We start from the raw sequence: 72,089 nt of genomic DNA on the forward strand, positions 1-72,089 counted from the left end.
CACACCATTCCACTCCAGCCTGGGCTACAAGAGAGAAGCTCCATCTCAAAAAAAAAAAAAAAAAAAAAAAGATGTTATTATTTACAAAAGGAGGAGACATGAAAGAGCTTGCTTCCCTCCTCTCTCTCTCTCCCTACTATATGAGAATACGACAAGAAGGCATCCTTCTGCAAATCAAGAAGAGGACCCTCACCAAGAACCAAATTGTCTGGCACTTTGATCTCAGACTTCTCAAATCTCTGTTTAAGCCACCCAGTCTATATTTTTATTACAGCAGTCCAAACTAAGACACCTGCTGATACTCTGTCTTGCAAAAGTAATGTTGTTCTGTTCCCCCAAGACTTTGCTCAATTCTTGTCTGACTTAGCCTGTGGACAACCGTCTTTGTAGTAAACGGAGTCTACCCAATTTTAAGATTTATATAAAACTACAGTAATCAAGAGAATGTGATGTTGGCAAATGTTTCTATTATAAATTATTAGAATAGAATGGATGGTCCAGATGATCCAAACACATATATGGTCTAATCATTTTCAACAAAAGTACTAAATTAATTCAGTGGGGAAAAGAAAGTTTTTTAAATAAACAGTGGTAGCAAAATTGGATATCTGTATAAAACAAAGTGAATCTTGACCCCTTACATCATTCCTATAAAACTTAATTCTAGATAGATCATATACTTACATATAAAAGCTTCAAATGATAAAACTTCTAAAAGAAAATGTGGTGACTTCACAAATGTGGAGTTGTGATGCATTAAACTATAAAAGAAAAATACTGATAAGTTAGATGTCTCAAATAAAAATTTTCTGCTCTTCAAAAGATACTACTAAGAAAATAAATAGACAAGAAATAGGAGGAAAATAGTAGCTACATATATCTGACAAAATAGTTTCTCAGAATATGTAAACAACTCCTGAAAATCAATAATGAAACAATGACCCAATACAAAAATGGGTAAAACACTTGAGCAACACTTCATAAAGGATGTACGGATGGTCAATAACTGTAAGGTGCTCAACATCATTTGTTACCAAGAAAACACAAATTGAAATCCATAATGAGCTGCCACCTCACACCCCTACAACAGTTAAAATAAAAAATACTGCTCTACTAAATGTTGATGAGGATGTGAAGCAACTGGAAGCTTCATACACTGCTGATAAAGTTAAACATACTTATACCTTATAACCAGTAATTCCACTCCTAGCTAAGAAAAATGAAAGCATATGTTAATAAAATGCCTTTTAAAGAATGCTTATGGCAGTCTTATTCATAATAAGTAAAAGCTGCAAACAACCTAAATGTCTATTCAACAGGAGCACTGATAAGCAAATTGTGGTGTATTTATACAATGAAATACTACTATATAGTAGGCTGTTCTTACATTGCTACGAAGAAATACCTGAGGCTGGGTAATTTACAAAGAAAAAAAGTTTAATTGGCTTATGGTTCTACAGGCTGTACAAGCATTGCACCAACATCTGCTGGGCTTCTGTGTGGGCTTCAAGAAACATAATTATGGCTTATAAGAAGGTTAAGGGGAGCACCCACATCACATGATGCGAGCAGGAAAAAGAGTTGGGACTGGAGAGGTGCAACACACTTTTAACAACAGCTCTTACATGAATTCAGACCAAGAACTCACTTTTCACCAAGGGGATGGTGCTAAACCATTTACGAGGGATATGTCCCCATGATCCAGCATTTCCACACCAGGCCTCACCCCCAACACTGGGGATTACATTTCAACAAGAGATTTGGAGAGGACAAAGATGCAAATACTATCAACTACTCAGCCAAAAAAACCCCCAACCAAACAAAAACAAACAAACAAACCCCTACAACATGGATAAATCTCTCTCTCTCTCTCTCTCTCTCTCTCTCTCTCTCTCTCTCTCTCTATATATATATATATATATATATATATATATATGAATAAAAAGAGACGGACAAAAAGGAATAAATATTGTGTGATTCCATTTATATGAACACAAAGAATAGGCAACATTAACCTCTAGTCATAGAATTAGAAAGTAGTGGTCTCTGTGTGTGTGGGCTAGGGGAGGAGGGAGAGGCATGAGGGTAGTTTTGGTGAACTGACAAGCTACAGATACAAATAAACATTTTGGGCTGATATAAATGTTCTAAATCTTGTTTTAGTTATTCTCATGAGCATGTATAATTATATAATTGGCAAAACTCATACTCTGGATATTTAATATGTATGTACTTTATTGAATATAAATTATATCTCAATTTAAAAGTGGCCTGTAGTCCTCAGGTATTAAGTAGTCGCTGAAGACACACCTTTGTTGGGAATGACAGGAATGAAGAATACAAAGATTGTGGGGTGATTTTGCGATTTAAGACTGTACTAGGATGCTTAAGGAAAAATGTGATAAGCTCAGAGGCCCAGAGAGCATCTATGATTACTTTAAAACTTTATTACTTGCTGGGATGATACATCCAAATCAATATTAATTCTGTGAAGACCTAAATTACAAGGTAAGTTGAATAAACAGACTCATCAGGTCTCTTATGTGAGAAATTAAGGCATTGATTGGGAAGGAGTTGAATCTTTAGAGTTGTGATAGAGAGGCTGGGTGGATTCGGATAGCTCTATTATCTTAATACACAGACATTACAGAACTTTTTGCTTTCTGAAGAACTCCTCCCTTCCTGTCTAATGGGGCTAGTCTTGTCTTCCTTGCAAATTCTGAACTTCATCTGAGGAATTTACCTTGTGAATCAATTGAGAAGAACTGATTGTTCTCAAAACTCAACTGTTATCACTTCTTTACATCTCTAGACCACATCACCTAGTAGAAATATAATGTGAGCCACATATGTAATTTAAAATCTTCTACTATCTACTTTTAAAATAGAAAAGAAATAGTTGTGCTTAAATTTTGGTAATATATTTTATTTAACTCAATATATACAAAATATCATTTCTGGTGGCATTGTGGTATAGTGGTGAGTATAACTGCCTTCCAAAATATCATTTCAACATACTCAGTATGAAAATCAAGATATTTTATGTTCTTTTTCATAGGCAATATGTATGTATTTTGTATTTACAACATATCTTAATTCAGAACCATCACATTTCAAACGTTTGAAATAGCCATAGGTGGCTGGTGGTCTTTGTATTCTCCATATTGGACCAGGGTTTCTTAATGTCAGCACTACTGACATTTTGTTGTGGAGGATGTCCTGTGCATTGTAGGATGTTTAACAACATCTCTAGCCTTTACTCACTAGATGCCAGTAGGACACCTGCCCTCCCCTCTTGGTGTGGCAAAAAAAAAAAAAAAATATCAAGAACCACTGATCTAGATCAAAAGTTAGATCCCAATATGTTCCAGAGAAAAATAAAAGATCTGACCTGGGAGAAGACTTTCGTACCAAAAAATGTGCAAGATTTTGCTTATTTATATTGTCAGAAACCTATAGAAAATGATAATGAATTCCAAGTTTGGCAGACCAGGGATGAAGGAATATTTTTGATGAGACCAAATTATTAATATGAATACATTTACCAGAGACCATGATTCACTACGCTTGCTTTGAACATCTGGGAGTGGCTGTCAGTGTTTGCTCAGCTGGTTGATTGAAACTAGATAAAGTTGAGATGTTAGAAATCTCTTGATTTTACAGGATTGAATTAAAAGACTTAGGGAAGCGGGTAATGAAGAGAGGCTGATTAATGGGTGCAGACATACAGTTAGAAGAAATAAGACCTAGCGTTTGACAGATAAGTACAGTGACTATAGTTAACAATAATTTATTGTACATTGCAAAATAACTAGAAGAGAATAATTTGAATGTTCATAGCATAATAAAAATATTTAAGGTGATGGATATCCTAATTATCCTGATTTGATTTTTACACACTACACCACTACACATTCATATAAGTGTATCCAATTATCCCATGTACCCTGAAAATATGTACATCTAGTATGTATTGATTTTTTAAAAAGACTTACGGAATAGTACTTTAGGAATGGATTTATCACGTGTGACCCCGTCATCACCTTTCAAAGGTGTTCTGAGAGGGTCAAAGGACCTTCTTTTTACTAAAGCATTGAGAAAATATAGGGAATGCCAGAATCCTTTAAAAGCTCTGTAGCTGCTATTCTATAAGCCCAGGGATGAAGATGCTGCCATTGCATGAAACTCCTAATTCCCTAATAGAAATATAAGATCCTAAAGTGACAGAGGCCAAGGGATACCCCGGAGCCATCAGAGATGAGATATCTGCAGTTACTATGATATCAGCAGGACCTATCACCTATCATGTCATTTGACTAGACGGGATCTTTAGCAGTTGATAATTAATCAGTGTCCCTAGAAATTGAAATGGAGAGCCTACTAAGATTCTACTTAATTTGTAAAACAAAAAATTTTACCAGAACCAATGAAGAGACTTTCGTGTAATCACCTTAATGGAGATTTACAGCATCTTGACATTGGCTTTTTGACTTATGGCTATTATAATAGGAAAACAAAGTGGAAGCCTTTGGAACTGTCCTTTTCTACAAAGATTAAACCAAAGGCAATACCATAGTCCTAGGGGAATTCCCGTGATTAGTGGCACTATTAAAGACTGCAAAGGTGTAAAGGTGGTGATTCTCACTACATTTTCATTTAATCTTGTTTGTCCTGTGCAAACAGAAGGTTATCTAAAATGTTGCTTTTTAATTTTGAAGTATTATTTGTATTCAAGTATCTTTATTCTATTTCACTGTTTGCTATTTTTACATTATAGTACCTATTTGTTGCCATGAAGGTGGAAATCACAATTTCTATCCAACACTGTAGTGTTGCATCCTACACACAAATGTACCACTAGTGAGTTCATATGTTTACGTTTATGTATCATCTATGGCTTTTCTTGGTACAACAAAAGCAGAGTTAAATAGTATCACAGAGACCATATGACCTGCAAATCTACTAATAAAATATTTACTATCTGGCTGTATTAGTCCATTTTCATACTGCTATAAAGAATTGCTGGAGACTGAGTAATTTATAAAGGAAAGGGGTTTAATTGACTTACAGTTCAGCATGGCTGGGGAAGCCTCAGGAAACTTAGAATCATAGCAGAAGGTGATGGGGAAGCCAGGCGCCTTCTTCATAAGGTCACAGAAATGAAAAGTGCCCAGTGGAGGGGGAAGAGCCCCTAACAAAGCCATCAGATCGCTTGAGAACTCACTATCATGAGAACAGCATGACTACCGCCATGATTCAATTACCTCCACCTGGTCTCTCTCTTGACACGTGGGCATTAAGGGGATTACAATTCAAGATGACATGTGGGTGGGGACTCTAAGCCTAACCATATCACTGGCCCTTTACTGAAAATGTATTCATTCTGTCTCCTGCTTTAAATTATGAAAGGGAGAATTACAGTACTGGGAGAAAAGCATTGCTGGAGTGCTTCAGTAAAACCAATTACTAGGCAGCAGCGTGACATGGTTACTGCTCCAGTTGACAGTTGCTCTGCTTGTGACTTTAAATGTTGGTGTACAATTCTTAACATGAACATTAAGTAGAGGCGTTGAATAAAGTTTATTTTTCCAAATAAAATCTTGTTTGCTTGTTCAGGACTTTATAAACCAGACCAGCTCTCTGTAGCCGCAGATACGAAAGAATCTGAGACCTTGAAATCACCCTGGAGAACTCAGCCTCCCTCATTTAACAGGAAAAAGCCTGAGACTCAGGAAGGTATCTCAGCTAAAAATACTACTATATATTTGAAAAGAGGTTTCTTCCGGTCGCAGTTGCCTTCAGTTTTTCTAATCTCCCCCTTAAAAAGCAAAAGCAGGGCACATCCAGGCCAAGCGCCAGAAAACTCGGAATTGGTTTTATTTCCTTTTCTAGTTGGGCTCAGTTATGATTTTCGGTAATGTACACAAGTGCTGTCCTTTTCTAGAAACAAACGCTTTAAAAAAAAGGTTTACCCGAGAATCAGACAGACACAAGGCTGCCCTCCTTGCCCCGCCCCTCACACTCGCCAATAGCTACAGGCACTGCGCCCGGTCCCTAACCCCGGCCAATCAGCAGCCGGCTGCGGGCCTGACGGGAGGGGGCGGGCCGCCGTTGCCAGAGAAGCCACTAGCCGGTTACTAGCTGCGCTTTTGTTCCACTTGCAGGGACTCTTCCGCGGCAAGCCTGTCTAGGAATTCGCCTGCTTCTCACCTCGCGTCCCTTGCCTGCCTTCCTAGTGTACCCACTGTAGTGCCCCTTGCGTCTCGCTCCCTCCTAGCCGACCCAGAGCACAGGTAGGATTGCCAGGGTTTCCACTTCAGCCGCTGTGGCGCCTCTAATCGTTTCTATAGCGCGGCGACGACGAGCTGACGTCAGGGCGACTTGCTGACACAGAGGCAGGGCCTTTGGGTTGGGGATGACTGTAGAGAGCTTAGCTACGCCTGGGCGTCTACCTCGGGCAGCCCTGGGAGGTCTGGAGGTGAGGGCAGTGGTGGGTACCGGAAGTAAAGGGCTCTCGCGCCCACCCAGCCTCTTCCGCGCAAACCTTCCACCTCCTCAGGCTGACTACGCGGCCTGGGAAAAGGGCGTGGAGACACACTCCTAGGAAGGGTGTGGTCCTTGGGACATCAGGGCAGATGTTAACGTGAGGTGGACTTGTCCAGAACGAAGTCCTGACCGGGCCGTTCCTGGATATGGTTGTGTTTCTTTCAGAAATAGTGCTCTCTTAGTCATTGGGTTGGCTTTTAAGCGCCCATCATGTTATCTATCAGATTGTGGGAAGCCCTTGGGGCCTCCTAAGTGAGGCATATTCCAAGAATCCTCAGTAAATAATTCCTTCCCAGGAGTCCTCTAGGTTCCAGACCGTATAGGCGACCCCTGTAGTGCGGGATTGGCCTAGGTTTGTGGAGAGTGCTAAAGGCCAACGTGCGTTCAGTCCCGGCTCTGCCACTGAGCCAGCTGTGTGGCCTTGTCTAGGTCATTTAACCTTCCTGGCTTCCTTACTGATAACTGTAAAATGGAAACAATAATCATCACTTTGGGGGTAGTTGTAACAGGAGATTAAGTAAACGCAGGGCCATTAAGGTGGCACGAAAGATAGGTGGTTAGTGAGTGGTGGTGCTTGTTTACTGAGAATAACCATACTGGGGCTGCTGTTGGGGATAAAGCCTATTTCGAACAGAGTTTCTTCATTACCCAATGCGTAGAACGATTTCAAGTGTTTTTGAACGAATTGTTCTTGGAGTTTTAAGTGCAACTTAGTTATGGTTAAAGGAACAAACCGCAGAAAATCTGTCTGCTTTTGAAATTAGTTTGATATTCTTCAGCTTATAGTAAGAATGTCATCATGTTTATGATCTGTTTTTTGCTTCTCATTTTTATCTGCTAACTTCACAATGGATGTGTATTTATAGTATAGTTTTTCTGTCCTAAAAGTTCCCTGTGACAGATTTTAAGACAATGGATTTTAGTGATCTGGTCGCAGTCTGCTCTCTTTAGAGTTGTAGTCTGTGCTTAATTTAGGTAGCTTAATCTTATTCATTACTCATTTTCTTGTCCAGAACAGTTTTCATCTCTTGAATCTAAATTGAATTTATGAGTGTTAAAATCTGACTGAATTAAGGCAAGTTTGTGTGGTTTTGCTTTGTAGATCTTTTAATTAAAAACTGAGTTCCACCAATTCCTTACTTGTAATCTTGGGCAGGCTATTTAACCCCTCTGAGATTTAATTTCCTTATTTATAGCTTTTTAATAGCAACCTTTTTTGTGAGATGTTGTTTATAAGGTCAGTCAATGCTCTGCTCAGTAAATGGCAACAGTTATCATGTTGAAGGAAAGGGATGAATATCCTTTATAAACATCTGGTAAAGGATGCTGACTTTATTTGGGATTAGACAATATTCTGAACATTTTTGTCACAGTGTTTTTCTGGGTAATTAGGCTCTATCTGGGGCCCCTACATCTCAAAAGTGTCCAGATTTAAACAATAAATAATTTAGTCACCCTAACTTATATTTGAGAGCCTAATCTATGCTCCCCACTGTGTTAGGTAATTTTTTAGGGCAGAAAGTGATGTGTATATTTGTCCTCACAGTAGCAAGTTTAAAAGGAAACTGAAATATGAGCATTTATGGAGCAATTAAATTCTAAACTATATGATTCTGAAATTAATGTTGTTTAGAGTTCTTGGTGGGCTAGAAAAATCAGGGCAATACTTTGAGAAGGAAATGGGATGTTGGCTTTGAAGTACATGCCCTGTGTTTACAGACCAGTCACTCTTGCTCTCAACTCTTCCCCCTTTATTATCCAATCTGTAGCCTATCTTTTAAATATACATCCTTCTTTATTCATTGGAGAGAAGCATTAGCTAATTTGTCATCTAATCTAATCTCTCTGTATCAGAAAATGTTTTTTCCATTTTGATAGCTTTTACCCATAAGATTTATTTTCCAGCTTTTTGCCTGTTTCCAAGTTTCCTACACTTTTTTTTTTTAATTGTACTTTAAGTTCTGGGGTACATGTGCATGCAGATCATGCAGGTTTGTTACATAGGTATACATGTGCCATGATGTTTGGCTGCATCTATCACCCTATCATCTATGTTAGGTATTTCTTCTAATGCTATCCTTCTCCTAGCCTGCAGCCCCTGATAGTCCCTGGTGTGTGATCTCCCCGCCTCCGTGTCCATGTGTTCTTTGTTCAGCTCCCACTTATGAGTGAGAACATGCAGTGTTTGATTTTCTGTTCTTGTGTTAGTTTGCTGAGAATGATGGTTTCCAGCTTCATCCGTGTCCCTGCAAAGGACATGAACTCATCCTTTTTTATGGCTGCATAGTATTCCATCGTATATATGTGCCACATTTTCTTTATCCAGTCTAACATTGATGGGCATTTGGGTTGCTATTGTGAACAGTGCTGCAATGAACATACGTGTGCATGTGTCTTTATAATAGAACAATTTATAATTCTTTGGGTATATACCTAGTAATGGGATTGCTGGGTCAGATGGTATTTCTAGTTCTGGATCCTTGAGGTATTGCCACACTGTCTTCCACAATGGTTGAACTTACACTCCGACCAACAGTGTAAAACCATTCCTATTTCTCCACATCCTCTCCAGCATCTGTTGTTTCCTGATTTTTTAATGATTGCCATTCTAACTGGTGTGAGAATGTATCTCCGTGTGGTTTTAATTTGCATTTCTCTAATGACTAGTGATGATGAGATTTTTTTTCGTATGTTTGTGACTGCATACATTTCTCCTTTTGAGAAATGTCTGTTCATATTCTTTGCCTACTTTTTGACGGGGTTGTTTTTTTCCTGTAAATTTTATTTAAGTTCTTTGTAGATTCTGGATATTAGCCCTTTGTCAGATGGGTAGACTGCAAAAGTTTTCTCCCATTCTGTAGGTTGCCTGTTCACTCTGATATTTTATTTTGCTGTGCAGAAGCTCTTTAGTCTCATTAGATCCCGTTTGTCTATATTGGCTTTTGTTGCCATTGCTTTTGTTGTTTTAGTCATGAAATCTTTGCCCATGCCTATGTCTTGAATGGTATTGCCTAGGTTTTCTTCTAGGGTTTTTATGGTTTTAGGTCTTATGTTTAAACCTTTAATCCATCCGGAGTTAATTTTTGTATAAGGTGTAAGGAAGGAATCCAATTTAAGCTTTCTGCATATGACTAGCCAGTTTTCCAAGCAGCATTTATTAAATAGGGAATCCTTTCCACATTGCTTGTTTTTGTCAGGTTTGTCAAAGATCAGATGGTTGTAGCTGTGTGGCATTATTTCTGAGGTCTCTGTTCTGTTCCATTGGTCTATATCTCTGTTTTGATACCAGTACCATGCTGTTTTGGTTACTGTAGCCTTATAGTATGATTTGAAGTCAGGTACCTTGATGCCTCCAGCTTTGTTCTTTTTTGTTGTTGTTTTTTTTTTTTTGCTTGGAATCATCATGGCTATGTAGGCTCTTTTTTGAGTCCATATGACATTTAAGGTAGTTTTTTTCCAATTCTGTGAAGAAAGCTAGTGGTAGCTTGATGAGGATAGCATTGAATCTATAGGTTACTTTGGGCAATATGGCCATTTTCATGGTATTGTTTCTTCCTACCCGTGAGCATGGAATGTTTCTCCATGTGTTTGTGTCCTCTCTTATTTCCTTGAGCAGTGGTTTGTAGTTCTCTTTGAAGAGGTCCTTCACATCCCTTGCAAGTTGTATTTCTAGGTATTTTATTCTCTTTGTAGCAATTGTGAATGGGAGTTCACTCATGATTTGGCTCTCTGTCTGTTATTGGTGTACAGGGATACTTGTGATTTTTGCACAATGATTTTGTATTCTGAGATTTTGCTGAAGTTGCTTATCAGCTTAAGGAGATTTGGGGCTGAGACAATGGGGTCTTCTAAATATACAATCACATCATCCGCAAATAGAGACAGTTTGACTTTCTCTTTTCCTAATTGAATACCCTTTATTTCTTCCTCTTGCCTGATTGTCCTGGCCGGAACTTCCAATACTATGTTGAATGGGAGTGGTGAGAGAGGGCATCCTTGTCTTGTACCGATTTTCAAAGGGATTGCTTCCAGGTTTTGCCCCTTAAAAACCTGGAAGCATTCGCTTTGAAAATTGGGAATCATGCATTCCCTATGATATTGGCAGTGGGTTTGTCATAATAGCTCCTATTATTTTGAGATATGTTCCATCAATACCTAGTTTATTGAGAGTTTTTAGTATAAAGGTTGTTGATTTTATCGAAGGCCTTTTCTGCATCTATTGAGATGATCATATGGTTTTTGTCTTTTGTTTTGTTTATGTGATGAATTATGTTTATTGATTTGTGTAAGTTGAACCAGCCTTGTATCCCAAGGATGAAGTCAACTTGATCATGATGGATAAGCTTCTTGATGTGCTGTTGGATTCAATTTGCCAGTATTTTATTGAGAATTTTTGTATCGATGTTCATCAGGGATATTGGCCTGAAGTTTTCTTTTTTAGTTGTATCTTTTCCAGGTTTTTGTATCAGGATGATGTTGGTCTCATAAGATGAGTTAGGGAAGATTCCCTCTTTTTCTGTTGTTTGGAATGGTTTCAGAAGGAATGGTACCAGCTCCTCTTTGTACCTCTGGTAGAATTCAGCTGTGAAACCGTCTGGTCCTCGACTTTTTTTGGTTGGTAGGCTATTAATTGCTCTCTCAATTCCAGACCTCATTATTAGTCTATTCAGGGATTTGACTTCTTCCTGGTTTAGTTTTGGGAGGGTGTAAGTGTCCAGGAACATATTCATTTCTTTTAGATTTTCTGTTTCATTTGTGTTAGGTGTTTATAGTATTCTCTGATGGTAGTTTGCATTTCTGTGGGATTGGTGGTGATACTGCCTTTATCATTTTTATTGCATCTATTTAATTCTTCTCTCTTTTCTTCTTTTTTAGTCTGGCTAGTGGCCTATTTATCTTGATCTTTTCAAAAAACCAGCTCCTGGATTCATTGATTTTTTTTAAGGAGTTTTTGTGTCTCTATCTCCTTCAGTTCTGCCCTGATTTTAGTTATTTTTTGTCTTCTGCTGGCTTTTGAATTTGTTTGTTCTTGCTTCTCTATTTCTTTTAATTTTGATGTTAGAGTGTCGATTTTAGATCTTTCCTGCTTTCTCTTTTAGTGCTATAAATTTCCCTCTACACACTGCTTTAAACGTGTCCCAGAGATTCAGGTACGTTGTGTCTTCATTCTCATTGGTTTCAGAGAACATCTTTATTTCTGCCTTCATCTCATTATTAATCCAGTAGTCATTCAGGAGCAGGTTGTTAGTTTCCATGTAGTTGTGTGGTTTTGAGAGAGTTTCTTAATCCTGCATTCTAATTTGATTGCACGGTGTTCTGAGAGACTGTTTGTTATGATTTCTGTTCTTTTGCATTTGCTGAGGAGTGGTTTACTTCCACTTATGTGGTCAATTTTAGAATAGGTGCAGTGTGGTGCTACAAAGAATGTACATTTTGTTGATTTGGGGTGGAGGGTTCTGTAGATGTCTATTAGGTCCGCTTTTCCAGAGCTGAGTTCAAGTCCTGGATATCCTTGTTAATTTTCTGTTTTGTTGATCTGTCTACTATTGACAGTGGGGTGTTAAAGTCTCCCACTACTATTGTGTGGCAGTCTAAGTCTCTTTGTATGTCCCTAAGAACTTGTTTTATGAATCTGGCTGCTCCTGCATTGGGTGCATATATATTTAGGATATTTAGCTCTTCTTATTTCATTGATTCCTTTACCATTATGTAATGCCCTTCTTTGTCTCTTTTGCTCTTTAATGGTTTAAAGTCAGTTTTATCAGAACCTAGGATTGCAACCCCTGCTTTTGCCTTCCATTTGCTTGGTAAATCTTCCTCTGTCCCTTTAATTTGACCCTATATGTGTCTTTGCACGTGAGATGGGTTCTCCTGAATACAGCACACCAATCATCGGTCTTGACTCTTTATCCAATTTGCAAGTCTGTGTCTTTTAATTGGGGCATTTAGCCCATTTACATTTAAGGTTAATATTATGTGTGAATTTGATCCTGCCATTATGATGCTAGCTGGTTATGTTGCCCCTTAGTTGATGCAGTTTCTTCCTAGCATTGATGGTCTTTACAATTTAGTATGTTTTGCAGTGGCTGGTACCAGTTGTTCATTATGTTTAGTGATTCCTTCAGGAGCTCTTGTAGGGCAGGTCTGGTGGTGACAAAATCTCTCAGTATTTGCTTATTTGCAAAGGATTTTATTTCTCCTTTGCTCATGAAGCTTAGTTTGGCTGGATATGAAATTCTGGGTTGAAAATTCTTTTCTTTAAGAGTGTTGAATATTGGCCCCCACTCTCTTCTGGCTTGTAGGGTTTCTGATGAGAGAGCTGTTGTTAGTCTGATGGGCTTCCCTTTGTGGGTAACCTGACCTTTTTCTCTGGCTGCCCTTCATTTTTTCCTTTATTTCAACTTTGGTGAATCTGACTATTATGTGCCTTAGGGTTGCTCTTCTCGAGCGGTATCTTTGTGGTATTCTCTGTATTTCCTGAATTTGAATGTTGGCCTGCCTTGCTAGGTTGGGGAAGTTCCCCTGGATAATATCTTGAAGATTGTTTTCCAACTTGGTTTCACCCTCCCCTTCACCTTCAGGTACACCGATCAAATGTAGATTTGGTCTTTTCATGTAATCTCATATTTCTTGGAGACTTTGTTCATTTCTTTTCACTCTTTTTTCTCTAATCCTGTCTTCTCATTTTATTTCATTGGGTTGGTCTTCAGTTTCTGATATCCTTTCTTCTGTTTGATCTATTCAGCTATTGAAAGTTGTTTATGCTTCACGAAGTTCTTGTGCTGTGTTGTTCAGCTCCATCAGGTCATTTATGTTCTCTAAACTGGTTATTCTAGTTAGCTTTTTGTCTAACCTTTTTTCAGGGTTCTTAGCTTTCTTGCACTGGGTTAGAACATGTTCCTTTAGCTCAGAGAAGTTTGTAAATACCCACCTTCTGAAGCCTCCTTCTGTCAATTTGTCAAACTCTTTCTCTGTCCAGTTTTGTTCCCTTGCTGGCAAGGAGCTGTTATCCCTTAAAGGAGAAGAGGTGTTCTGGTTTTTTGAGTTTTCAGCCTTTTTCTTTCAGCCTTGGTTTCTTCTCATCCTCATGGTTTTATCTTCCTTTGGTCTTTGAGATTGGTGACCTTTGGATGGAGTCTCTGATTGGACATCCTTTTTGTTGATGTTGAAATCATTTCTTTCTGTCTGTTAGTTTTCCTGCTGTCAGGCCCCTCTGTTGCAGGTCTGCTGGAGTTTGCTGGAGGGCCACTCCAGACTCTGCTTCCCTGGGAATCACCAGCAAAGACTGCAGAACAGCAAAGATTGCTGCCTGTTCCTTCCTCTGGTAGCTTCATCCCAGAGCGGTACCCACCAGATGCCAGCCAGAGCTCTCCTGTGTGACGTGTCTGTCAGTCCCTGCTGGAAGGTGTCTCCCAGTCAGGATACACCTGGGTCAGGGAGCCACTTGAGGAGGCAGTCTGTCCCTTATCAGAGCTCAAACACTGTGTTGGGAAATCCACTGCTCTCTTTAGAGCTGCCAGGCATGGGCATTTAGGTCTGCTGAAGCTGTACCTACTACCATTCCTTTTCCCAGATGTTCTGTCCCAGGAAGGTGGGGCTTTATTTATAAGTCCCTGATGGGCTGCTGCCTTTTTTCAGAGGTGCTCTGCCCAGCGAGGACAACTAGTGAGATAGTGCCTGCAGCTGCTAAGCTGTGTTGAGCTCCACCCAGTTCAGATTTCCTGGCAGGTTTGCTTACACTGTGGGTTTGAAACCGCCTACTCGAGTGTCTCAGCAATGGTGGATGCTCCTCCCATCACCGAGCTTGAATGACCCAGGTCGAGCTCAGACTGCTGTGCTGGCTGTGAGAATTTTAAGCTAGGGTATCTTAGCTTGCTGGTTTCTGTGGGGGTGGGACTCGCCGAACCAGACCACTTGGCTCCCTGGCTTCAGCCCCCTTTCTAGGGGAATGAACAGTTCCGTTTTTCTGGTGTTCTAGGCACCAGTGTGGTATGAAAAAAAAATGCTGCAGCTAGCTCGGTTTCTGCCCAAATGGCCAGCCAGTTTTGTGCTGGAAACCCAGGGCCCCAGTACTTGTGTAGATACCAGAGGGAATCTCCTGGTTCCTGGGTTGTGAAGACCTTGGGAAAAATGCAGTATCTGGGCCAGAGTGCAGGAAACAGTCCCTAATAGCTTCCCTTGGCTAGGTGAGGGAATTCCCCAGGTCCTTGCACTTCCTGGGTGAAGTGATGCCCCCACCCTGCTTTGGCTTGCCCTCTTTGGGCTGTACCCACTGTCCAACTAGTCCCAATGAGATGAATCAGGTACCTCAGTTGGAAATGTGGAAATCATCCGCTTTCTGCACTGCAACCATCTCACTGGGAGCTGTGCATGGGAGCTGCTCCTATTTGGCCATCTTGCTCAGGGACCCCCTACAAATAACCCGCTTTTTTTTTTTGACATAATTACCTCTCTAGTAAACGTTTAACTAAACTAGTGTCCAGAATAGTAGGGGGAAGAAAACAGCATTCCTACATCTACTTTGTTCCTTGCTGAATATTTCATGGTGATTTTTTTTCAGTAGAAGTTGTGTTTGAAGACAATGAAAGTTAAGAATAATTTCTAAGAATTTATGTTTGGCGAAACAAAATCTGCAGGATTTATATACTGTTCTCTTCAGAGAGATTGTTTTAAAATACATATTCATCTGAAGTTGGTTAGTTTACTTAGTCTGATCTAAGTGTTAAGGAAGATCATGGACCATGATCTTTCTTTTTCTCTGACCATGGTTCCTGAATAGTTATCCACCAATGCTTGCTGTTGGCCAAAATGGAACATTAGTTCAGTGAATGTAGCTGGATCAGTATAACCTACCAGTACTCCTGGAAAAAGCTTTAAGTACATGTCCTGTTGACAATAGACTGGCAAAATTGTCTCTATAGGAAATTTAAATCTTTAAACATTTAAAAATATTTTAAAATTGCTCATCTTTAAGGATTTTTAAATGATTTCTTGATTAATTTTTTATTTCCATAGATTTTTGGGGAACAGGTGGTATTTGGTTACATGAATAAGTTCTTTAGTAGGGATTTGTGAGATTTTGGTACATCCATCACCTGAGCAGTGTACACTGAATCCAATTTGTAGTCTTTTATCACTCACCCCCTTCCCACCCTTTCATTCTGAGTCTCGAAAGTCCATTGATTCATTCTTATGCTTTTGCATCCTCATAGCTTAACCCCCCCCTTATGAGTGAGAACATATGATGTTTGGTTTTCTATATATGTATAGAGAGAGCATAGGATTCTCAGGGGGAATGCTTTCAAATTTTCCCCTTTCAGTATTTGTTGACTATGGGTTTGTCATAGATGACTTTTATTACATTGAGGTATGTCCCTTGTATGCTTATTTTGCTGGGGGTTTAAATCATAAAGGGATGCCAGATTTTGCATATAGTCTTTTGAGAAAAAATATATATATCTCAGTTTTTTTTTTTATTTATTGATGAGGGACATTGTGTTGCTATAAACACGCATGTGCAAGTATCTTTTCTATATTAATGATTTCTTTTCCTCTGGGTAGATACCTCGTAGTGGGATCACTGGATCAAATGGTTATTCTACTATTAGTTCTTTAAGGAATCTCCACACTCTTTTCCATAGTGGTTGTACTAGTTTACATTCCTACCAACAGTGTACGAGTGTTCCCTTTTCACTGCATCCATGTCAACATCTATTATTTTTAAATTTTTTTATTATGACTGTGCTTGTGGGAGTAAGATGGTATCACATTGTGGTTTTGATTTGTATTTCCCTGATCATTAGTGATGTTGAGCATTTTTTTGTTTGTTAGCCATTTGAATATATTCTTTTGAGAATTGTCTATTCATGTCCTTAGCCCACTTTTTGATGGGATTATTTATTTTTTTCTTGCTAATTTATTTAAATTTGTTGTTGGTTTTGGATATTAGTCCTTTGTCAGATGTATAGATTGTGAAGATTTTCTCCCACCCTGTGGGTTGTCTGTTTACTCTATTTCTTTTACCATGCAAAAGCTCTTTAGTTTAATTAAGTCTCAGCTTTTATCTTTATTTTTATTGCATTTGATTTTGAGTTCTTGGTCATGAAATCCTTGCCTAAGCCAGTGTCTAGAAGGGTGTTTCTGATGTTATCTTCTAGAATTTTTGTAGTTTCAGTTCTTAGATTTATATAGTTTTAGTTCTTCCATTTAAATCTTTGATCCATTTTGAGTTGATTTTTGCATAAGGTGAGAGATGAGAATCCAGTTTTGTTCTCGTACATGTGGCTTGCCAGTTATCCCAGCACCATTTGTTGAATAGGGTATCCTTTCCCCACTTTATGTTTTTGCTTGCTGTGTCAAAGATCAGTTGGCTGTAAATATTTGAGTTTATTTCTGGGTTCCCTATTTTGTTCCATTGGCCTATGTGCCTATTTTTATACCAGTACCATGCTGTTTTGGTGACTATGGTCTTATAGTATAGTTTCAAGTTGGATAATGTGATGTCTTTTCATCTAGTCTTGCTTTGGGTATGTGGGCTCTTTTTTGGTTCCATGTGAATTTCAGGATTGGTTTTTCTAGTTTTGTGAAGAGTGATGGTGATATTTTGATGGGAATTGCATTGAATTTGTAGATTGCTTTTGATAGTATGGCCCTTTTCACAATATTAATTCGACCAATCCATGAGCATGGGATGTGTTTCCATTTGTTTGTGTCATCTATGATTTCTTTCAGCAGTGTTTTATAGTTTTCCTTGCAGAGGTCTTTCACCTCCTTGGTTAGGTATATTCTTAAGTATTGTATTGTATTGTATTGTATTATTTTTGCAGCTATTATAAAAGTGGCTGAGTTCTTGATTTGATTATCAGCTTGGTCACTGTTGGTGTATAGCAGTGCTACTGATTTGTGTACATTAATTTTGTATCCTGAAACTTTGCTGAATTTGTCAGTTCTAGGAGCTTTTTGGAGGAGTGCTTAGGGTTCTCTAGGTATAGAATCATACCATCAGGAAACAGCAACAGTTTGACTTCCTCTTTGCTAATTTGGATGCCCTTTATTTCTTTTTCTTGTCTGATTGCTCTGGGTAGGACTTCCATTAATATGCTGAATACAAGTGGTGAGAGTGGGCATCTTTGTCTTGTTCCAGTTCTCAGGGGGAATGCTTTCAACTTTTCCCCATTCGGTATTATGTTGGCTATGGATTTGTCATAGATGATATTACATTGAGGTATGTCCCTTGTATGCTGATTTTGCTGGGGATTTAAATCATAAAGTGATGCTGGATTTTGTCAAATGCTTTTTCTGCATCTATTGAGATGATCATGTGATTTTTGTTTTTAATTCTTTTTATGTGGTGTGTCACATTTATTGACTTGTGAATGTTAAACCATCCCTGCATCCCTGGTATGAAACACACTAGATCATGGTGGATTATCTTTTTGACACGTTGTTGGATTCGGTTAGCTAATATTTTGTTAAGAATTCTTGCATCTATGTTCATCAGGGATATTGGTCTATAGTTTTCTTTTTTGTTTATGTCCTTTCCTGGTTTTGGTATTAGGGTAATACTGGTTCATACAATGATTTAGGGAAGATTCCCTCTTTTTCTGTCTTGTGGAATATTGTCAATAGGATTGGTACCAATTACTCCTTGAATGTCTGGTAGAATTCAGCTGTGAATCCATGGACTTTTTTTTTGTTGATAATTTAAAAAATATGATTTCAGTCTTGCTGCTTGTTATTGGTCTGTCCACAGTTTCTAGTTTCTTCCTGATCTAGCCTAGGAGGGCTGTATCTTTCCAGGAATTTATCCGTCTCCTCTAGGTTTTCTAATTTATGTGTGTAAAGGTCTTCACAATAGCCTGAATTATCTTTTGTATTTCTCTGGTATCAGTTGTAATATCTCCCGTTTCATTTCTAATTGAGCTTATTTGAATCTTTTCTTTTCTTCGTTAATCTTGCGAATGGTCTATCAATTTTATTTGTCTTTTCCAAAGGACTAGCTTTTTGTTTCATTTATCTTTTGTATTTTTTTTCATTTGTTTCAATTTCATTTAGTTCTGCTCTGATCTTGGTTATTTCCTGCCTTCGGTTGGTAAGAAGGTTTGTTCTTCTTTCTCTGGTTTCTTGAGGTGTGACCTTAGATTGTCTTTTTGTGCTCTTTCAGACTTTTCGATGTAGACATTTAAAGCTGTGAATTTTTCTCTTAGCACCTCCTTTGCTGTATCCCAGAGGTTTTGATAGGTTGTGTCACTCCTATAGTTCAGTTTGAAGATTTTTTTTTTCTTTTTTGAGATGGAGTCTTGCTCTGTCACCAAGCTGGAGTATAATGGCATGATCTTAGCTCACTGCAACCTCTGCCTCCTGGACTGAAGCAATTCTCCTGCCTTAGCCTCCCGAGTAGCTGGGGCCACAGGCGTGCACCACCACACCAAGCTAATTTTTGTATTTTTGGTAGAGATGAGTTTCACCCTGTTTGCCAAGATGGTCTTGATCTCCTGACTTCGTGATGTGCCCACCTTGGCCTCCCAAAGTTCTGGTATTACAGGTGTGAGCCACCGTGCCTAGCCACCAGTTTGAAGAATTTTTAAATTATCGTTAAAAGGATTTAATCATTAAGCATGTATGCAGACTATGTGTCTTCGTTTCAGTCACCACTGACAAGTTGTACAAAAGTACAGTACATTTGTCAGTTGACAGTATATTCCACATTATTGAAAACATTTTATTGTAAAATGTCTGCTTTTCTATACAAGAATACATTTGGTCCAATAAAATGCTAGCATTTCTTATAAAGTACGACTTTTTATGCTAAATAAAATTATTATATTTTTTTCAACACATATTTTTTGTTATACTGTTATCACAACACAAAAGCAGTACCTTGGAATCTCTGAACAATATTTATCCTGGAGAAGATACTTGTTGATAATTTTCATGGAAATATCTGAGAGAAATAGTTCTTTTCCTTGTGTGTTGAGAAGTCAGTAATGTAGCTACAATTTTAGAATGTTAGGCACAAAGTCATTCTAAATTCCTGTTTTTACAGTGTATTGATTTTATTTATTTGTTTGCCCTTTAAGATACCAATTATAGGTGATGAAGCAGAAAAATTGTATGACTTTATCTTATGATAAAACTTTCTTTAGAAAGTTTTGTATAAAATACCAATACCAAACTAGTCTCTTGTAAAATACTTTCTACAAATTGAAAATCTCTATCTCCTTACATTGTGTTTTAAACCTTTATTCCAGATATAGGAACCATTTTTCTTTTAATGATCCCTGAAAAGATAAATCAAGGGGTGAATTAAAAAAAAAGGCAAACAGTCTTTAGTCATAATATTCATTAAGAGCTCTAAGCCTTATGTCTTTTCCTTAAATTATTGCTTAGCTTTTGCAAGGCTTGTAGGTGCTGAGGATTAAAATATAGAAAAGACATTCTTTATTGAGATTCCAGACTACCAAGAGACAAATATGACAAATGTTTAAACAAGTGAAGGATTGGTACCAATTGCGTTCTGTATGGGATAGCTATTGTAACTGAACAAATTAGTAGATGGTAGTTCTCTTGATTGCAGTGACTCATCCCAAGCATATTCTTCTTAACTTTTAGGTTTGGTTTTTTTATTGTATTTTGTATTTTTGTAATTCTTTTAGTCTGTAGATAGCTCAAAATATTGTCATACTCTTGTGATAGATGTTGCATATTTGCAGCATTCAAGGGAATCAGACTATCTGTTGGTTATTTGGCAGTTCCTTTTGGACTTTACTTTTTTGGTATTTAAAAAATATAAGCATACTTCTTTGGCCTGTTTGCTAGATATTTGTCTCTTCAGTATATAGAACATTCAGATAAAATATATACATTTTAACGACACTTTGGAAGGTTTCCGAATGGCTAATTAAATACAAATAGTCTTCAACCTGTAATTTCACTTCTACTTTAAGTGTTAAAAATTCCTGAATATAATATGTTTTGTAATACAGACATGTAAAACTAAATTACAAAGAGGTAAATATCTGAAAAAAAGTAGAAAACTTTAAATATAACCCTTGATTTTGTGTTAACATAAAATGAAGTTGGGGAACACATTCCCATACATTACTAGAGTTGGGAAAATATAGCCCATATGGTTGCTAAAACTCCAACTCATTACTTAAATTGGAGTAATTTGAAGAAATTAATAATATTCATAAATATTCACATTTTTAAAGTGACATCTGCAGGTGTGAGTAAAAACAATCAGATTTGTAAAATTTGGAAGTAATGTCGTCTGTCTGTTCTTTTCATTATCACCAAGAATATTCCAGATTGAGTTGGGAATAGGAGTAAATGAGTTTAATTTTGAAAGCCTACTTGCAATCGAATATCCTTTGTAGCTATTGTTGCCAAGTACTTTGAAAGTTAAATTTCTACAGATCTAGGCATGAATAACATATATTTCTTATGTTGTAGACCTAATAAGACAGACTATAGGTAACCCATGGTTTTTATATTTGTTTTATAGTCCTGCTGGATTAAAATATTATTGTAATACTTCAAGAAATAGACTAATAAAGATTTTTACACTCATTATTTAGGAATTATCAGGCCTTTTGGAAACAGTATATGGAAACTGGCCATTGTTGAGTGGTTGTGCTATGCAATTTTGCTACCATTTTGAATTAGTATAAAAATGAGTGGCAGTTATAATTTTTATTTCGTCTTTGAAATATTATTCTTTTACACATCCTTATAACCTTTATTTTTTAGGAGAGAGTAATGACAAAAAAATCTCTATTGAAATAAGTTTAATAACTAAAATATTTCCTAGCTTTCAGCTTATATGGAAAAGTTGCTGTGAAGCCACCTATAAATCCATTTACTGAATTTATGGAGAAGCCTATAAATGATGGAAGTCATTCAGAAGAACTCTTTTCACATCTTAAAACTATGTCAGAGAAAGAAGATTTACCGCGGTGTACCAGTGAAAGTCATCTCAGCTGGTATTCTCATCAGTATCAGGGGAAATCTAAATTTCCGCTTTCAGGATTTCCTGTTTAGTCCATAATATAAATTATTTGAATCAAATACAGCATTCTTTTAAGAGTATCTTCTTCAAATCTAGTATTTATTTATTAAAATATGTTAATTTAATCTGATTACAAATGTACTCATCTAGCAGAATTCAGCTAGCTTTTTTGAATCTGAATGAAAGCAATTAAAAATGAAAACCATGGCTCATGCCTATAATCCCAGCTTTAAGAGGCTGAGGCAGGTAGATCATTTGAGGTCAGGAGTTCAAGACCAGCTTGGCCAACATGGTGAAACTCCATCTCTACTAAGAAAAAATGCAAAAATTAGCTGGACACAATGGCGTGTACCTGTTGTCTCAGCTACTTGGGAGGCTGTGTTGTAAGAATCCCTTGAACCCGGGAGGCAGAGGTTGCAGTGAGTGGAGGTAACACCACTGCACTTCAGCCTGGGTGACAGAGCAAGACTACATCTCTCAAAAAAAAAAAAAAAAAATAGAAAAAAAAAAAAAAAAAAAGCCCCATCTGTTAAGAATTTATAAAATAAAGCTATTTAAGATAAATGAAAATATAATATGTGATATCAGAAATGTAGTTAATGAATGTGAATTCACTGTCATTTGGTGTATTACTGTATAGCAAATACTGTCATACTTCTTTAGAGTGGGGAATACACTTGTTATTTACATGAATTATTGCCCCCTACTAAATGGCAATTTTAGTATACCATTATTGTCAGTATGGGTAGTTTAGTCCAGCTTCTAGTTTAACTTGTTTTGAGTGAAAATATTTTATCATCTATAATCATACTTAACTTTCTGCCCATGGTTTTTAATAAGGGGCAGGTGTCGTTCATAGCTAGAATCTTCTTAGGCTCATGACTTTAAGCCATTTGTACTTAAGAACACACATATTTTTGACATAGCCTCTAAGATGCCATCAGTTGTTAATGAGCCATTATATTATGTTTTACAAAGAAAGAGAAAAGCTGCCAGTTAAAGAAAGGGTCACTTGGAATTTTATTTATCACTTGGAATTTTACTTATAAATATTGAAAATGCTCCTTCAAACTTAATTTACATACATGTTTAATCTAAATAACTCTTGTGATTACAAACAAGTAAAATGTAAGTAAATCACTGAAGGTATTCTTAAAATTTGCTTACACTTAAAGTCCAAGTTTCCAGATACTTTTGGACTAAAATTTATCCTTGCTGTTAAGAGTACTGTATTGGTCATATGGCATTTCTGAGGAGCATCTTTAAATGAAGTTGGATTTAACTTAAATTTTGTATGTACATTTGTAATTAGCCTGAAGCAGGACATCCTAAATGAAAAGACTGAACTGGAAGCAACACTTAAGGAAGCAGAGTTGGTAACTCATTCTGTAGAGTTACTTTTGCCATTATTTAAGGACACCATTGAAGAGATTAATTTTGAAAATGTGAGTGACTTATGAATATGTATAAAATGAAAAGCTAGTATAATACTCAGAATACATTAACCTAGGTTTCATATCTTATGTAGGTATGCTCACATATGAGTATTTAATGCGAAAAGTGAGGGTTTTCCAGAATTCTTTATTCCCATGTAATTAACTACAATTCTTTTCCTGAAAGATAATCTCAGGCATACACCTGATAAAAGGCTAAGCAAGAAACAATATATTTTGGTGCTTGAATTACCTGGAGTTGAACTAGAAAATCAGCTTTTCTTAAGAGTGAATTTAAAACTAGAATCTTCTGAGAGATGAAATATATCTGTTTTCTATAGTATTATTTGGAATAGAGGACTATTTGTAAGTTTCAGCATATAAAGTTTAGGGACAAACAATAGATTATCTTCTATAATTTTTATTTAAATAAATGCTATTTAAGCTCTTTATTTTGATTTCATTTTATTTTAATGTACTGTATAACATCTAATTTATTAATAATAAATTTTATAACATTTCTTATTACTATGCACAAGAGAATGATTTTGTTAGTAAAAAATATTGTTTGTAATATCATATTTTAGAGGGTTTTACTTAATGCTATGTCTTAAAATATTTATGTGGTTCTTATAATTTGTCAGGCTAATCTTTCTGCATTGAATTTGAAGAAGATTTCCGAACAGAAGGAAATATTAACAAAAGAATTAGATACCTTCAAAAATGTAAAACTAGCTTTAGAACATCTTCTTAGAAAGAGAGACTACAAACAAGTAAGACATCAACACTAAGCACTCATTAAATAGTGTTCTCATTTGAAGGGTACATTATTTTTAAACTATAGACATTATTGGTATATTTGAAATGGAAATAATTCTTTGAATTTTTATTTGAAATGGCAGTCATTAATCCCTACCTTTAATATTTCATAAATAGTTCTTTTTTTTTTTTTTGAGACGGAGTTTCGCTCTTGTTACCCAGGCTGGAGTGCAATGGCGCGATCTCGGCTCACCGCAACCTCCGCCTCCTGGGTTCAGGCAATTCTCCTGCCTCAGCCTCCTGAGTAGCTGGGATTACAGGCACGCGCCACCATGCCCAGCTAATTTTTTGTAGTTTTAGTAGAGACAGGGTTTCACCATGTTGACCAGGATGGTCTTGATCTCTTGACCTCGTGATCCACCTGCCTCTGCCTCCCAAAGTGCTGGGATTACAGGCTTGAGCCACCGCGCCCGGCCCCCTTTCATAAATAGTTCTATATGAAAACCACATTTTTATAGAAGATATATTTTTATTTTTATCTCAAAAACTTTATTATACTTAATTTAGCTGATTCTAATAAAATATACACTTTGTGAGTTTAAGCGCCTGTGTACATTATATTTATACATATCTATATATTCTTAATCTGGTAAAAGCTTTATTGAGCTATAATTCACATACCATACAGTTCTCCCATTTAAATCATAAAATTCAGTGTTTTTCAGTGTATTCAGAGTTGCGCAGCCATCACCACAGTCAATTTTAAAGCATTTTTATCACTCCAAAAAGAAACCCTATACCCTTTACATCACCTAAATTATTCTCCTGACTCCCTTTGGCTTTTTCCTATGATAAAAATTGTTTCAGAATTGTGAAAATTATCTAATATTAGATAATTGTTTTTGTAATTAAAAAGTTCCATGCTTATTATAGAAAATTTAGAGAAGCAGAGAAATATTAATAATTCTCGATCTCAACACTTAGTGAAGAATCACTATTAAGCACTGTTAATTTTATGTTGTGTATCTTTTGCAGTCTTTTGTTTCTTTACTGTATATATATTATGTGTGCATATATGCGTGGTGTATTAGAAAAATGGAGTAGAACTACTCTCTTTGTTTTGTAACTTTTATACTTAACACTGTATCATCAATATCGTCTCATGTATTGAATATTTTTTAATAGAAAAAAATCTTAACTTGAGCTCTTTGGACCCTTATAGAATCCAAGGATGGCCTTTATGAAATCCATGAGCCCTTTGAAATTCCATGTACAGTTTTGCATTATATGTACATGTATACCTGGTTTTGGGTGAAAAGAATTGATAGCTTTTTCACATTCTAAAGCAGAAGTATGACTCTCAAAAATGAATAAAAATGAATCATCTATGGGCTCATTTAAAATGGCTACATAGAATTCTGTTACTGATTTGTTGTAATTCTTTAAGAGAGTTCTTATTGCCAGAATTTAGATTGTTCCCTATTGATAAACAGCACTGTGTTGAGCTTCTTTTGTATAGAGGGTTTTTGTAATTTTAGTGTCATTGCCCTATACTTTCTGAAGCATTTTTTTGTTAGATCAATTTAGTAAATTAACTAATTTCATAAAATGCAGACCAAAAAGAATTTGGAATACGTGGACAAAAATCTTTTCAATGGCTAACTCTTTTAAAAATCTAAATTAAAGTCATATTAATTTCTTGAGTAAGCTTATTCCACTTCCTACTTATTTACATAGAGAAATATAATTTGTGAACACTGATTTATAATGTTCTTTTTTCAGACAGGAAACAATTTACCCAGCATGTTGCTAGAAAATCTAACTGATGATGAAAGTGAAAATGCTGTAAGTCTTTCCACACTTACTTTGTGTTCATTCTTTCTGTCATTGTTATTTGCATACTACTTGGTTTTATAATATTAGCCAATATTATACAAGTTGTGAAATTTCTAACTCTTATTTTATATTTGCTGAAGAATCTTAAGAAGAAGGTATTTGAAAAGGAGGCCCATATCCAAGAACTTTCTTGTTTGTTTCAGAATGAAAAGGTAAGCAAAATTTGAGTTTTTGAGCTTAATTCATTATATTAATATTGACTCCCTTTTTTTCCCCATCTGGGCCCCAGCTCCTCAGAAGTAAACACAGAAAAGTGTTTTGAAATTCTAGACGATTTGGATATTTTACAGGTTTTACCTATCAAATACAGCATCTTAATTTTACTAATTTTATTTTTTAGAGTTTTATGGTGTTTGTCAGGATACTTGGCATAAATCACTTCATATTAGGAACTATTTTAAATTTGTATTGTATTTCAATTGGGGGAAAAATTAAGGAATTTTAGTGTTTTTAGGAGCAATTTAGGTATACCGTTAACTTTATTTAGGAATATAGATGGGAGTTTTAAAAATGAAATGATTATCAGGAGCCATTAAATCAAAAGGGTTGGGGGGAAAATCTTACCCCTGGTTTGGCATGAAATACAATTGTAATAGGGATGGCAGTTTATGTAATGCAGTGCTTTAGATTGTGCCTAAACTGGAGTAAAATGAAAGATATTGGGCTGGGGATATAGCAAATAATATATATATATATTATTATATATATAAATATATATTATATAAATAAAATATATATTATATAAAATATAAATAATATATATAATATATAATATAAAATATATATTATATGTATTATATATTGACATGGGAAATACTATATTATATATTATAATATATATTTTGTGTTATATATTATATGTATTTTGGTTTTCTCTTTCTCTTTGTTACAGGCAAATACTTTGAAAGCAAACCGTTTTTCTCAATCAGTAAAAGTAGTACATGAACGACTACAGTTCCAAATCCATAAAAAGGAAGCCGAGAATGATAAGTTGAAAGAATATGTGAAGGTTATTTATAAATATATATCCATTTTTATATCTCAAGTGATAAAATTAATGAAAGGCTATAAAGCCATTCCTTAATTCTAGAATTTGATGGTTTTAAAATACACATTTGTTGACATGGGAAATACGTATTTAAGGTAAATCTTAATATTTGTGGCCTACCTAAAGGTTTGGGTTCAAATTCCAATATAAAAATGCTGTCTCTGTTTAATACTAATCTAGGAAGAATTTATGGGATTGAATTACTTTAAAAATCATTTCTATTTTATAGTTAATTTATATTTGCTGTGGAAAATTTATGGAAAATAAAATAAATTTAAATACACCAAAATCATTGTTAGCATTTTGGTGTACATTATTTCAGTCTTTTTTCTACATCTATACAAATATACATACAGGTATTGATCGACGTTCGACCTATGCAACTTACGACCATTCGACTTTACAACCACAGTCGCTAGCCACGACTGCTCCGCTGTAGATTTTTGGAAACATTACAACATTTTGTTGTGTATCAAGAATATTGCTACCGCCTGGGAGGCTGTGACGACAAAGTGCATGAATGGCATCTGGAAAAATTGTGTTAAGTGCCATGTTAATGATTTTGACATATTTGACAGTGAACATGAACTTGAAACTATTCGGGAAAAAATAGTAAAACTCGCTAAAGACCTTTCTTTGGAAAGGAAATGGAAGATGTCGAAGAGTTGCTAGACAAAGAATCCAGAGAACTTACAAATGAAGAGCTAATCAAACTGGAAGAAGAAAGAGTGGCGGAAGAAGAAAGAAGAGAAGCAGAGAAAGAAGAGGAGAGCCAGAAAGAAAGTTCACCACTAAGGGATTATCAGATGGTTTATCTTTACTGAATAAACTTCTTATACATTTCTAAGCTCTAAGCAATGGACCCAAACATTGAACGATTTGCAAGGATTGAACGGATGGCGCACAATGTGTTTCATCCGTATCGTGAAATTTATGAAGGAAAAAAGAAACATACAATTCAGACAAAGCTCACCATGTTTATGAAAAAACCAACTCCGGTAACCCCAACTGCTGCCTCAGATGACAACATCAACGATCCGCAGCCAAGCACCAGTGGCCAATAAAATGTTTCTTACATGTTTGTATATTTTGATATGTTTAGCAATTGGGAAAATGTTTCCTGTGGTATTTTTTACACCTGTATTTTGTAATTTTGTATGTTTTGCAAATATTAAACCAGTTGTACTGGTAATGCAGTGTTTTACTTAAACCTGATGAATGTAAAAATAAGAAACAAAATGATGTAGAGATGATACAAATGGCATAAAATGAACAAAGAAAATTATGATATATAACAATAATGAAAGAAAATTATAAAATATGACAAAGATTTTTATAACATCATTTCACAGTACTGTACATATAGCCTACTCAACTTACGACCAAATCGTGTTACGACCAGTCTGTTGGCACAATCGTGGTTGTAAGTTGAGCAGTAGCTGTACATGCTTCCACACAGTTAACAGTCAGTACAGTGTTTATTTTTCGTTACTAATCGTAATATTCTTAAAAACAGTCCAATTTTGATGTTCACAAACTCAAGTAATTCCCTTATTAAACAGCTTTGTAGAAGTATAATTAAGGGGAATTTTTTGGTCTCATTATTCTTTTGGAGTCAAAGTCACTTTGAAATAAGAATTTGTGGTGGCAATCATACAATATAAGGTAACTTTTTTTTTTTCCGCCAAAGAAGCAATATTCCCACCTTGAGAAGTTAACAGAGACTCAGACTCTATTGAGTGTGTGGACTTCTGAGTTAGATTTCTATTTGCTTTTGCATTCCTGAATCAGAGCAGATGTCTGCAACCTGTAGCATGTTTCAAAACTGTACTCGAGGTTTTTCTTGGTGTGTTTTTCCTTTAAAGGGACATTAAGCTGGTTTATGGGGGATGTAAATTTTGTATGCTAGGGAATGCAGACGAACTTGAGTTGATATTGCAGTGCTCTGTCATAGTAAATATAAGAGAACACATGTGACTGAATACATCTGATGTGTGATTTAACACAGATAATCATCTTCCCCACTTTATTTTACATAATTTCAAATTATGTCCTCAAACAACAGTTGGGAAAGTTTTTGAAAATACTTTCTTCAGTTTAAAAATGAAATGTTAAATAACTTTTAAAAGGAAAGCATAGTAGTTATTTTTTATAACCATGATAATTTGGAGAAAGAACAGAAGGCTAAAATCCTAAAATTTTACTGTTAAATTCTCCTAATAATTTAGATTCAAATTCCTTTACCAAAATGCCACTGTTAAGAAAGGATTAAAAGAAACTATCTGAGTTTACTGATTCTTCCACATTTTCTCTCACCCACTTTTGGATTTAAGGCATTAAGTAATTAAGGGGTTCAGAATTTAGTTATTTGACTTAGGTTTGACAGTTTTTCGTTTTTTGCTTTTAAGAGTATAAACCCAATGAATTCAATTTGGCAACATTAATCTCAATTTTTTTTAGTGTTGAGTAATGTTGTATTGGGTCTTTTAGAAATTTACATTGTAAATTTCTGGGAACTAACCCAAAGAACCAGTTTTTCTTTCTAGATTTTTGTGATGTAGCAGTTAGAGTTAGAACATTTTTATATTTTCCGAAGAGACTGAGAATAATTCTCTGTATAAAATTCGACGTGTATACAGACACTCCTTTGGATATAGAAAAAGACAGATAATCCACTGTGAATATGTGTCCATGGCCGGGTGTGGTGGCTCACGCCTATAATTCCAGCACTTGGGAGGCCGAGGCGGGTGGATCAGGAGGTCGGGAGTTTGAGATCAGCCTGGCCAACATGGTGAAACCCCGTCTTTACTAAAAAGAAATACAAAAAATTAGCCAGGTGCAGTGGTACATGCCTGGCTGAGGCAGAGGAATCATTTGAACCCGGGAGGCGGAGGTTGCAGTAAGACGACATCACACCACTGCACTCCAGCCTGGTGACAGAACAAGACTCCGTCTTAAAAAAAAAAAGTGTTCATTCATTTGGCAAATTATTTGAGAGAGATTATTACTTGAGAGAATTATAAAAAGTTTATCATTTCACTGTATTCCTTGATAGTGCATAAGTGTGGGATTTGATAAATATGGTGTGAAGATCATGTCTGGAACCACGTTCAAAAAGAAAATTTACTTTGCATGTTTAAAAGTTTTTTAACCGGAGACAGAAACCATTCATGGTGTGATGATGACACCGTGTGGACTTTTAGAGGAATGACAGCAGTGTTTCCTGTGGGATGCGCTTTTGTCTTATGTCCACTTATTGTACTGTTTTCCCCAGCTACTTAGGTTTTATGGGATTTTGTTTTTTTAAAAACAATTTAAGAATGTATTTCTCCTTTGGGACTGCAGAGTTTATGAAGAAAAGAGGTATAATTGGCCCACAATTCCACAGGCTCTACATACAGGAAGCATGATTCTGGCATCTGCTCAGCTTCTGGGGAGGCCCCAAGAAACGTACGATCATGGTGGAAGACAAAGGGAGTGAGGCATCTCACAAGGTGGGAGCAGAAGCAAGAGAGAAAGAGAGCAAGTAGGGAGGTGCTGCACACTTTCAAACAACCTTATCTTGTAAGAACTCACTATCAGGAGAACAGCACCAAGAGGATGCTGTAAACCATTCATAAGAAACAACCCCCATGATCCAAACACCTCCCACCAGGCCCCAGCCTCAACACTGGAGATTACAGTTTGACATGAAATTTGGGTGGGAACAGATCCAAACTGATATAGTTTGGCTGTATCCCCACCCAAACCTTATCTTGAATTGTAATATTCATAATCCCCACGTGTCTTAAGGAGAGACCTGGTAGGAGGTGATTGGATCATGGGGATGATTTTCCCCATGCTGTTCTCATGATAGTGAGCGACTTCTCATGAAATCTGATCATTTTGTAAGGGGCTTTTCCCCCTTGGCTCTTCATGCTTTTCTCTCATGCTGCCATGTGAAGAAGGTCCCTGCTTCTCCCTCACCTTCTGCCATGATTGAAGTTTCCTGAGGCCTCCCTAGCCGTATGGAACTGTGAGTCAATTAAAACTCATTCCTCTGTAAATTACCCAGCCTCGTGTATTTCTTTATAGCATGTGAGAATAGACTAATATAGTTAATTGGTACTGCAGAGAGTAGGGTATTGCTATAAAGATACACAAAAATATGGAAGTGACTTTGAAACTAAGTAATGGGCAGAGATTGGAACAGTTTGGATGGCTCAGAAGACAGGAAGATATGGGAAAGCTTGGAACCTCCTAGAGTCTTGTTGAGTGGGATTGACCAAAATGCTGATAATGATATGAACAATGAAGTTCTGACTGAGATGGTGTCAGATGGAGATGAGGAACTTGTTGGGAACTGGAATAAAGGTGACTCTTGCTATGCTTTAGCAAAGAGACTGGTGGTATTTTGCCCCTGCTCTAGAGATCTGTGGAACTCTGAACGTGAAAGAGATGATTTAGGGTATCTGGAAGAAGAAATTTCTAACATTCAAGATATGACCTGGTTGATTCTGAAAGCTTTCAGTTTTATGTGTTCATAGAGATTGGTTGAAATTGGAACATATGTTTAAAAGGGAAACAGAGCATAAAAGTTTGGTAAATTTGCAGCCTGACCATGCAATAGAAAAGAAACACCCATTTTCAGGGGAGAAATTCAAGTGGTCTGCAGAAATTTGCATAAATAATGAGAAGCCAAGTGTTAATTGCCAAGACAACAGGGAAAATATCTCTGGGGCATGTCAGAGGTCTTCATGGCAGTCCCTCTCATCACAGGCCCAAAGGCCTAAAAGGAAAAAGTTTTGTGGGCTGGGCTCAGGGCCTTGCTGCTGAGGTAGCCAATGTACAGCTGAGGCCATTGCTTCAGAGGGTGCATGCACCAAGCCTTGGCAACTTTCACATGGTGTTGGGCCTGTGGGCACACAGAAGACAAGAATTGAGGCTTGGGAACCTCTGCCTAGATTTCGGGGGATGTATGGAAATGCCTGGATGTTCAGGCAAGAGTTTGCTGCAGGGATGGAGCCCTCATGGAGAACCTCTGTTGGGGCAGTGTGGAAAGGAAATGTGGGGTTGGAGCCCCACATAGAGTCCCTACTGGGGTCCTGCCTAGTGGATCTGTGAGAAGAGGGCCACTGTCCTCCAGACCCCAGAATTGTAGATCCACCAACAGCTTGCACCATGCATCTGGAAAAGCCACAGACACTCAATGCCAGCCTGTGAAAGCAACCAGGAAGAGGTCTGTACCCTGCAAGCCACAGGGGCAGAGCTTTCCAAGACTGAAGGAGCCCACCCCTTGCATCAGCATGACCTAGATGTGAAACATGGAGTAAAAGGAGATTATTTAGGAGCTTTAAGATTTAATGACTGCCCCACTGGATGGACTTGCATGGGTCCTGTAGCCCCTTTTTTTGGGCCAATTCATTCCATTCGGAATGGGAATATTTTCCCAGTACTTGTACCCCCATTGTTTCTTGGAAGTAATTAACTTGCTTTTTACTTCACAGGCTCCTAGGCAGAAGGGGCTTGCCTTGTCTCAGATGAGACTTTAGACTTGGACTTTTGGGTTAATGCTGGAATGAATTATGACTTTGGTGGACTGTTGGAAAGGCATGACTGTGTTTTGAAATGTGAGGACATGAGATTTGGGAGGGGCAAGGGGCAAAATGCTGTGGTTTGTGTCCCCACCCAAATCTCATTTTGAATTTTAATCCTTATAATCCCCACATGTCTAGGGAGAGACCTGGTAGGAGGTGATTGGATCATGGAGTTGGTTTCCCCCATGCTGTTCTTATGACAGTCAGTGAGTTCTCATGAGATATGGTGGTTTTGTAGGGGGCTCGTCCGCCTTTGCTCCTCACTCTTTTATCTTCTGCCACCATGTGGAGGAGGTCCTTGCTTCCCCTCTGCCTTCCACCATGATTGTAAGTTTCCTGAGATCTTCCCAGCCATGTGGAACTGTGAGTCAATTAAACCTTTTTCCTTTAAAATTACTCAGTCTTGGGTATTTCTTTATAGCAGTGTGAGAATGGACTAATATACATACTATATCAGTTATATACATATTTTTACAGTGTTTACATAAAATTGGAGTTCTGAAACGCTTTAATTGTTGCCATTTTATTTATTTATTTATTTATTTTTTTAGAGCTTAGAAACCAAGATAGCCAAGTGGAACCTGCAACTGAGAATGAATAAGAATGAGGCTGTAGTGATGAAAGAAGAAAGCAGGCAAAAAACTGTAGCTTTAAAAAAGGCATCTAAAGTTTACAAACAAAGGCTTGACCATTTTACAGGAGCTATTGAAAAGCTTACTTCCCAAATTAGAGATCAGGTATGTAAATACATTCTTTTTAAAAGATATATTTTATGTACTTAGTTTATATAATATCATGATGCTTAATATAGTAATTTTATTCTCTTAATGCTATTAATATCAGAAAAACAGCACTTTTTGCTTTAATCTTTTATTTTGGAATATTACATAAAATGTCAAATTTTCATATTGAAATATATCAGCATTTCCTTGGGAACTTTACTTACAGGAAATATTAAGTGTGTCCCCTGCCCCAGGCACAAAAAAGGTTCTATTGGCCAACTAACTAAGGGTAATACTTCATACATATTTTTGCTTGGAACATTATTGTCCATGTTAGCAAATTAAAGGCTCTGAGAAGGCTTTCAGAAACAGTGGAATGAAGGGTATTGAACTAAGTATTTCCCACACTTTTTTAACCACAGAGCTATTCCTTTACCCGCAAAGCAACTCTTGGAACTGGTTCTGAGGAACACTAGTTTGAGAAATGCTGATTTATGTCATTTGACCCTATGACTTTATTCAGTAACCTCATTTAATCTCTGTAATACATTTAAAACCATATGCTGAAATAAACTCGTCATGTAAAATATATCTTTGGCTATAGTACAAATTTCAAAATGGGCATAGCGTTTTGTTATTTTTGACAAATTATTATATTTATTCAATTACGAATTGATTTTACTAAAAAATGTCTCACTGATATCTCGCTTCTTAAGAACTAATGTTAAGGCTTATAGAATTTTTAGAGGCTTTCAGAAATGAAAACAGACTTGTATAAAAGCCTATTGCAAACAAAATACTATTTTATAAGCTCAAGCATTAACATTCTAAGGCTTAATATTTAACCTATCATCAGAAGAATTTAACTAGATAAAAACATTGAAGACTAGGTTTAAAGTCTAGAAAGTTGTAGACCTGGTTGAAGGCCTGAAAAGATTCTTGAGTAGTAAAAACTAATTGAGTTGTTAACATTCTTGGGGGGATTTTACTTAAATAGCATCACTACCACACCCCAGATGTAAGACTGTCCCTATTGTTAACCTTATGACTTTGGATAAGGAACTTAACCTCTTTAGGCTTCAATTTTCTCATGTATAAAATAGGGAATCATAATACTCCCTTTCTCATGTGTTTGCAGGGAGAAATAAATAAGAAAATATATTTTTGCACTGTCCTCCTTTCTATTCCTTTAATGCATGAAGTGTTTGTTTTGTTGTTTTTCTTGTTTGTTGTTGCTTCTGGCTTTAATGTTCTTCTCTGGCTCACAATAGCTCTTTCTTTTTTTAACCATTTAGGTATCTTTTCAATTGACATCTCTTCAGAGAGGCCTTTCTTGACAATCCTTTTGAAGTAGTCCCAAAACAATCATATCAATGTCTTAATTTTTTTTAATAGCATTCACTATAATCTGAAACCATATCATTTATTTTTTCCATTTATCATTGCTGTTGTGTTTTGTTTAATTTTTAACTGTTTACTTCTACTTGAATATAAGTCTCAGAAGGCAGGAGCTTACTATCCTGTTCACATAAGGTAAGGGTACCATTATTTAAAACAGTATCTTAAGTCTAAAACATGAACAGTTCAACAACAAGGGCTAAACGATAGTTTAACAAAATGTTATCACATATCTACACAATGCCTACATTTTACCAAGGACTACAGAAAGAGAGATCAAGGACAAGGAGGATTTGTAAGGGTCTATGGTTTATGGTCTTTGGTAATTAGGAGGTACTAGTACTAGTTCAGATGCAGTTTCAATGCAGTGGAAGAAAAGGTTAAAAGGGGGATTTTGCTTTATATGTGCATGTTATAAGGACAGATGAAAGAAGAAATGGGGATTTTGAAAGTACTAGAGAACTGATTCTGACATTTAGTGCCCAGGGGCCAGGATGTTAAATGCTCTATAATTCTGCACACTGAAGAATTATCCCATTTCCTTCTTTGAAAACTAGACAAATCCTCTTTTTGCTTCTGGTGGCTTAGATGTGCCATTTTTCTAAAGTAAAGAGAAAAGGTAGGCCAACTCAAAAAATCTCTAGGAAGGTGATTCCATCACTGACTAGTTTCAACATCTGGGAATGTCATACTAATGAAGTAGGTAATAATTATATTGCTAATACATAAATTCTTTTCTTACTGATAAACCTTCTAAATATCTTAATTTACATTATAAACTTATACTTCACAATTTATATTAAAGCTTATTTTATACAAAATATGAAAACAATATGTTTTCATATACAAACTATGAAAACAAACTAGTAATTCAGTATATCAAAAGTATTACTTTGAAAAAATTTTAAGAAGTCTTGTGCATAATAGATTCTCAGTAAATACATGTTCAGTAAATGGATGAATGATGAAAGAAAGAAAAACCCAATACATGTTAATTGTTATCATTACTGTTTCTGGGCCTTTTGATTTATAATTACTGGAATTGTTGCCTTCCAGTGTGTTTGTTTTTCTGTAGAATGTAGACAGGAGGCACAGCTCTTTAGGTGGATCTGCAGAGAGTTATTTGAGCTATTTATTGAGTGTTTGCTGTGCTCCAGATTCTATCCATCAAGCCCCTAGAAATACAGCCATGAACAAAAGCAGATAAAAATCCCTACCTCATGGAGTTCACATTCAAAATGGATAAGCCACTAGTACCACTTTTATACCTTTGTGGACAGTAGCAGTGTTTGAAGGCTGATGGGGTGACCTCTATGAAGTAGCTATGGTGGCACACATTTGTAGCCCTAGCTGATAGGGAGGCTGAGGCAGGAGGATCCCTTACATTTAGGAGTTAGAGGCTGCAGTGAGCCATCATGATTGCACCACTGCACTTCAGCCAGGGCAAAAGAATAAAAAAAATGGAATGTTCAGTAAAAAGAAAAGAAATTATCTTAATTATGAAATATTGTTTAAAAATAGTTGTAACATCTTTTAAAGTGTTAAGTTGAAACTTCCACTATGTGTATATAAAATGATAGCAATATAGATACTTTAAAATGTTCCTATTCAAAGTTGTCTACTTACATTATTTAATTATTTCAATAGTTTTTGCAGGACAGGTGGTTTCTGGTTACCTGGATAACTTCTTTAGTGGTGATTTCTGACATTTTGGTGTACGCATTACCCGAGCACTGTACACTGTACACAATGTGTAGTCTTTTATCCCTCACTCCCCTCCCTCCCTTCCTCCCAATTCCCAGAGTGCATTATATTATTCTTATGCTTTTGCATTTTCATAGCTTAGCTCCCACTTGTAAGTGAGAACATATGATATTTGGTTTTTCATTGCTGAGTTACTTCACTTAGAATAGTGATCTCAACTTCATCCAGGTTACTGCAAATGCTATTATTTTGTTCCTTTTAATGGCTGAGTAGTATTCCATGGTGGATATGTACCACATTTTCTCTGTCTGCTCATTTGTTGATAGGCATTTAGGCTGGTTCCATATTTTTGCAATAATGAATTGCACTGCTATAAACATGTGTGTACAATTTTCTGTATTGAAAGTTTCATGCTTTTTAGATGACTGCTTCCTTGTTTATAATGTATTTGTGTTTAGAGTTCTGAACAAAACAAAAATATTTTAAAATTATAGGATGAGTATTTTTATGTATTCTTTAGGAAGTCAAGTTGTCTGAAACAATTTCAGCTTCCAATGCCTGGAAAAGTCATTATGAGAAAATTGTAATAGAAAAAACTGAATTGGAAGTACAGATTGAAACCATGAAAAAGTAAGAAGGAATTTAGAATCTTTTATTATTTAGTAAGAGTTCTCATTTTTTCTTTTAACTCTTTGAGTTGTTTGTATTTTGATTTTTTAAGATTATATATGGTAAAGGTGCTAATTACGTGATTTGATATTTTCCTATTTATATAAAGTTTTCTTACTGTACTATTAAAAATAATTAAAATGATTGCTCATTAAAAGTGAATTGGTGTTCACATTTTGAAATTTTAAACTTGTAGATTATCATTCATTATTTCAGTATGCCATCTATTATTTGTAGTAAATGTTAATATTTGTCTTAAATGGAGCTGATGTTCTCTTTTAAACAAAAATGTGTAAAAATATATTTAAAAATTTATAACTGTTTTGAAAATCCTAAAAATTATTGTTCCTTAATTCAAGTGACTTAAATGCATAACAAAGAAAATGCAAAGTAAAAATGCATGTATTTTATTATTTGAAATGTATTACTGATAACACAATAATGAACCCTGAATATTTGATTTTAAGTGTTTTCTGTGTCTTCTCTTCAGTTTTGTCATTGAAAACTACCATATGTAATTCATGTCTAAAGATTGGCTGTTACTGCCTTGATTCTTTTCTTTAACCTGTCCCTAAAATTGTGTGTAAATTTGTGCATGTGTATGAGAGGAAGAGAGAGATGTGCATACTTGTGGATAATAGCTTAGAAGTTTTATTGAACAGCAAAGAGCATGTTGTATAATTTTTCCTCAGAATCATCAGTGGGTAATTGTTTCTAATGATTTGCTTTGGTTGTACCCTTTTAGATTACAACTTCCTATTTTTGCTGTTCTATGAATTCTGTTTATTTTTTGTATATTCCCTATTGGAAACAATACACCCTACCAAAGTGATTTCAGAAACACACTTAAAATATATTGTTTGAGTAAAAATTTTTATGACTTTTGTAAAATATTCATTTATTTTATAAAGGCAAATCATTAATCTTTTGGAAGATTTGAAGAAAATGGAAGACCATGGAAAAAATTCATGTGAAGAAATTCTTAGAAAAATTCACTCAATTGAATATGAAAATGAAACTCTGAATCTTCAGAATACAAAATTAAAGGTACTGTGTATGTATGTTTGTGCAAGCATATGTTATGTAATGACCATAGTCTACTTAATAGAAGTAGCTTGAAGAAAGAGTATGTTTAGTACAGTGCTCTTGTCTTTTATGCTTGTCAGGATGTATTTTCAGCAGTACTAAATAAGATTTATGAAGTTGACTCTTTGCCTCAACTTTTAAAATAAATGATTTACTATCCAATTTTAGCAGTTAAATGAATCATCCAAATTACATTAACTTTAGTACATAAGATTATTTCTGAGTGTCATGGTTACGATAGGATATAGCCTCAGGCCTGGTCTGTTTGAAACCAGAAAGTATGTTCTTGGCTGCTTTATAACCAGAAAGAATTTTCCAGCTTACTCAAATCCGACTGGTAATTGCTTTCCATAGGTACCAGAAGAGAGACAGGGGAGAAGCTTTTCTTTGTGGGGAAAAAAAGATATTTGAGTTTACAGTCAACCAGAGATACATATAAGGACCAGATGGAACTTGAAAGATGATGGCATGATTTTCACTTCCATAACAATATTTTTAGAGGACAGAAAATAGAAGACAGAAAAGAATCTTTTTAAACCATGAAATAAAGTTTGTGTGCACAGGATAAATAATGTATTAGTAGCTAGAGTACATTTTAGAGTAACTTGTAAAATAAGCATCTAACATTGTTTTGTTGTATTCCTAACAGTTTAATTCTATCACTGTATTTAGAATTAACTAAATAATACATTTATTCTGTGTATTAAGATGTTCTTAATACATGTTAAATTCCTAAAAGATGTTGCAGATATGTTTCATGATCCTTGAGAGAAAAAATATTTAATGTTAGAAGTGAAGATCTAAGGCTTTTTTTTTTTTTCTGAGTTAAGGTTTGTTTTTGTTTGTTTGTTTTGCATTAGAAATGCACTGGTTTCTTGGAAACATAATTACTGGCTGTTTAGAATTATGTAGACATCATATAAAAACTGCAGTGGCTTTTTAAAAATGAGTTTGTTTATGAGAAAAAATATACATAATTTAAAAATCATCACCAAAGGAAATTATTTTAATAAAATGATAGCATTCCAGGCTTTAAGGTTCTGAATTGCTTTTTTATTTTTTTTCCAGGTGCGGTTAAATGCTTTTTTAAAAGATTGCTTTTCTGAAGGAAACTGGGGATACATCCAAATATATTTTACTCTTTCTAAACCCTTATTTCGCTATATGTCTAAAATGTCATGTGCTGGAAAAAGAATTTTCTCCATTGTAGGTCTTAGCATATTTTCCCAGGAGCCAATCTATAGTCTACACACTGATCTGTCTTTGCGGGAGATACATAGTGTTAAGCAGTACAATGTATAGTAATTAAAGGTTGTTTATTATATATTGCAGAAGACAACAGATTGCCCAAGCCAAAAAGATTCTTTCCCGTTGTAGGTTTATAAAGTTGATAACTTTCCTCATCTTGATGTTGAGTTTTAATCTCCTTTAGACCAATGGGACAAGGCTAGGCTCACAAATCTCAAGCCTGTTTTGTTCCAAGTGGAAAGACTCTTACTAGTTTGAAGTGGAGGACTTGAAATTGCCAGTCCTGTTGGCTGTGTTCATTCAGGAGTTAGTGGAGGAAATAGTAATCTAAGTCATATACATCATAGAAAGTAGCAAGGTCTTCTTTTCTCACCTTTAATGTATTTAGTAATACAATTATTTTGGCTACTTTTTGTTAGCAAAGACTTTAAAAAATCCAAATTGCAATTTACCTTAATACCTTTTTTTTTAGCGGTGACATTATTCTGAATTAGAACTTTTTCCTTCAAGAAATTTTGTAAGTCCTTTATAGTCCTTCAAGAAATATGAACTTCTTGTGTTTTCTTAATAAAAGTTCAGTTATTCAGTGAACATAGTTCCTCCAACTTCCAACAGTTTATTCAGTGTTATCTTTTGAGTGACAAATATATACTCATTACAGTAAAATTGGAAACTGTAGAAATATAGAAAGAAAAGAACAAAATGATCACTGATCCCATAGTTCTTGGAGATAACGGTATTTTGTAATACTTCTGTTTTTTTCATAGTTGTCATTAAAATAATGTCTTGCCTTGTTCACTTTAAAATGGAAACAGATGTGATATGTATATAACATATAAACTCTTTATAGGCATCTTTTTTAATTACTCTGTAATATATATTCCATGTAGAAGTGTTAGGAGATTCCCTATTTGTTAGTCATTCAGGTTATTCCCAACGTTTTTAACATTTAATAATAATAATGATCCAATGAATTTTTTTGTACATAAACTTTTTGTTGTATTGTCTTTAGCTCATATTCCCATGTAGAATTATTGATTCAAAGAATATGAACATTTTGAATGTTCTTGATATGCTTTGCTACATTTCTTCTAAAAACGTATTTTATTGCCATTAGTTCTCTATACCCCATCAGCATGGGAAATGAAATGTATTTTTTTACTTATAGTGTCTGCTAATTTGGCAGGTAAAAAAGAATTTCTAAACAATTTCTATTTTTCTTCTTCTGATGGTTATCTGCATATCTCTAAATTATATATTTATGCTACTATACCTTGATTTATCAAATTTGGTCAATTATATTGACTTTCTAATTAGTAGAGCGCTAACATAAATGATAATATAAATACTAATACAACTAAAAAGACATGTTAAATTCCTAAAAAATACTACAACAAACATATAACTTTATCCTTTTTAAAAAATAAGTGAAGGTAGCTTGATATAGGAAGCTAAAAGAGTTTTTTATGGATATAAGATATGAACATAAGGGCAATATACAATAAGCACTTCCAAGATAGGGCTCATGACCAAAGAGAAGAAAGAGGAGGAGGAACATGGAGTATATGGGCTTTATGTAGAGTGCTGTGTATCTCTGTGGCTTGCTGTGTTCAGCTGTGTTTGTGCACTTTGTATTCAGCTGATGTTTTTTACGTGGTTCAGACAATTAATTAACAAACTAGAAAAAATTACATCTGAACAAAAGTTAGTTCTTTGCTATACATCATTCCCCTGCTTACCAATACTGTAAGATGAGCTTCACTTGACAGAAAAGTGAAACATAGGACAGATTATATATCTTCACCTTTTATTTGGAAAATAAGTATATTTTTCAATTACCTGTTCTCCCCATGTTCACTTTGCAATTTCCTTTTACATTGCCAGTATGGTTAAATTGATAAGTTGTTCTGTAACCCAAAGTGCTCTTTTCATAGACTGATTCTAAATATTAATAACAATGACTTTTATAGTTGTTCTTTCACTACACAGTCAAGTAATATGTTTATAATTTTTTTAAATTTTACAACTTTTAAATTTTTCCTGGAGTTTCCAAAAACCCTGCTTGTTGTACTCTTTGCCCTTATCATAGTCTTGTTTTTTTTTTTTTTTTCTTCTTCTTCTTGAAATTCTTCATCCTATCTCTATTCTCTGAAGAACCCATTTTCCCCAGATTTCTTCTGCTTGGGACCTTCTGTCTTCTTGTTTCATCTGAATGAGTTGGTCTCTAGGCCTGCTGCCCAGATGCCATGCTGGAATTTTCTTGATTGCTATCCTGGTTCCACTGTTTCCTTGATCCCACATCCTGTTTCTTCTTCTTCTTTTTACTGGAATATATCTGCAAATAGTATTCCCTTAAGAAAAAGAAAGTGAGAAGTAAACATTAAATGGTCTTACATGTCTAAAAATGCCTTTATTCTGTCCTCATTTTGATTAATGGTTTCAGCTGGGTATAGCATCCTAGATTGAAAGTAATTTTTTACAGAGAACTTTGAAGGCTTTGCTCCACGGTGTTCTATAAGTCAGAGTTGCTGGTAGAGAAAATCTGCCACCAGTCTGATACTTATTCCTCTGTAGAGACATTTTTTATTTTTCTTGAAATTTTCAAGAGATTTCCCATATCCTTGACGTTTTGAAACTTCACACGCATCTAGTTGTGTCTTCCAGTTCCTTGTGCTAAGTACTTTGTAGACCTTGTAAATCCAAAGACTCAGTTACTTTACCTCTGAGAAATTCTTTTATATTATTTCTTTGGTAATGCTCTCTCCTGCCCCTTTCCATTTTCTCCAGTCTTTCTGTCTGGGTGTACTACCGAATGTATTGTTGATTTGTTGGACCTCATAAATGGATACTCTGTCTTCAATTTCTGGCTTTTGTTCAATTTTAGGGGCAGACTTCTTTAGTCATTATCTTCTAATCCATCTTTTAAAAGTTTAATTTCCAAGAATTTAAAAAAGTATTCCCCAAGTGTTCCTATTGTCAAGTATTTAAAAATACCTATAAGGATTTCTCTTTTTTCTCTTTTCTTTTCAGTGTTTCAATTTATTTGTTTCCTCCTGGCACTTTTTTTTTTTTCTTTTTGAGACAGAGTCTTGGTCTTTTGCCAATGCTGGAGTGCAGTGGTGCCATCAGAACTCACTGCAGCTTCGATCTCCCAGGCTTAAGTGATCTCCCACCTCAGCCTCCCAAGTAGCTGGGACCACAGCACATGCCACCACTTGGCTAATTTGTGTGCATTTGTGGAGGTGGGGTCTCACTATGCTGCCAAGGCTCCTGGCCTTTTGAACTCCTGGGCTCAAGTGATACTCCCACCTTGGCCTCCAAAGTACTGGGATTACAGATGCAAGCCACTCTGACATTTAAGAATTTATAAATGAGACAATAAAAAGACTAGCAAAACAAGAGAAAACTAAATGGATGTGTGGATTGTTCTTGTCACTTGACTGGTTTCACTTCACTTTTCTCAACTATGGGGAAACTAGCAGTTTACTGGTAGCCCCTAAAAAAATGCCAAAATACAAATGACCCGTCTTTGTTCTGGGTCACCAACACCATCCCTCTGTTCTTCCCAAACAGTTAATTCAAGTTCTTTAGAGAAGGACTTTTCTTATTTTTATTTGTTAGGAAGTAAACTGCTAGTTCCAGGTGTCCTGCCTTGAGTGTGTGAGTAGGGGGTAGAGGGTAGTGGTAGTCAGCTGTTCTATTCATCAGCTTTGAATTAATCCTTTTCAAATCTAAGTCTCACTCTTGCCCTTAACCCTTTGCCTCTCTAGATTCAGCAGGTGGATGAACTTCCTCCTTAGCTAAAGACCCTCCTGATTCATTAGTTAGTCATCAGTTCTCCAGAAGCATTAAAAATATTTTGTCCTTTGATGACCCCTGGTCTGTTATTTTTATTAAGTTGATTTATAAACATCTTATTTCTTTATATTAGTTTGGTCTTGGGAATGAAGGGAGATTTTAAAATGTGGTTAGTTCTCCAGAAGAAGACTCTTTAAACCTAGGACATTCTCTCGGATAGGGCACATTACTAACCTTTCCCCATTTTCTACTGTGCTTTATTCTCTCTATATTAATTTTGTGGGTAGAACATCATTATACTTACTTGTTTGTATAATTTGTCTCCCTCTGAGGGCTGTTCTTCCCTCCATCCTCCACATACCAGGGCCAGGGATTGTTTTATCCTCCCATTACTTCTAGTGCCTAGTACTGTGCCTGGAATATATTAGTCATTTAATAAATGACTCTGGAGAGTAGCAACCATAATGGTTACTATTTGTCAATTACCATTAATGTAGGAGGCACTTGATAAGTGCTTTACATTTTTTTAATTTCTAATTCTCATGTAATACTATAATAAAGATATTTTTCTTAATTATAGATGAATACATTGAAGCTCAGAGAGATTAAATAACTTGCACAAGATCATACAACTAGTTTAGTGGCAAAGCCAGAATTAGAATTTGGAAGAAACAGGAAAAGAATACTAGACGCAATCTTGTTCACATTTTATAGTTAGAAATTTGATTTGTCTCACATTTTAAGTTATATAAAGTTTGCCAGAAAATGTATTGGAAAATTCCAGAAAACAAAATACCCTAGCACTCTAGGGAAGTATTTTAAATATTTCAGCAAGTCTTATATTAGTTAAGATTCAGCTTCACTGTACATAACAGAAAACCCAAATTAAGTGGCTTAAGTAAGATAGAGATAGTTATTATGCAGAAAAAGTCCAGAGTTGGCACTTCAAAGCTGATGTGGCTCTTTAGCTTTTTAGCTTTCTGTTCTGCCATCCCTAGGTCATGACCCTCATTCTCATGATGTAGAATAGATGCTGGAGCTTCAATCATTGTAGTCAAGTTTCAAGCAACAGGATGGAGGAAAACAAAAATACATTACCTTCCTTTAAAAAATAATTTCCTCGCCTTTAAGGAACCTTCCCCAAATTCCCATATGACTTGACTCTTTTACTTATTTAGGCACATGACCCCCACTTAGGTCAAGGGAGACTAGGGAATGTAGTCTTCTAGTTATTCAAAGCTCTAGACAAATATGAATACTGATTTTCTGCAATTGTTTCATATTTTCTGCCTCTACTCCTATAGTTTTCCTATTCTTATACTTTAGAATGCTATTTTTCTCAGTATCTAAATCCTACCTTTCCATTAAAATTTAGCTCTAATGCTACTTCCTCCCAAATTCTTCCTCCCAAATTCCCTCCAAATTCTTCTCAGTGAATCTCTCCTTGTAAACTCCTATCTTTATGTACACACAGGTTGCCCAGGGATGGTGTGACATATACTTAACTATAAATGAGTATTTATTAAATGAATGCTTAAATTGCTCTATTTGGAAAGAAGAAGCCATTTTTAATGTTTATTTTCTTATTGAAATCCTTCAGAGAGAAAGAATTAGAAAGATATTAATTATAAACTAGTTTTTGATAAAATGATGAAGGAATTATATAGACTACAGAAGTCATTGAGTTAAAGTTTGTATTTTAGCATATCCTATTAATAATTAAGAAATGTATTTTTAATGCATTCTTTTCTGGATTTTTAAGGAAAACATTTAAATATGTTTGGCATATGTTTTTTGCAGTGTAAATGCATTTTTTTTTGCAGCCTAGATGTTTGTGTTTTATTACTTTTAATTACTTTAGAATAGTTTTGGATTTTAAAGTTGCAAATGAAAAATAAACTGTGAATACTGCTTCCAAGGCCCAGCAATCTCCTGTATTAGACACAACAGAAAGTTTATTTGGAAGGTTAAAAAGTTGTATTTGTTTCTTATAGAAAGTTAGAAAAAACAGAAAAACACACAAAAAATTAAGTCATCTGTAATCTCATAACTGAAAGATAACTGAAGTTAATATTTTAGTATATATAATTTTTGATTTTATTAATATATGTATATATTAATATACATATTAATTAAAAGTAGTATATATGCTACTTCCAGTTTTTTACTATTGTAAATAAAATGTTTTTTGAGTCTTTTTTGCTTATCTGTTTTCTTAGGATATATTTACTTGTATGATACAGGTCAAAAGACAGACTCATTTTTAATATTGTTCTGTATTTCCAAATTGCCCATCATAAATGTGTATACCATAAGTAAAGTAGTCCCTATACATGTTCCAGTACTAGGTAATTAAAAGTACTAATTTTAAAACAAGTCTCTCCAAATTTTATAAGTAATCTCATTTAGTCTTGTGGCTTTACATACCATCTGTGTGCTCCAGGCTCTCAAATTTATATCTCTAATCTAACCTTACCCCTGAATTCCAGACATATATTCTGCTGCCTGCTTGACATCTCCATTTTGAAATTTAATAGGTGTCTCAAAGTTGTCAGGTCCAAAATGGAGCTTTTGATGTTTCTCAAAATAGTTAATTCTACAGTTTTTCTCATCCCGGTTAATGGAAAATCATCATTTCTTTCATACATTGCTTCCAGTCTGTCATCAAATCTACCTCAAGTATATTAAGAATTTGACCACTTCTCACCAGCACCACTGTTGTTACCCTAATTCAAGCCTCCATCATCTCTCATTGTTATTGTAACCTCTTCACCATTCTCCTTGCTTTGGCCCTGGCCCCTGCAGGCAGCATTCGGTATAGCAGTGGAGCTGTTTTTACAAAAATGTAATCAGACCATGCCACTCCTCTGCGCAACCTCGCCCCGCTCAGAGATATCTTGGTTAATAAATACCTACAAGGCATTATAGCATCTAGTTTTCTATTACCTCTCTTATTCTTCTTCTCTCATCTCCTTCCATTCTTCCCCTTTTTTCTCTTATTTCTACTCCACTGGCTCTCTTGTTTTCCCCTAACTTGCTAGGCTTCCTCCCACTGTTGCCTTTTTCCCTTAAGGGAATATTTTTCCCTTAAACAGACACACTTCTGTCAGTTTTACTCAAAAGTCTCTTTCTCAGGAGGCCTTCCCTCACGTCATTCCTAGCTGCTTTTGCGTTTGATATATTTTACTGCTTATTCTTGTTTTTTGTCTGTCTGCCCGCCCCTCCAGTATGTAAACTTTGTAAAGGAAGGGCATTTTGTCTGGTTTGTTCACTAATAGAAACTTCAGTGCCTACAACATTTTAAAAAATAACTAGTGAACGTATTGGCTCATGTATTCATCGATCATTCACATTTATGCTTTTTTGAATTACCTACTTATTATCTTTTATATTTGTCTTTTGTCCTAATTAATATATAATAACTATATATTAAGCATATTAATCTAATTGTTTTATTTTTCTAATGACAAATGTCATTTGACAAGACATCCAATTTGTCATTTGCCAATATTTTGTTCATATTTTGTTTGTATTGGAAAGCTATGAAACTTTGGAGAGAGATACACTCACATTTTTAAAATTGGCTTCTTTCGAGAGTGCTCTCACAGTTGTGCACATCTTGTAAGCAGAGACATTGTCCATGTAGACTGTCTTTTCAAGGATGCTTTTATAGTAGATATCCTTGGAATATGATAACTATGTCTCCCTTAGGAGCATGGGTAGACATGCTGACTGCCTGCTGTAAGAAATTTGGGTTTCCTAAACTCAGGTTTCTTCTTCTGTAATGCATTTGACTGCACATGCAGTTGCCACCTGGCCTCTTTGGGTTGCTCTGTGGAAATTGAGGCTCAGGAAACTGATACCATTGCTGACAGTCTTACTACTCCTATTGCTGTGGGTACTAAGTCCCCTGCATCTGATCCAGGAATCTTGTTCCTTCTGCTAGCATCCATGAAACTGCAGTAGGCTAACTAGTAAGCTTGCAAGGAAGATAAAATCTCAGACTTTTAATTTCTCTATATCTTCCTTTAATTTTATGCTCTTTAGGATTTTTGCTATTCTGAAAAGGAATAAAGTTTTACCAAATTGTCTGAAAATTTTTAAAAGTTTTTAGTTGATTCATTTGATGCTTCTTTAGTGTTGGGTTGAGGCAGGTAGTTAACCTGTTTTTTTCTAATAAACAGTTGTCTTATTGCCATTTATTTAGTGGTCCATGTTTCCTCCACTGATTTAAAAATATAACCTTTATCATGTACTAAGTATAATTTTTGTGTATTTTTATTTTTTATTAACCTCTATATTCAAATGTTAGTATCTTAATTTTAATTTTTTATACATTTTAATATCTACTAAGTACTGAGATTCTTCACTTAGTATTCCTTTCAAAATGGTGTCACTCTTTCCTAGTCTTCTATATTAGTTTTAAATTAGTTTTGTCATATTCTTCTTCCTCATTTGTTATACTTTTGTTTGAAATTGTGGTTTTAAATTAATTTGGAAAAAACTGATAATGTCAACAGTATTTATATTTCATATCTAGGAACATGGTCTACTTTTCCAAGTTTTTTTTTTTTTTTGTCAGTAAACTTTAAAAGTTTTAAAAATCATGTGTCCGGTGTAAATCTTAATAAGGTTGTTCATAAGTATTAGTTATTAACTCTTTGAAATTTCTAAATTTTAGATGGTAATTACATGAAATCAAAAATATTTTATTAACTTTGTTAATACATGAGTTATGTTTTTATAATAATTCCTTAGCACTGGAGTATAAGTGTATTCTAATGACTTATAAAATCTATTTATATCTTTTTTGCTAGACTACACTTGCTTCTTTGAAGGATGAAGTTGTTTCTGTTGAAAATGAACTACTAGAATTGCAAGAAGTAGAAAAAAACCAGAAAACCCTTATTGAAATGTATAAAACTCAGGTGACTACTGCATTTATTATGGTGTTTACTACAATTGGTAGACAATTTAAAACACTATTTGTTTGCATTCTAAACAAACAGAACTGAAGAGAGGTGGGGCTATTATTGTGGGTTATAAAATGTCTCAAATATTTCTTAAGGTCCCAGATATCTTTATAAATAGATGATTCTAATGTTTCCTGATTAAAACACTGCATATGGATATACTGGATATTCCTAAAAGTAGATTTAAAATTAATTACATAGGTATAATGTGACCCTTAATGTATTCTTATTAATCTTGTTTTTTTTTTTTTTTTTGTCAACTTGTATATTTAATAGTATTGATTTAGATTAACGACTCCCTTCTAGGGTCATTAAAGTTCATTATGCCTCCTTAATAAATAAAGTATAATTCAGATTTATTCACATGAAAGACCAAGAAAAGGACATATGACAATATATATGAAATACAGCATGTGTTCAGTGGTAATTTATAGAAAACCTTTATTTTTTGGAAATGTAGTATTCAAGAAAAAACTTCATGAGAAAGATGGAACTTATGCAGGTCCTTCCATAATGGGTAACACACTGGTCACTAAGAAAGAGTTTGAATTAAGGAATAATGAACTGGCTGGGTGTAGTGACTCACACCTGTAATCCCAACGCTTAGGGAGGCCGAGGTGAGCAGATCAGTTGATGTCAGGAGTTTGAGACCAGCCTGGCCAACATGGTAAATCTCTGTCTCTACTAAAAATACAAAAATTAGCCACATTTGGTGGCATGTGCTTGTAGTCCCAGCTACTCAGGAAGCTGAGGCAGGAGAATTGTGGAGGTTGCGAGGTTGCAGTGAGCCAAGATTGCACCACGGTGCTCCCAGCCTGGGCGACAGAGCAAGATTCCATCTCCAAAAAAAAAAAAAAAATGAACTAAGGATGAAAGCTTAAGGGGAACAAAGTGTAGGCAAGTAGGAAGTAGGAAGAGGCTGCATCTAGAATTAAGACATCCAATTAGAATATTCAGCCATCCAGGTCTGAGGTAGGAATGGAGGTTGTGGTGGACTGTTGGAACCTGTTATTCATCAGGGTCTTCCAGCTGGTTATTTGGGTTTAATCCCCCAGCAGGAATACTGTGGTTGAGTTGCCATATTCTGAGTGCAGGGCCTATAATATTTTTTTAGCAGATTTGATTTGGTGGAAAAAACAGCTTAAATGGAAGCTAGTTTGGACCAGAGACTGATTCTTTGAAGTGACATTGATCTGCAAATGAAGATCTTTGTAATCTTCAAAGCTTAAGTAAAGAGTCTAGAAATATTGATGAGAGAAGACAGGTAAATCAGATAAACATTGTGGGTTAGAGCACTGAGTGATTCCATATTTAAAGAAGGAATAACATTAGATAAACCAATCAACGATATTGATAGGAAAATATTGACTTGTTTAAAATGAAATTTTAAATTTTAGATTTTTTTCATGATTCTAAACGTAATACATGCTTCTCTAACAATATACTTTATTTTCAGGTACAAAAGTTGCAAGAAACAGCTGAAATAGTAAAAAACAGATGTGAAAATTTGCTACGTAAAAATAACCAAATAACAAAAACCAAAAATAAAAATGTAGAGAAGGTACGTTTGCAATTTCAAATAAAGTAATATTTATGTGCTTTTTACTTTATGAATATTATGCAAATTTATTCATTTTGGTCATTTTTCTCTAGTTCATACTTAGGTAAGAGCTCGTCTCAACCTCTGTAGGAGTTCATTTTCCAAGGAAATAATGTTTCTTCCAGGCTGGAAATGTTGTTCGTTCATGTGAATGTTTTTTCACTTTTTTCTTAATATTTGGAAAATAGCATAAATGTTTAATTTTTCTGATGCAACAGCAGACTTTAAATAGCTCAAAAAATGATTATCTATCAATGGTATACAAACCTAAGTACATAACATTTTTAATCTCACCCCTTTTTTCTGGTTCTAAATCTTTTATGTCTAAAAAAGCAAAGCCAATATTATCTGCTAAATGCATTTTTGAAGAAAAATAATATCTTTTAAAAAACTGTCATTTCCTTTCATTTGCTCTATTGCAACAGAATGAAGGGAAGGCCAGTGTTGGCAAGTTATGATGTTTTTGTGAATATTTTAAAGTTTTTAAATGAAACCGCATCCCTGTTTGGTTTTTTGTGTTGTTTTCATAAGGAAGCAGTGAAAGTTGTAGGATGCTGATTCCTAGCAGCAGAGGTCATGGGATGTTAGTGGTCAGTTCCAACTGAATCTAGTAAGGTCACTCTCTTTGGGTCGCTCCTCTGTCTTAGGATTGAGAAGTCAAAGTGAGGTAGCAATGTGAAGAAGAAGTCAGCCAGAGCAAGCATCCTCCAGTTAAACAGAGATAAAGATAGCCCAATGAATGCACAACTTACTGCTTTCATGGAATTACTTGTCACCTATTTTTAGTAGGCCAGAGAAGAAACCACTTCATGTCTTTTGGTCTCTTTTTCTCATGATACATACCAATGCAAATGTCTCCTCTTCTGCTAGGCAGCACTGTAAATAAAAGCATATTTTACAAACCTGTTCAAATGGCAGAAATGGCTGGAGCCTGTCTTTTTCAGATACTGTGAGGTCACGATGTTTTCTTACTGGTATTTAACAAGAAAACTATTTTTTAATGGAATTTTTATTTTTCTTATTTCACTCTTTTAAGTCTCCTGGTTTTCTCATGGCCACTAAGATGTTTTAGAGACACTGAGAGATCCTTTGTTCTGGTTTTATCTTTTATAATCAAGATTGCCACATACTATACAGAAACTATTTGGTGTTCCAATCTCAGGGAAAGAATCTGGCTATTTTTTGTTATCAGCAGTGCAAACATTTCTTAAGGTTGCTGCTTTTCATATCTCCACAACAGTGCTGCAGTGAGTAACTGCAGTAGCCAAAACAGATGAATGTTGATGAAATTAGAGATATTTGTTGATAGTAACATTAATGGCCAAATTAAAGTCAAATGAGAACTGATGATAGTAGCTGTTTTAAAATTATAAACAGTAAACCCCACCAGTTTTGGCTAAGATGAGTGAAGCAAGCTACTCTAATTTACGTAAGTATCTGAGTTATAAGATCAAATGACAAAAAGTGACAATTCCTTTAGAACTGAGAGCTGGACAGTTGACAACTACAGCTCTATTAGCAATGATTATTAGTGATAATCTATGCTTGAATATAATGTCAGGATTTAAAAAGTTTGCTTCTAAAAATTGGTTAAACATCCACCCTGCCAGCTAATTTACCCTATTTCTGTGCTCAAGAAACTTTTTGAAAACTATAGTCTACCCCATTTTTTAGTTATACATTTTTATTTAACAGAATTTAAATTAGTATTTATTCAATTGTCTTCTTATTTAAAACCATTATACCTAGAATACTTACGTTACGAGCATATCTGGTATTAAGGTAATAAAAAATATTAATGCTGAATGTGATTTTGCACTTATTTCTCTACTGCCACAACTCAGATGAGAGGCCAGATGGAGTCTCATCTGAAGGAGTTAGAGCATGTCGGCGATTCCTTGATGGCGGCCAAACGGAGGCTTCACGAGTGTCAGGAGAGTCTGCAGTGCTGCAAGGGGAAATGTGCAGACCAGGAACACACCATTAGGGAGCTTCAGGGCCAGGTGTCCAACAGTCCTGAGTTTTGCTAAAAGAATGTTTTGGAATGATTTCACCAGTTGAGGGCACTCATGTCAGGGCTTGATTTTTAAATTCCCATCTACTTGGTAAAGCGTCAACTTCATGCAGATACTATAATATTATTTTGCAAACTATTCTTTAAGTATTTTATGGCGAAAAATTGGTAATTAAAATTTCTGTTTTATTTATGCAAATCTATAGACATTTGAAGACATGGTAATAGAATGAAAGGAGAAAATTTATGCTTACATATATGTTCCTTGATGTCAGGATAAGGTAAATTATTGAAATTTACATTACAAAAATTAGAATTTAACTAGAATTGTATGTTAAGTTTTTGGGGATTTTTTTCCAGTCCGTTTTTTTTTTTTTTCTATTATACTTTTTATGCCATCAGAATAGGGATCATGTAGCCATCTCCTACTTCAATGCCTAGCACATAGTAAGCACTCAGTATTTTTTTAATTAATGAAATTTTTTTAAAGAAGCAGTTCAAGGATGGTGACAAGTCTTTTTTCTTTTACTTTCAAGACAGTTTTAGGAAGCATTCCTTGTCTATCTTCCAAATATAATCTGGATTTTAATTTTGCAGAAAGCCAATTACTGCATTTTCTCACTTAATAAGTGGGAGCCAAATGATGAGAATGCACGGACACATAGAGAGGAACAACACACAGTGGGGCCTTTCAGAGGGTGGAGAGTGGGAGGAGGTAGAAGATCAGGAAAAATAAGGAATGGGTACTAGGCTTAATACCTGGGTGATGAAATAATCTGTACAGCAAACCCCCATGACACAAGTTGACCTATGTAACAAACCTGCATTTGCACCCCTAAACTTAAAAGCTACAAAAAGATAAAAATATGCAGACAAAATTTTAGAGTTTAAATTCCTGAGAAGAGATTTTTCTAGGAAAACATCAAATGGCATAGATTAGCCTAAATTACTAATTGAAATTATGAGAATTTTTTTCTCTTAAATCAAAGCTTCTTACATTATTTAAAACAGATTTTGAAGCAGTGAAAAAAATATTCTGTCTTTGCATGGGTGAGTGTGACTTTGGTTGATTTATTTCATTTTGCTTTTCACAAAAATATATTTTCACTTGCAGTTTCAACTTCACAGATATTCCATTATTAATCAGTATTTTTAGGTGAAACACAAAACCGTAAGAGAAAGCCTATGTATACAACAATAGGAGATTAATACCACTTAAAATTTTCATGTTTCAACTTAACAAAATGTCCTTCTTTAATAAGATTCAAATGTTTTAATTGCCATCAAAAATGTTTTTTACTTACAGTTTCAACTTCACAGATATTCAATTATTAATCAATATTTTTAGGTGAAACAGAAAACCATAAGAGAAACCCTAGGTATCCAACAATAGGAAATAATACTGCTTAAAATTTTTCATATTTCAACTTAATAAATGTCCTTTAATAAGGTTCAGATATTTTGATTGCCTTCACAATGTTTTAATTGCCATCATCCTGAATTTTTTTCAGTTGATTATTTTCCAACACAGGCAACATAGCTTCTTTAAATTTAACCAGGAATTTAAAACTTCCATTTTAACAATATAACACGTTCCTGGTGTCTTTCTGTGTAAGAGTAGTAACATTTATACCTTGTTGCTTGTGGTGGTTCTAACGATAAATTATGTGGATTTCTTTGGAAGTTGACTGTGAAGAAAATGACTAAGAAAAGGGTTTTTTTTTTTTTTTTTTTTTCCTTTTAGGTTGATGGAAATCACAATCTTCTGATGAAGCTTTCTCTGGAAGAGGAAAACTATCTTATTCAGCTGAAGTGTGAAAACCTCCAACAGTAAGTATTAAATTATTTAACATTGGTGCTGCATATTTATCTGCACACTAAAATTTTAAAATATATATTTTCTGTGAAAAGAAAATTAGAACAGATGGATGCAGAAAATAAAGAGCTTGAGAAGAAGCTGGCAAACCAAGAAGAATGTCTTAAGCACAGCCATCTTAAGTTTAAAGAGAAATCTGCAGAATATACAGCATTGGCCAGACAACTGGAAGCTGCTTTAGAAGAAGGAAGACAAAAGGTATACATGACCTTTATTTAGAAACTTTTAAATTCATTTACCAAAGAGTCATCTTTTTAAACATCTTGCCAAACCTATAGTTACTGTTTTTTTCCTGATGATAGGGTGAAGGAAGAAACTACATTTTTATTCTTTAACTATCTTCCCTTTCAAGCAAAACAGATATATTGCTGGGCTAGAGTTACTTCACTAGATAAATGGTAATGTGGCTGGGGAAAGGGCAGAGATGGAAGACACTTTGAAGACATAATCTCCTCCTATACCTTTTTTATATACTACCAAATTGAATGTGAAAATAATTGAAAATTTTATTTTTGATCAGGATTCAGTGAGCTGTAAAGTTCAAGTCCCTTTTGACAAATATTGTGGCATAAATAAATACATACAATATTAAATTTCAGTTACAGCCATTAGGTTAGCATTCAATGAATACTTCAGTATCAGGCACTCTGCTAGTGCTTGAGATACAAAGATTGAATAAGACCTGGCCTTAGCTCTCAGAACTCTCATAGTCTGGTAGGGTTCAGCCCAATTGCATTTTGGAAATGCCAGGTGTTCTCTCAGATTCCTTCCCAAAGAGTTTAGAGTCCCAGAGGTATGTCTGTCCTCCCCTTTCTCTCCTGCTGTAGTGGAATATGGGGCTATCTGTAGTTTCTGCCCATGTGAGAGAGCAATTACTGCGCTGTTAACATTGTCCACACTGAGGGATGGTGCCAAGGGCATCGATGTTTGTCCTAAGTGCCCTTTCTCCCATAAGCTTCAGATCACATTGTCATCTCTGATGCATAATTGCACTTGGAATATATGCAGAAGAAATCTTTATAATAACTTAGAACCGAGTTGATAGGAATTAGGTTTTAGAGGACTGTCTTTTCCACTAAATCCTTGTTTCTGGACCAATCCCTGCCTCTACTCTCATTCTTGTGGCTCCAACCCAGCATTCTTACAAATAGCCTTCCACATTGCTTGGATGACCATAACTAAGCTAGACTTTATGCTAAAATAAGTAGTCAGATAAATATTAAAATTCAAATTCAGACCAGTTTGGAAGTGAATGAATGAAGAACCACTCTCTGTGTTTGTTTGTGTGTGTTTGTAGGAAGTGTGTATACCAATTCCCACTCCCAATTCTATTAATCCAAATGTATAATGAGCATTTAGTGAGAAATTTCTATGTTCCATCACTGCTCTTAACACCCTGGTGAGTATAAATGCTATAAAAATGGTAATTGGTCTCAGTCTGTTTTTAAAATACACTGTTGGGGAAAACACCTTCCTAAGTCATAGGGCAGTGAAAATATATACATCTCTTCCATCTCAAGCCAATTTTGCAGATATGTCATCCTGCAAAGATAAGTATAGTATATACTTACACTATATGTGCTTCTTCGAGATAAAACTTAAATTTGGATATAATATACAAGTAGTATCTATTTAGAAAAAAGAGGTACAATATAACTATGTCAAGGCTTTAAATCATATTTTAATGAAAGCACTTTAGTTATTTTACTCTTGATAAAAATTACAGGTTGCTGAAGAAATAGAGAAAATGTCATCTAGAGAGAGGGCTTTACAAATTAAAATAGTAGATCTGGAAAATGAGCTTAGAAAGAAAAATGAAGAACAAAATCAACTTGTTTGCAAAATGAACAGTGTAAGTATTAGTATGGTTTAACATATTACATAAAAAATAAATTAGCATTTAACATTCTTACCATGTAGATTAAAGTACAAAGTGAGTGAATCGAGGCTATTGCTTTACTGATAATATTTTAAAAAGTAATGTAAAACTTAAAAAATAAAAATATTATGCCAAATAATGTATTATTCTGCCTCCTTGAATGGCATGTATTGGATTGCCCTCAAATCTCATCAGGCTCTTTTCCTACATATTACTTTTGCAATGACAGACACTTAATGAAAATTATAGATATAATCTTCATTTCATCGTGATATGAATTTTTCATTTTTTAAAGATAAACACAATTTAAACTATTATGTGAGTTTTACATTTGTCTTGAATAATGAATATTTTAGAAAGTTACAATTTTGTGTTAAATATTCAGTATTATTAGATCTATATATGAGATGGATGCTTTAGTCCACTCAGCCATGAAATGAAAATACCAAATTGACTGTGTTTAATTCACCTTGTTTTTTTCCTGAGTACTCATGAAATAGTCAGTTGGCATAGAATATTCTGATAGCTAGCATTAGTCATGGTTAAACTACCTAATAATTATCTATTAATGACATACAGAATAGATACTGTATTTTTTCCAGGATCCAGAGACTCCATAAAATTTACTGTTTAATTCCCAAGTGTCTAAAAAGTTGAAAACCTAAAAGATTCAAAGGTTAAGTGATTTTTGGCATGCACAATTTGATTTTATTGCCATCAAATTTTCATGACAACTTAATCAGAACAAAACGTCCATCACCTTTAATTTAACACAGACCTTCCATTTATATCTAGATTTTTTAAACTCACCATTAGAGTTTCTAATATTGTAAAATATGTCTGCTGTTTTTTGTGTAATTGAAGCCTCTGAAAAAATAAATGAAGTGGGTTTTGCTATAAGGTCCCTAGTACTTGTCTAAAGCTGCTAAAATAAATAGATTTAAGATCTGATGTTTTGTTGAACCTGATAATTTTTTTTTTCTTTTTTTGAGACCATGTCTCGCACTGTTGCCTGGGCTGGAGTACAGTGGCACAATCTCAGTTCACTGCAACCTCTGCCTCCTGGGTTCAAAAGATTCTCCTGCCTCAGCCTCCTGAGTAGCTGAGATTACAGGCAGGCACCTGCCACCACGCCCAGCTTATGTTTTGTATTTTTAGTTGAGATGGGGTTTCACCATGTTGGCCAGGCTGGTGTTGAACTCCGGACCTCGTGATTTGCTCTCCTTGGCCTCCCAAAGTGCTGGGATTACAGGCATTAGCCACCACGCCTGGCCAAGCCTGATAATTTTTGCACTAGTAAAATTCTAGAATTCTAAGCATAAACATTGCTGAAAAATGAGTTTGTGTATTTTGTGCCTTCCAGGGGACAGTTCACTGGGCAATATTTACTTAATATGCCTGCTTCAGCCCCATTTGAATTGTAAACACCCTGAGAGCCTGTCTTATAATTGCCTATATCCCTGGTATCTCCCACAGTGCCCTGCTTACCTGCAGGCCTTTTTGTATTTTCTGTCCAAGTACCCTAATGGGGTGGCACAGGATAGGTGTACAGATCTGAGGATGACCTCAGCACCTTAATCCAAGGCACCCCTTCTGAAGCCTGAAATGTCTTTGAAGTCTTATGTTTTACCCTAAAATCCATTGACATTTTACATTCTACCCTACAAAATAAGTGTGTGTTACTATTTGTCTTTAGAAATTGTTGAGTAAAACTGATGTTCCATAAAGATTCACTATATTCATCCTGTGACTTTGTAGAGCCCCGTCTAGCACATTATTTTGTTCCCACCTCATTTCCTGAGCTGGGCATTGCTCAGTTTCAGAAGGTATCAGGTATCATTGAACATCTGATATGAAGGATGTAGAAGTTCTCTCTTATCTATCTAGGTGTCTATATTTTCACTGGAAGCTAGATGATATTTGCAACCTGTATTTATCTAAAGCATTGTCAGTGAACTTACCTACTCAGGAATTCAAATGCACCTTAGTTAAAAAGTATCAGGGTTTTAAATTTTTTTCCTCAAAAAACAACTGTAATATGAAGAATTCTTTTTATTTTTTAAGGGATTCTAAAAATAAAATGTTGACATTATCAAAACTAAAATTCTATAAGTTTTAAAGACATTTAATTCTTTTGGCATAAAATTTGAACTTTTAGACAGAAAATGGCAAAAATATGAAAATATATCATGTTAAATGACATAGAAATTATGACAGTTTAAAGAACCTGTTTATTAAGTTAATCATGTTAAATATGTAATAATTTGGGGCTAAATGAATGTGTGTTATAAATTAATATCAGTGGAGATAAACTATGTGTGTCCTTTGATTATTAATTTTAAAGAAGAGTGAGCTCTAAGTTAAGAATGAGCACATCAGATGTGAGTATTCTTTCTTTTAAAAAATTAAAAAGAATTATCTAGTCACTGTATATATATATTTAATATTATGACTCTGGTCCTTTGAAATGAATGCCATTATTGCTTATTTGTATTTTTTTCCTTTTTCCTTTAGAGAGCACAACATCAGGAAGTGTGTTTGAAAGAAATACAAAATAGTCTTGAGAAGTCAGAAAATCAAAATGAGAGTATTAAGAATTATTTACAGTTTCTTAAAACTTCTTATGTAACAATGTTTGAATAAATTGTCAAATTTATTTTCTTTAAGTAGATTTTTATTGAGTCTAAAATGTGATTAGGTAAAAAAAAAATATACTACCAGTTTTTATATTTTATGATTTATGGGTAATGGAATTAGAGTTTTTATGTAAAGATTTTTGAAACATAATTTATCTAACTGAAACATTAAAATAGGATAGTTATTACTATTCCTTTTTTGCTGGATAATTCTATTTATCTCTGGTTTAATTTTCTTTTTAAATTATATTGGTTTTTAGAGGATTTTTTTTCACACACACACACACAGAAGTCAGATTTTTTGTGATGTCTGTAGACACCATTCAAGTGAATTTGTAGTAAATCTTCGTCAGTATGATTTTAAATAATATATATAATTATTTTATATTGTAGTGATATATAAATATAATGGAAAATATTCTGAATTTTAATTTTTAATAATGGTGTAATTATATACTTTCTAAAGATACTAAATGTCTCAATATACTAAATATTGTTTCAAGTATATGCTGATTTGTTAGGTTTTAAGTATACAATTTTAAGTCATAGCTATTAAATACCAACTGCTAATGACACATGAAAACGTTATGCATTGTTTCTTTATAAAGAACGGACATTCAGGTTGTCTTTTGAATTTGTAGTCTATTTTATTCATCTTATACTAATGATTATCAGATATTATTATTATTTTAGACATTCTAAAGCCCCTTAGTTAACTAAAAGATTAAAGGAGAACAGCTTATCCCACCTTTTCCGTGGCCGACTCACATGGGGATGATCAAAATAAGCACTCTTAACATCAAGAAGCTTTAAAATAAGGTCTTTACTATTGGGATGAAGTTGTCCAGGTTGACAAAAAACTTGTTTGCTGTAATCTCCCACCATGTGTGCCAAGGTAGGATACTCTAAAAGGGAATGGACATGGTTTATAAAGGATCAAGTGATAGTGACTCCTCTTGGACAATGACTTGAGAGCTGTTAATTCAAAGGAACACTCAGGTCTTAAAAGATCACTAAAAGAGGCACGTTGTAAACTACACAGTTCCAGCCTATGAATAGAAATATCTTTTTAAAATGTTTTATGCTCTTTTCTGATCAGAGATGGGGGCCTGGTCCCCACTGGTCCCCTCACTCTTAAGACTGTCATATCATCCACAAATGCTTACTTACTAGTGACCCAATTGCTTCATAGTATTTTTCTTAAAATAGCAAAATACAGAGTGTCAGAACTGGCCACATTTTTTGCCCAACAGTTGCTAAGAAGATTAGTGTCACTTTTAAAAAAAAAATCATAGTACTCATGGTACTAAAAAACATACTTGACCCTGGCAGCCCTTTCTTTACCTCCTAAGGCAAAGGGAGCCTTAAGAAATGTCCACATGAAAGGAAAGCAAGACTTTTGAGTTTTACTCACTAAGCTGTAAGCTCCTTTAGGGCTGAAATGTGTCTTAGTCATACTAGTATCTAGGTACTCAGTTGATGTTCATGGCTAGATGACAGATGTTGAAAGAAGTAGGTATTCATACTCCTGTTTTAGATATGAAAATTGTAAGCATAAAGGATTAACTACCATGGCTGTGGTATGAAACTTAAGTTTAAAGTTGGCATTTAAATTCAAGACTGCAACATTAAAGTTCTGTGTACAGTGCTGTTTTCCCAGTGCAGCAGCAGCCCAGCAGCAGCGCTGCTATGATCCATTAAGCCCTTGCTATGTGCCAGAATTAATAATTGTGATAATGTATTAACTCATATTTTCAGGAAACTAAGACACGGAAAGGTTAGGTAACTTGCCCCAAATCACACAACTAGCAGTAAGTGGCAGACATCCAGAGTCTGCTTTGCTCTTAACTATCACCATACTACCTTTGTATCCATTTCATAAATATAGTGGTTTCTTTTAATAGTAATGCATTTGTCTTACCCATGAATACCTCCTTTCTCATATTTTTAATTTTTTACTGTTACCAAAGTAATTTGTGCTTATGGCATTTAAAAATTGGTGCCTGCAGCTTTAGGTAGGAAGACTGGAAGGAAAAAACTACCGTAAAGTTCCTAAGGTTGGTATTTGGCTCCTAGTGACACAACATGACAAAGGAAAGTTGCTGAATGCTAGAATAATTTAACAATCTCTGCTTAATACTGTTTGCACCTGAAGCATTAAGTACACACATTGGGCTCACCTGGTGTGTGACCTAAATTCAGTGTCAGCCAGGCCCTTGAGCCAGAAAGCCCATTTCCCTACTAAAAGATCTGCAGGATTTTCTTGTTTATCTTTGATATTCAGGGCCTCAAAACTTTCTAAGTTGTAAATGTTTTCTTCCATTATCTATGTTATTATTGCAAGGCTCTATAGTCAGTTCAAACCCTGAGAGTGCGCCAACAAGCTACACGAGGCGGTGTGGAGCAACATGCTGTTATAATGAGCACCTGGGTGTAGACGGGCTGAGGTCTAAAATGGCGTCAGCTCCAAGTGAAGGTGAGGCAGGGGATTTATAGTCTCCTGTAAATGGTTAAGTATCCCAGTCTGACATACCTGCTACGTGGTACCTAGACGGCCTCTCTCTCGATCTGCAAAGGGTATTTGTCTTCTGGCCTACCCTCTTCTGGCTTCTGCCCTCTTGCTGTCGCATATTGCTGGCGTAAGTGTTCTTGCAGCTGGGGACCCAGCCTGAGGAGGGAGGAGTTATCCCCCCAAGCTTTCAGGCCCCAGGGATAATCTTTCATTCCTGTCTATTTGGTTATAGGAAAAGGGAAAAGGGACAACTTTCTCAGTAACTACTTTAGGTGTGACATAGGATGTGGCATGGGCATCTCAGAAAAAGGAAGAGAAACTTAATTTTGGGGGTATCCTTGAGAGACAGGCTGGTATCCATTGTGTCGTCGTAGCAGGATTGCCTGGAAGTTAACCATAGTTTCAACAAGAGTTTTAATGGCTTTTATTATCAATGAGATAACACAAGGGAGAAACAGGAGGAGCCCAACGATAGATTACTGTCCCTACCAGCATTTTAAATCCTTCTAAGTTAGAGAACCACCCTCCTAGAAGGTTTGTCAGGTCCCATCCCTTCCAGGTTTGGACTGGTACATGGGCTACTTGCCTGATGTTTGAAGCGATTTCTAGAACTGCTTTTCCATTGTTGTCTATGTTAAGACAACAGTTAGAGATACTAAACTTACCAACAGACCTCCCCCTCCTCTGCTAGTAAGTATAGTCTTGTGCTAGTTTATTTTGATAAATTGCCACACGTGTTTGGTTTTGTTGTTGCGCCAGCATTTCCAGGGCTGAGGTGATTTGGTTAGTGATTATCTCTACAACAGCCTGTAGTCTAATTATTCTACTTAGCATATATATCGGAGTGCAATAACGCCATGAACCATCCTCAGCCCAAGTGGCTGGACCATAATATTTGATGATCCATTGCAGAGGCCACTCATCCTCTTGCCATCTTCAGTTTCCTCAGACCTTTAAGGATCATTTTTCTCTGTTTAGGTTATCATACACAGGGACTCCAAGGGTGACGCCCACGTGCTTTGGAAGTAAAAAGAATCCAGGTTGAATCGTGCTTAGGAAGCAAGTACCTTGCCAGTGATGAAGTAGCCATGAGCAAGCTGGGTTTCACATATGCAAAAGAATCCATCAGGGGCAATCCATTCCAGGCTGGTGTTCATAGGATTGTCCCATAATGCACTTAGGCAGGGGTATGTGGCCTAAGGGTTAGTGGTGTGTGTTTGTACAGCGCCAGGCCTCTTCTGACAAGACACAATTGAAGTAGCTTAAGTTAGAAGGATACCAGGGTCCTGGCGTAACTTTGGCCACCACTCTGCTGTGGAGTCATTGACTGTTAGGGTTTAATGACAGGGGTTTTCATCTACGGTGCGATGGGTTTTATTAGTCCACTTGTGGGATATGCATACCATCCCTCTTACTTGGTTGGTGAGTGTCCAGGACTTCGGGTGTTCCTGAGGAGTGAAAGTGAGGCTAGAATTTTGGGATTCTAGTAAGTAAGGGGGAATGTCTACCCCATACCACGGCCACTGTTCACTCATACAAGCTCCCCCACATACCCAGCAATTGGACATGTTCATGGTAAGCACGACATGTTCTCCTAGATCATTTTTTTTTCCTGGCTTGTAAAGGGATGTGTCTGCTTGTAGTTTTGTATAAAGGGATGGAAATACTATGGGTGATGTTGGGGGGAGTTGTTAGTTTTGGCTTTTGCTTTGGCTATAATCTGTTGTCTCTTTATGTCTTCTAGCACTTGAGTGTTTACTCCCCATTGTCCAATTTTAGTGAAGCAAAGCCACTGCTTACCTTTCGGACATAAAGCCCCATTACGACTACCAGACACTCCTAGATTTTTTACTTTATAATAACTTTTCCCTGATTCACCACATTCCTTGACTAAAGTTCCATAGTAGGCTTTTTCCCTATGAGTATGGTAAGTACAGGATTATTGCATTTTCCCTCCATAGTGGAAAGACTGATAATACTCATGCAGCTTAGAGGGGCCACTGTGCAGCTATGGACAATTTTAGGATTTTGGTGAGGGATATTTCTGTATTAAGAATTTTGGTTGGATCCCAGCACTTTGGGAGGCTGAGGCGGCAGATCACCTGTGGTTAGGAGTTCAAAACTAGCCTGGGCAAAACGGCGAAACCCCATCTCCACTAAAATACAAAAAATTAGCTGGGCATGGTGGTGAACACCTGTAATCCTAGCTACTCGGGAGGCTGAGACAGGAGAATCACTTGAACCCAGGAGGCGGAGGTTGCAGTGAGCCTAGATTATGCCACTAAACTCCAGCCTGGGCAACAGAACAAGACTCTCCATCTCAAAAAAAAAAAAAAAAAAAAAAAAAAAAATTTGGTTTGAAGTGAGGCACAGCAAGTGGTTGGGGCAATCAATGCAGGTCATTTCTGAAAGCAGGTGATTAGTCTTCCTCATGTTTAGACTTTCCAGGGAGTTTTGGTCCTTAAGAAAATTTTTGGTTAATTTAAGCTTGGTAGGAGAAATTGGCCTGGATGACCACTTAGCTGTTGATGTTCTGGAGGAAGAAGTAGCCTTGGGGATGAGCTTAACCCTGGTGCAATGGATCCAGTGGGGAGTCCTTGGACTCTCCCTGCAGTTGGCATGCTGAGTATAACAGTGTAGGGGCCTGTCCACTTCGGTTGTAGCTTTTTGTGAGGGTCAGGTTGGCAGATAAACATGTCTGTGCCTGCAAGACAGTTATGATGAGAGGACAAGGAGGTGTCAACAGGGAGAGACGTGGCCTCATTTCCTGCTTCACAAATGAAAGACCATGTCTGGATTAGGGAGGGGAGGTAATTCCCAAGTGGCTCAGAGTCTGGTAAGGGTGGAGGCCTTAAGACAAAAGTTCGGCCATACGTGATTTCAAAGGGACTATAAAAAGAAGGTGCTTTTGGTGTTGTGTGGAGTCTCATGAGTGTGAAGGGAAGACTTTTTGTCCACGACTGCAGGTTTCTAGAGCCAGCTTGGTAAGTTGGGCTTTTAAGGACTGACTTGACTTTTTCAACTTTGCCTGAAGATTGAGGCCTGCAGGGTTGTGTGGAGAACCCATTTTATTCCTAAGGATGTAGAGACACCTTGGGTAATTTGGCTGATAAAGGCGGGCCTGTTATTGGACTGGATGGATGTTGGGAGTCTGAAACAGGGAATTATATGCATGATGAGAGTTTGCATGACGATATTTGCACCTTCTGAAGTTGTTGGGAATGCTTTTACCCACCCGGAGAAAGTGCCGATAGCAGAGCTGTGTATTGGGCGGCATATGAGTGAAGTCTACTTGCCAAATCTTACCTGGGTACCTGGCCCCGGGCTTGGTGGATAGGAGAAGGTGGTAGCCAGAGGGAGCTCTGGGGTGACACTGAGTAGCAGATAGAGCAGGATTGGGTAATCTCTCGAACACGACTAGAAAGGTGAGGACAAGTGAGAACAGGGTGGAGAAGTTGCAAGAGAAGTTTGTAACTGACATGGAAATAGTTTTAGAGGCTTTGGAAGATGGGGATTGTTTGAGAGTGAGGAAGAATGAAGTGCACTTCCTTGTATGTCCTTGCGTTTGAAAGGTTTGGGCTTGGAAGTCCTCCTTTTCTTCTAAGGAATAAAGAGTAGAGAATGAGGACAGGGACAGAAACTGGCCTTGCACAGGTTATAAGCCTACTTGTTTGGCTACCTGATCTGCTAGAGCATTTTTGGGTGATATAGGACTGTCTGGTGTTTGGTGGCCCCTGCAATGAATGCTGGCAACTTTCGGTGGCAGTCTGGCAGCTTGAAAGAGTTTACTGATGAGAGTGTCATTTATGACAGAAGTGTTTTTTGCAGTTTGCAAACCCTATTCTTTCCAGATGGAATAGTGTGAGTACACTATGTGAAGAATCTAATATATGTTAATCTGTTGTCTGGCTGCTAGAGCGAGAGCTAAGTGAGAGCAATGAGCTCCACCTTCTGGGAGGTGGTGCCTAGGGGGAACGGATTGGCTTCAATAGTGTGGGGGTGACACTATAGTATAGCCAGCATGTTGGCGTCCTTGATATAGGAAGGAGTTGCCATCTACCAACCAAGTAAAGGAGGCATCTGGAAGGGGTTGGTCTGTTAGGTTTGGAAAGTGTATAAGAAAGGTTTGAACAATGTTTACACAGAAATGTGCAGGGTCTTGTGCAGTAGTAGCTTCAGGTAAGAGTGTGGCTGGGTTTAGAGGGGAGCTGGTTAGCACGGCGATTTGGGGAGTTTCTATGAATAAAACATACATTTGGAGGAGAGGTAAGACTTAGTGCACTGTGGTGAGCTAACGTGTCTTTGATGTTATGGGTTGAATAAACTGTTAACGTTGGCATGAAGAGATAGTTTTAGGCTTTCAAGGGTGAGGATAGGCTTTCAAAGGTGAGGACAGCAGCTGCCGCCAATGCCTGGGGGAAGGCAGCTGAGAACTTTGGCTTTAAGCTGTTTGGAGAGGTAGGGAACAACCTGGAGAGTGGGTCTTTAGACTGGGTTAGAACACCTAGTGCAACTCCACACTGTTCATCGGTATAAAGGGAGAAAGGTTTGATGAGGTCTTGCAGAGTGAGGATGGGGGCTGAGGTGGGAACCTTTTGGAGTAGAAGGAAAGGTTGGGTGATAATGTTGTGCAGTGTTTAAAGGCTCATGGAGAGCCTTTAAACTGCTTGGTATAATGGTTTGGCAAGTGGAGCAAAGGAGGGAACCCAGAGCCTAAAGTATCCTGGTAGTCCTAGAAAAAAGAGAATGTCTTGCTTAGTGTATGGAGGAGGGAGGGATATGCCGTTGGAAGGATATGCGGTTGGTTGTGAGCCCTCGGGTTTTCAGGGTAAGGGCTAGGCCTAGGTAGGTGACTGAGGAGGTGCATATTTGTGTTTTTTGGGGGGAAACCTGATACCCTCATTCAGCCAGGAAGTTCAAAAAATAGTATGGGCATGGCAGTACTTTTGAGAGGAAGCTATACAGGAGCAGATCATCAACATATTGAAGGAGAGTGGATGGTTTTAGAGATAAGGTACAAATGTGGCAAGCAAGGGCCTGTCCAAAAAGGTGGGGGCTGTCTCTGAAACCCTGAGGTAGTATGCACTAGGTGAGCTGATGTGAAAAGTGGGTATCAGGGTCTTCCCACATAAAGGCAAAGAGGTTTTGAGAATCAGGGAAAAAAAAAATTGTGAAAAAAAAAAAAAAAAAAAAAAAAAAGCATCCTTTAGGTCAAGGATGGAACAATGGGTGGTTTTGGAGGGAACTGCAGAGAGTAAAGTGTATGGGTTAGGAACTGCTGGACATACTGGAAGTATGGTTTGGTTAATGAGTCTGAAGTCCTGGACTAAGCAGTAAGTTCCATCTGACTTTTTAACAGGTAGAATTGGTGTGTTAAAAGGGGAGTTTGTTGGGCAGAGTAGGTGACTTGCGAGGAGGTGGGAAATGATAGGCTTTAGGTCTACGAGAGCCGCTTGGGGGATTGGATACTGCTTCTGTGATAGGAACTGGTTGGGGTTTTTAAGGGTAATGCAAATAGGGATGTGGTGTTTCACGACTGAGGGTGTGGAACTATCCCAAACAGCGGGGTTAACTACGGATGGGGGATAAGGAAAGGTTGCATGTTTTAGGGTGGGAGGTTGGAGGAATAGAAGAAAGTTAGAAGCACCAGAGTGGTCTGGGTGGATGTGTTGGGTACTGTGGGGAACATGGAGAGTAGTCTGGAGTTCTGAAAGGATGTCTCTGCCTAGGAGTGGAGTCGGGCATGAGGGCAGGACTAAGGAAGAGTGAGTAAAGGAAAAGGTGTTCAGGGAACAGAAGAGTGGAGGGGTGGCTCAGGGTTTGGAGACTTGTCCATCAGTTCCCACAACAGAGATTTTGGAGGACCTGGTGGGTTGTGAAAAATTAGGTAAATCACAGGTTGCCCCAGTATCGATTTAAAAAAACATACTGGCCTTCCTGCCACCATCAGGGTTACCCTTGGCTCGGATGTAGTGATGGTAGTTGCCAGGGCCTCCATTCCAGGGCACCATCAGTCTACAGTGGCAAGGCAGTGAGATCAAATAGGAGGTTTTGGCTGGCTCAGGAAGGGATGGGGGCAGTCCTTGCCAGGCCGCCCACAGTCCAACTTCCCTTGGGGTCTTCCACAGAGGGGGCATGGCCTGGTAGGCTTACCTGGGTTTCGGCATTATCTGGCCCAGTGTCCTTTATTGCTGCACTTGAAACAGGCACCAAGTGGAGGTGGATTACTAGGAGGCTTCCAAGTGGAGCTGTGGCCCTATAGGCCTGCAGGGCCCCTGATGGCAGAGGCAAGCATTTGAAAGTCTGCCTGTTTTTGCCTTTTATTTTCCTCATCACGATTGTTAAAGACTTTGAAGGCTAAATTAAGAAGGTCTCATTGTGGGGTTTGAGGGCCGTCATCAAGTTTCTGAAGCTTGGTGGGATATCAGGGGTGGATTGGGAGATAAACCAAAGATAGTGGTTCCTCTGGGCTGACTGGGTCTGAGCTGATATGCTTTCTCATGGCTTCAGTTAAACCAGAGAGAAAAAGGGCTGGGTATTTGTTGGGGCCTTGGGTGATTTCTCAAAGTTTTTCATAGTTGACTGCTTTACAGGCACCCTTTTTCAGTCCTGCAAGGAGACACACAATCATGTGGTCTTGACGGTGGTGTCCAGGGGACCCTCTTATTAATCCCAGTGGGGGTCTGGGTTAGGGACTGCCTCTGCGCCTATAGGCTGGGCAGGAGCTTGGTGGTGAATTGTATCAGCATGCACCTGAGCTAGCATCCAGATATGGTCCTGGTCTTCTGGGGTGAGGGTGGAAGAGAGGATAACATAGAGGTCATGCCAAGTTAGTTCGTAAGACTGGGTAAGGTACTGAAACTCTCTAATATAAGAGGTAGGGTCTTCTGGAAATTAACTGAGTCTTTCATTAATTTAAGAGAGATCAGTGAGGGAGAAGGGAACATGAACTCTTATGTATCCTTCAGTTTCTGCTCCTTCCCAAAGAGGGCACTCTAGCACAGGCACTGAAGTAGGGGTGGGGCATGGGCTAAAGATGATGCCTGAGTATGTGTGGGAGAGAAGGAAGAACCTGGAAGTGGTTCCTGCTGAAGATTCGAAGGGGGAAGGAGACTTGAATTAATAGGCAGTGGAGGATAAATAGGGGTGTAAGGTGCAGGAGAATAGGTACTTGCAATGCTAGAATTGTCCTGAGAAGAGGATGGTGTAGGAAAAGAAGTGGATACTTTTGGAGGTGGTACCTGCTGGAAAGATGGCGTCTGGGAAGGTGGTGGCTCGGAAGACGGAGGCTGGGAAAATGGCGGGTGGGAAGATGGTGGCTGAGAAGACAAAGAGGAGTCTTGGGGGGATTAGAGAAGGCGGTTGAGGGAGAGGCAGGGGCTGGGAGGGGTGGACAGCAGTCTGCTGGATTGAATGAGAAAAAGAGATAGGGTTGGGAGGAGAAAGGTGATCGGGCGGCCAGAATGGAGGAGGAGGATTTGAACAGGCGAGCAAGAATTGCAGCGGTCAGGTTGTAATCTGAGTGCAAAAAAGGCTTGGACATAGGAATTTCTCCCTGTTTTTCTATTTGTCGGCAATAACTGCTTAAATCAGTTAAAGCTGTAAAGTCGAATGTTCCATTTGCAGGCCATTTGGACCCATTATCCAATTCGTACTGTGGTCAGACAGAATTGTAAAAAAAAGACAAGGCACTTAGGGCAGGTATCTTACCTGAGGCCTAAGGTTTGCAGGTTTTTTATGAGGCAGCCTAGAGGGCTGTCCTTTGGAACAGAAGACTGGGAAGTTCCCGTAACCGTGGGTAGGCTCGGGACAACAGGGAAAAGGAGACCATCCTGGATGGCTGGAGGGAAACGATAAAAGGAGTAATCATCACTGCTGCCCTTTTCATTCCTGGAACGGGATCAAATGGCTTAGAGGCGTCCCCCTAAGACCAGATGATCAGTGAGTGCCTGGCATGCACTGGAGTCTTCTTGGACCAATGTTGGATTTTTGGACCAGAGAAAGCAAGAGAGGCTGTGTGGATTTTTCTCTGTTAACCGGGCTCCCAGGAAACTTACCAGTAGGCGAGATCAGTGACCAATGTGCAGTACAGAGAGGCGAATGGAGGCTGAGGGGCTTCCTTTGGCTGCTCTGGTCTGCTCTCTGGGGTGGAGGAGTAGGTCCACCGGAACGCGGACTCCCTCCTGGGTTTCGGCACCAGATGCAAGGCTCTATTATCAGTTCGAACCCCGCGAGAGCACACCAACAAACAACACAAGGCAGTGTGGAGCAACAGGCAGTTTTAATGAGCGCCTGGCTGCAGATGAGCAGAGGCCTAAAATGGCATCAGCCCCAAGTGAGGGCGAGGCAGGAGTTTTATAGTCTCCTGCAAACAGGAAGTATCCCAGTCTGACATAATAGCTATGTAGTACATTGACAGCCTCGCTCTCAGTCTTCGGGGGTGCTTGTCTTCTGGCCTGCACTCTTCCGCCTTCTGCTCTCTTGCTGACTCACGCTGCTGGGGCAAGTTGTCTTGTACCTTGTACCGGCCTGAAGAGAGAGGAGTTATCACCCAAGCTTTCAGGCCCAGGGAGAATCTTTCAGTTATTACTTCTCATGTTCCTTTCCTTCTCTTTAGTTAGCCTCCTGGATCTGACCTCCATGCAGCTTGGTCTTTTCCCTCAGGTTATCTGCACTGGGTCTCTTATGAGGTATTTTCTCCAGCAATTTTTCTAACCACTAATGTTATTTTCAAAGTCATTCTCTTTTTCTGTTGGATGTTGAACTTTTAATTAAGAAATCATTTGGGTTTTTTTTTAGTTTCTGAAAATCTTTTTTTTTTTTTTTTTAGTTCTATAATTCCATGATATTTTCATTAAAATTCTCTTCTGTCTCTTCCATTTGTTCTGCTTCAGTAGACATGTCTCCTACTTCTGTTCTGCTGGTCATCTTTCTTCCCATGCCCTGTAAATGAGTTTAACTTTTCCTGGCCTACTCAAGCTGTTGTTTCCTCAGCGTCTGCCAGCAGCCAGCCGATTATACACATCTCTGGGGCAGTAGCAAACTAAGTGGTGAGAGATGCAGTGGCTTCAGTTCTCATAGGCCTGTGAGACCTCTTACCATCTGATGTGTTTCTGTGAGGAGCTGTTTTGCTCCCAGAATTTTTCAGTCTCAAACAGCCTTTTTTTCTCAACTACAAAGATTGGAAAGCCCTTCACCAGAGAGCCACCTTTAAGGTTTTCTGAGGTCAGCAGGTCTCTTGCAGCAAACTGCAAGTGAGGTCCTCTTAGGAAGTGAGCCATAGCAAGGTCTGTAGTTGGAAAAATATACAGCAGTAAATAATGAATTTGATCTATCTCTGCTGGCTTGCAGTTTATTCATTATATTTAGGTGAAAAAAGTCACAAAATCATGTTTATTTTTGTAATTAAACACCCCTCTGTATATTAGTCACATATGTTGGTATGCACATGGAGAAAGGAATAGAAACCTACACACCTTTTGGTTTGGTTCTGTGTCCCCAACTAAATCTCATCTCAAATTGTAATCCCCATGTGTTGAGGGAGGGGCCTGGTGGGAGGTGATTGGCTCATGGGGGCGTGTTTCCTCCTTGCTGTTCCCGAGATAGTGAGTTCTCATGAGATTTGATGATTTTAAAGTATGTGGCAGCTCCCCCCTCACTCTCTCAATGCTCTTCCTGCTCTGCCATGGTATGACGTGCTTGCTTTCCCTTCACCTTCTACCAATTATAAGTTTCCTGAGGCCTCCCAGTCATGCTTCATGTTAAGCTGTGAATCAAACTCAAATCAGCAAGAAAAAAATAATCCCATCAAAAAGTGGACAAAGGAAATGAATAGACAAATTCTCAAAAGAAGGTACACAAATGACCAACAAACATATGAAAAATATGCACAACATCAGTAATTGTCAGAGAATGCAAATTAAAACCACAGAGATCCCACCTTACTACTGCAAGAATGGCCATAATCAAAAATCAAAAAATAATAGATGTTGGTATAGATGTGGTAAAAGGGAACACTTTTACACTGCTAGTGGGAATGTAAACTAGTATAATCACTATGGGAAATAGGATGGAGATCCCTTAAAGAACTAAAAGTAAAACTATTTGATCCAGCCATCTCACTACTGGGTATCTACCTGAAGGAAAAGAAGTTATTATGTGAAAAATACACTTACATATGCATGTTTATAGCAGCACAATTCACAATTGCAAAAATATGAAACCAGCCTAAATGCCTGTCAACCAATGAGTGGACAAAGAAAATGTGATAGGCCCAGCACGGTGGCTCATGCCTGTAATTCCAGCACTTTGGGAGGCTGACGGTGGTGGATCATGAGGTCAAGAGTTAGAGACCAGCCTGACAAACATGATGAAACCCCATCTCTACTAAAAATACAAAAAGTAGCTGGGCGTGGTGGTGCATGCCTGTAATCCCAGCCCTTTCAGGAGGCTACTCAGGAGGCTGAGGCAGGAGAATCACATGATCTGCAGCGAGCTGAGATCATGCTACTGCACTCCAGCCTGGGTGACAGGGCAGATTCCATCTCAAAAAGAGAGAAAAAAAAAGAAAATGTGATACATATACATGGTGGAATATTAGCCATAAAAAGGAACAAAATCACAGCATTCAAAGCAACTTGGATGGGGTGGAAGGCCATTATTCTAAGTGAAGTAACTCAGAAATGGAAAACCAAATATATTTCTCACTCATAAGTGGGAGCTAAGCTATGAGGACACAAAGGCATAAGAATGATACAATGGACTTTGGGAACTTGGGGGGAAGGGTGGGAGGCAGGTGAGGGCTAAAAGACTACACATTGGGTACAGTGTACGCTGCTCGGGTGATGAGTGCACCAAAATCTCAGAAATCACCACTAAAGAACTTATCCATGTAACCAAAAACTACTTGTTCCCCCAAAATTATTGAAATTTAAAAAAGAAATAATTTCCTTGTAATAATGCCAAAGAAAACCTCTTGAATGTCACCTGAAGGTAATCCTAAAACTCATTTTTGTCTATATTTACAAAATTTGCTTTAACTTATAGACAAACATGGTTAATTACCTTAAAACTTCATAAATTTGCATTTCCAGGCTAAAAGTATAACTTGATTTCACTATTTTGAGCTTGTTTTATTTGAAATTTTTTATTTTAGCCTTTCTGATAGTATACATATGGTAGTTGAAGTATTTCAAGTTAAAATTTTAATTTCAAATGAGCTGACTCATGTTAAAACACCAAGGACAATACTGGATAGTATATTAGATACTCAAAGACTTCTTTCTGTTTCCTGCCTGACATACAAAGAACTTTTAGAAATTAATAAAAATCTGATTTCTAACAATAAAATATCAAACGATAAGAACAGACAATTCGCAAAAGAAGAATTACCAATGGCCAATAAACATGTTTACAAGATACTCAGATTAATTAGTAAGGGAATGTAAAGTAAAACTAATCTTTTTTATTCTTTTTGTCTACAATAATTTTAAAGAGTTAATTCCTAGTAGTGAAAAGATGGGATAAAATGAGAATTCTCTGATAATACCAATGGAGCCTATTGTTTCATTATCTCGGTACCACACAATATATTAATTCTAGCTCTATTGTTGGATAATTCCATTTCACAAGATTGGCAAAAAACATCTCCAAATGTTGGGATATTAGAAAGATAATTAGGAAAAAGACTGGGCTCAGTGGCTCATG

The 72,089-nt window shown here is 36.6% G+C and overlaps 1 protein-coding gene and 1 long non-coding RNA gene across 10 annotated transcripts; both read left to right on the forward strand.

The window, feature by feature from the left end:
- The first annotated feature begins 6,090 nt into the window (after nt 1-6,090).
- ODF2L (outer dense fiber of sperm tails 2 like) lies at nt 6,091-58,498 on the forward strand. Of its 9 annotated transcripts, XM_032296368.1 has the most exons (18): nt 6,091-6,293; nt 21,359-21,530; nt 22,869-23,001; nt 23,634-23,762; nt 25,531-25,593; nt 25,725-25,796; nt 26,537-26,653; nt 32,820-33,005; nt 36,613-36,722; nt 37,673-37,808; nt 38,916-39,053; nt 47,711-47,821; nt 49,323-49,427; nt 51,311-51,469; nt 53,225-53,310; nt 53,392-53,554; nt 55,083-55,208; nt 57,750-58,491. In XM_032296368.1, the coding sequence occupies exons 2-18, from the start codon at nt 21,418-21,420 to the stop codon at nt 57,876-57,878; spliced, it is 2,076 nt and encodes a 691-aa protein (XP_032152259.1). In that variant the 5' UTR covers nt 6,091-6,293; nt 21,359-21,417; the 3' UTR covers nt 57,879-58,491. The 9 variants fall into 9 exon arrangements, with proteins under 9 accessions (XP_032152259.1, XP_032152263.1, XP_032152262.1 ...); XM_032296372.1 differs by lacking the exon at nt 51,311-51,469 and having other exon boundaries at nt 57,750-58,498; XM_032296371.1 differs by lacking the exon at nt 38,916-39,053.
- LOC116563736 lies at nt 23,769-25,446 on the forward strand. The gene is made up of 2 exons (XR_004274542.1): nt 23,769-23,924; nt 24,240-25,446. It is a non-coding gene; the product is annotated as an uncharacterized LOC116563736 (long non-coding RNA).
- Nucleotides 58,499-72,089: the final 13,591 nt, after the last annotated feature.

The sequence above is a fragment of the Sapajus apella genome, unplaced genomic scaffold, assembly GCF_009761245.1.
Source record: "Sapajus apella isolate SASKATOON/1434 unplaced genomic scaffold, GSC_monkey_1.0 scaffold36, whole genome shotgun sequence".
NCBI classification, from domain to species: Eukaryota; Metazoa; Chordata; class Mammalia; order Primates; family Cebidae; genus Sapajus; species Sapajus apella.

Bases quoted from the DNA above. Each gene is read 5' to 3' on its own strand.
- ODF2L (XM_032296368.1), top strand. From the start codon at position 21,418: ATGGAGAAGCCTATAAATGATGGAAGTCATTCAGAAGAACTCTTTTCA. The intron at 23,763-25,530 runs GTAAGACATCAA...TTCTTTTTTCAG, and splicing joins GAAAGAGAGACTACAAACAA to ACAGGAAACAATTTACCCAG. The intron at 25,594-25,724 runs GTAAGTCTTTCC...TATTTGCTGAAG, and splicing joins ATGATGAAAGTGAAAATGCT to AATCTTAAGAAGAAGGTATT.